Source organism: Gymnodraco acuticeps, unplaced genomic scaffold (assembly GCF_902827175.1).
Source record: "Gymnodraco acuticeps unplaced genomic scaffold, fGymAcu1.1, whole genome shotgun sequence".
NCBI classification, from domain to species: Eukaryota; Metazoa; Chordata; class Actinopteri; order Perciformes; family Bathydraconidae; genus Gymnodraco; species Gymnodraco acuticeps.
The window spans coordinates 185,000-257,088 of NW_022991982.1; the positions used below are offsets into that span (position 1 = coordinate 185,000).

At 42.8% G+C, this 72,089-nt stretch overlaps 1 long non-coding RNA gene across 1 annotated transcript; it reads left to right on the top strand.

Annotated features, from left to right (window-relative positions):
* Positions 1 to 8,132: 8,132 nt before the first annotated feature.
* Positions 8,133 to 21,178, top strand: LOC117536259. The gene is made up of 2 exons (XR_004567529.1): positions 8,133 to 8,721; positions 20,988 to 21,178. It is a non-coding gene; the product is annotated as an uncharacterized LOC117536259 (long non-coding RNA).
* The last annotated feature ends 50,911 nt before the right edge of the window (positions 21,179 to 72,089 follow it).

Here is a 72,089-nt window from a genome sequence, read left to right on the forward strand (position 1 = left end):
CTTTTCCCACAAAGGTTCATGAGAATTGAGTTCATGAGAACTCTTTGAACCTGGGGGTGGATTAGGCAAATGAAGCCGCTGACGTCACTTCTTCTTCTTCTTCTTTGGGTTTACTGGCAGGCCGCAAACCACTTCACGGCGTATACTGCCGCCCAAAGTCCCCGGCCGGAAGTCCCCGGAGTTGGGGACTGGCTTCAGTAGAAGCTGCTGGGAGTCCCAGCAGCCTTCCGAGTAAATCGCCAGAACGCCGACACCTCCTCATCTCCACCGCTCCCATGTTTTATTTTGTGTTGCCATAAGTTAGTCTCTCTGCGTTTCTGCGCTGGGCTAATAATGCTAATAATGCTAATGCGAGGATAATAAAATGGCGGCTTCACAAAACTTTTTGGGAGTTTTACGGGGCGTGATTTGCAATCCGCACAGCCAATCAGAAATATAGCTCTTTTCTCACAAGAGAGCCGTACGAAAGTCTCTGCTCTCAGCAGGGACTTTCGTGGGGGTAAAAAGGTTCTCATGAACTAATTTTAGTACCGGCTCTTTTTGGTGTGAAAGCGATAAAAGAGGCTAACGTCCACGCTAGCTTCCACGCTAGCTGCTATATGTTTTGCATTGAGGTGATACTTGAGGCTTGATGTGCTGCGGTGATATGCGAATTCCTTTTTGCATAATTTGCACACAACCGTGCTCTTATCGACGCTTCCATCCGTCCGTTTTTTAAAACAACATTTCCCACTGTTGTTCACTGTGGTTTGTTGTTGTCTGAAGTCATGAACGTTAGTTGGTGCTCCAGTATAATCGGTACGCCTGAAACTCATCCAGTGAGAAACGTTCCGCGGTGCAAAAATAAGTGCGATTAAAATGCGTTAATTTTTTTAACGCGTTAATTTTTGTGTAATTAATTAATCTTAATTAACGCGTTAAAGTCCCGGCCCTAATTATGTAGAATGTAATGATATGTTTAAGACACAGAGTGATTGAAAACATTTCATAATATCTTTACATACAATGTTTACCAGTAATATAAAGGAAGAGGAAGGTGAAAGCTCAAACTTCTTTGGCTGCAGTTGCATGCGAACACCATTGTTGCAGTTATCAGTCAGACAACTCACGTGTTCCTTTAACATGTTTATTAGAAGCAGCATATAGTTGAGTTTGGCGACTAGGCTCGGGCATCATCACTCCACAGATATACATAGCACGATGAGTGATGATTAAATAACTAACCCCCGAGCTGAGGTGGAAGCTGGGGTGGAAGCTGGGGTGGTGGTGGTGGGGCAGCGAGCAGCAGCGACGTGGAGGTTGCTGCAGCAATAGCAGCAGCAAGCAATGCATGGAGAGAGATCTGCAGGTTAAATAGAGCGGCATATTAAGAAGACTCTGATTGGTTGGTTGAAGAGTGGCAAGGGGGCGTTATGTATGAATGCAGCATAAGTGCTCGAGTTGACTGCCTGAACTAGCTCGCAGGCTTTGCCCCATTTATCAGTCTCTGCAGAAAATATGGCCTTACATTTCCAACATAATACAAATTCAACTCATCTCTACACTTTTTCAGTCCCTTATATCCAACTTAATGCCTACATGATGATTGTGTACAACGCCTAGAAGCTGTTTGACTTCCTCCTGGATCCATCTGTCCATTTGTTAACATTATTACTTCTGTCCTTTGGACTGTCTATGTTGTGATTTTGTTATGTTGTTTAATCTGTCCACATAACGTCTATTGCACGTCCGTTCATCCTGGTAGAGGGGTCCCTCCTCTGTTGCTCTTCCTGAGGTTCATAACATTTTGAAACCTGTTAATCAGTGGATGTCTGCTCACCACCTCAAGCTCAACCTTGACAAGACTGAACTGCTTTTCCTTCCGGGAAAAGATTGTCCCACTCTTGACCTAACAATCAACATTGGCACCTCAGTTGTTTCCCCGACTCAGACTGCAAGGAATCTGGGTGTGACCCTAGATAACAACCTGTCCTTCACTGCAAACATCGCTGCTACAACCCGCTGCTGCAGATACACGCTTTACAACATCAGGAGGATGCGTCCCCAGCTGACACAGAAAGCGACTCAGGTTCTGGTCCAGGCTCTCGTCATCTCACGCCTAGACTACTGCAACTCCCTCCTGGCTGGTCTACCTGCATGTGCCATCCGACCTCTGCAGCTCATCCAGAATGCAGCGGCTCGCCTGGTCTTCAACCTTCCTAAATTCTCCCACACCACTCCGCTCCTCCGCTCCCTCCACTGGCTTCCGATAACTGCTAGAATCCACTTCAAGACAATGGTACTTTCGTACCATGCTGCGAATGGATCTGGCCCTTCCTACATCCAGGACATGGTTAAACCGTACACCCCAGCATGTGCACTCCGCTCTGCATCAACCAAACGGCTCGCTGCACCATCGCTGCGAAGGGGACCCAAGTTCCCATCAGCAAAAACACGTGGGTTTGCTATCCTGGCTCCTAAATGGTGGAATGAGCTTCCCATTGACATCAGGACAGCAGATAGCTTACACACCTTCCGGCGCAGACTGAAAACTCATCTCTTTCGACTCCACTTCGAGCGATAGAACTATTAACAAAGCACTTATATACTAATAAAGGGCTGGCTTACCTAAAGCCAGTTGAGTAGCACTTGAAATGTTTTTGCTCTATGAAGCCTGATGTACTTATATGATTCTGTTTTCCTCAAGTTTGTATTTTGTTGGTCGAACGCACTTATTGTAAGTCGCTTTGGATAAAAGCGTCAGCTAAATGCAATGTAATGTAATGTAATGTAATATTTAGAAATATTTTCTTAATAGGACATTTTTGTCCACTAACGGCAGAGGAACCTTTTAAACTGATGCAAAAGGATAAAGGCCAGCTAAACTCATATAAGTAATGCCTAAAATCAGAACATTTGAATGATATGATATTTGGCTATCACCATTCAAATGTGTTGATTGATTGATGATGGTGTATGAGGTGGAGTTCTTGGAGAGATGTTGGAAAGACATTGTGATGCTAGCAGGAGAGACACATTTCAGGGGAGTTTGATTCAAGAACACGTGTCCTCCACTTGTCCCTGTCCTTTTAACATCTTCCCTTCCTCCTTCCCTTTCTTCTCTCTTCACTCCTCTCCTTTGCTGCATCTTAACCCTCCATAGACCCCCCATCTCCCCCATCCCTCCATCTCCGTCATATTTCTTCATTAGGCAGGATTTTTAAACACCTCTTGTATCTCCTATTAAAGAAAGTTCTGCATCAATTACCACGACCAGCTATCAGTCACTGTCACACACACACACACACACACACACACACACACACACACACACACACACACACACACACACACACACACACACACACACACACACACACACACACACACACACACACACACACACACACACACACACACACACACACACACACACACACACACACACACACACACACACACACACACACAGCCATGTGAGCATCCATGTGTCACTGTGGTAACGCCCGGTGTGTCAGAGGAGAGAAGGGGTGGGGGGATGAAAATGGAGAGGTGGATAAGGAACGAACCCCAGCAGGAATGGAGGGAAGCGTGAAGGGAAAAGACAGAAAGAGAGAGGGAGGAGTGAGTAAAGGAGAAGAAATAAGGATGTGTAGCGAGAGTTGGAGAAGCAGTAAGACGGGGAGGGTCAGGGGGTTAAGGATGGAGGGATTGAGGGAGAAGGAGAGAGTAGGTATCATTAGTCCTCTTTAGCTTCCATTATGAATATTAAAGTGAACACTGTTCAGTTTACCCCTTCCACCCCGTGTTGGACTTAAAGACACAAGATTCAGTTCCTTCAAGCACTACGGAAAGATGATAAAAACACCAAATCATAAAAATCGGAAAAATCCAAGAGAGATACAAGGCATGGTATCAAGCTCGAAAGCCTTATTGTCAATGCAGCTAATCACAAACGTATACACATTCCATCTAATGCAAAATGTTGCTGGGAAAGACTGAGTGGACTGGGTACGCACTACAGCACTGTGACCTACGAAGAGAGGTAGGAGAGTCGGGATGAGAGTTAAGCTAGCACAGCAGACTGAAGGCTTTACAAGAAGACAACTATGAAGCTGCCTTTACCTCATACGTGGTAAAACTGCCCTGCACTGATGTTGTCGTTGTGTTTCTATGGAGACAGTGAATAGGCGGAAACGCTAAACTTGGCGTCGCTTACCGCACAAATGTGTCGGCAAACGCTGTGCTCAAAGCTCAAAACATTTCCACTTTGACCTTGTTTAGCAATGAGCTTTCAATGTGCAACCAATCAGGTAACAGCTTTATCTAGTAGCCAGAGCTAGCAGGGGAGGTAACCATAGAAACAGAACATAACAGTAATAATACATGGTATTTATATAGCGCTTTTCCTGGTGCTTAAATATGCTTTACAAGTAAATAAATAAAGAAAAGAATGACAAAATAAATAAAAAGTCCTAGACTAAATGTAGGAAGGCAGTGGAATGGGCAGGGGGATATAGGATTAGCAGTTAAAAGCTAAAGAGATCAAGTGTGTTAACTGGCTGTTTGTATCGCAAGGCTTTGCGTCCAACCTTGCTCATGTGAATGCATTACACATGAAATGCAACTGAAGCTCATTGATGTTAGGAAGAACAAGACAACACAAAAACAGGAGTGCAATTTGCATCATCATTTCAGTTAAACACAGTCCGCCTTCTTTTGTCTAATCAGAGTCCTGCTCTCTGTCTTGCAGTCAGCCCATCAAGTGCAACTGCGCCTGGATATTAGCCAGGAGCAGGCAGAGCAGCTCCTAGCTTCTTCTCATTAGCTTCTCATTAGCATTTGCAAACCAGCTAACTGTCATCACTGATATCTTCAACATATCACTGCCAAAGGAGAGTGTTCTCTCTTGCTTTAAGAGACAGCTACTATTAACCTGTACCTAAACAGTGTGTAGTGTGTAATCTAAATGACTGCCACCCTTTTGCACACACCCCCATTCTGATGAAGCGCTTTGAGAAACTGAAGCTCAATCATAAAAAACATCCCATCCTGCCTGTACCCTTAGCAGTTTGCATGCAGCCTCAACAGATCAACAGATGATGCTGTCTCCACTCAGCCCTCAAAAATCTGAAAAATAAAAACACCTGCATCAGAACTCTTGTTGATTTCAGCTCAGCAGTCAACTCAATCTACCCATGAAACTGACACCTCTCTACTGCTGCACTCTGGAGCCCCCCAGGGCTGTGTGCTCAGCCCCCTCCTGCTCGTACTGTACACCTGCTACATCAGGAGACACGGTTGTTAAAGGTCCCATGTCATGGCCATTTCTACTGATCATAATTCCATTGTTGAGGTCTACTAAAATAGATTTATATAATGCAATTCTCATACAGCATCTCTGTATAGTTTGCGTATTCACTCTCTGTCCTAAACGGCTTGTTGGAGCTCCTGCCCCCCCCCCTCCCTGTGAGACCAGTTGCCGTCTGCGAGACAGCGAAACACAGCCCGAAACTATGGCGTTATATTTGTACCTCTATCCTGAGCACGCAATGAAACATGTTGAGCATAGAAAATGATATTGAGCGCGCACTTGAACATTTTTGAGCACAGAGAAATATATTTTCTCTCATAAAACTCCTGCTCCGTGCGCAAGCAGACCGCTGCACGTGCTACCACTACAAGCAACAGTTACAAGCTACAAAACAGCCACAAGCTACGCTACAAGCCACAAGCTACGCTAGCCGCAAGCTAGTCTGCACGAGCTACGCTACAAGCTACGCTGAAAGCTGTAAGTAAGCCACAGAACACCAAGAGAAAACACCATGCCTGGAGATCAGCTGTGGCTGAACCACATCTAACCAAGCCCTGTAACTGACTGCCTTGTGGACACGATAAGAAGATTTACAGGACATGACAGACTTCAATGAAGAGAATAGTACGCCACAGTGTCAGGTGAGTAATACATTTCTAGTTTTCTGATATCACGTTATTGTTTGCAATGCCTGAGTTTGCTAGCCGGCAACATAGATATAGGGGTAGTTTAAACAAACAGCTAACAAACCGTAGCATACATGTACATGAACCCTTCTGAGGTATTGATTACTTGCTGTAAGCATTAGAGGTGGCAGAATGACAAAACATGTTTTTCTCTCTATCACAATTTTGGCTTGACCAGAACCTGGACCAACTTCTGTTTCTTGTTCTACAATGGGCATAGAGTTTGCGTTAATTTTCAACCGGACAATTTAACAGATTAGGCTAGAATACCGGAAAAGTTAGCAACACACGTTATCCATGAACAGCCTATTAATCCAACGTTGTGGAATTAGAGAAAAGGGGCTTCTTAACGTGCTTTTATCCGGGGTGGAGGGAGTTACATATTAGTTAAATATAACATTGGGGCGTGTGATTGATATGGATTTAGAGTGGATATTTGAGACTTCTAAACAGTAAACAAAAATGTAATTTATGGGTGAGTGTTTTTATCAGAGCCATATTATGTCTTGATGATGGCAAAGGGAGAGGGACTTAAGTGAGAGTGAAAACACAAGGTAAGTTTAAAATAGGTCAGCAATTTCCCATCCTATAGGTTGCTAGATGTATCTAACCCTTTCTCCTGTCTTTGTCTCCCTCTTTCAGCACAAGAACCCCACGGGGATTCAATGGAGCCTGAATACCCACTGAGACCCTCACCCTGACCCTGAGTCTCAGCTCTCAGAGTTTTGCAAGCCTCTCCCTGTTCCTTATTTTTGATTAAACAGACGTTAAGCTTCCCAATGGTGTGATCTTTGTTTAGTGAAAAATATGATTACCTCACATGTTGTTGCTGTTGTTGTCTTTTGTGATAGTTAAATTGCTCCTGCTGACTTGAGCCAGACATTCTTTCCTCCTCTCTGTGTCAGTGGGGAAACTTTAGATGTGTACTCCTTTCTCTGAGCGCTTGGAGCATCCCCCGGCAGCACAGCAACCAATGGGGGAGACTATATGCCAGGACAACAGAGGAAAAGGCACAGACAAACGGCATGACATGCTATTCAATGTGTATTGAATTCCATTTATTTACAATGGATGTTCCTAAAACAACACATGTAACATCATCATCATCATGCTGCTGCTAGCCCTTTGACTCATTGTGCTGTCAGTTGACAATCATTGATAGGCACCTGTGGGTCTCCTGTCCTTTCTGAAAGTCATAAAGATTACATTAGTACTTTAGATTACTTATGTCCTCAATTACCAGGGGATTACTGAAACCACCATGAATTAAAGAAATGGTAGAAATTATTCTAATCTGAATTTTGAAACCTTCCTTCCCATCCCTCTAAATATATCAATAAACATTAGAAAGTGATGCTCCTGACTACCATTCAAGTTTAAGAAGATAATATTTGTTTTAAAGAATTCAAAGCAATAAACAACAGCAACAGGCTCTGTAACAAAGGCAACGTTAGCCTAACATGTATATGTTAACAGGTAAGATAGCTGTTCACACTATGTATATTTTCTACTTTTTGTAATGCTATGTTATTTCTATTTAAGATGTTTACATTTTCGATTGTTTAATTCTAGTCTTTTAACTGTCTAATGTACAATGCCTTGTCTTTTGCTGCTACAGCGTAAACATTTCCCCAATTGGTATCAATAAAGTAGCCTACTTCTTATTTTATCTTAATCCTCAAATATTAGCACATTTTACTTTAAAAAAAACAAAACACATTGATGTAACTACATACACATATCGATATGTTGTATACATATTGCAAATCAAAACCTTTATTGACCACTAATTAGCAAAAATTGCATTTCTATCCTATTATTAATGGATTCAAATCGTGATTCAAATGGCCCGCCACGAACTTCCGGGAACTTTCTGAGTCTCTCTGGACCACGTGACGATCAAGCATTTTGGACTTCCGCTGTCGCAACTCTTCTCTCGACATGGCGCTGGACCAGCCAATCAGAATTGACCTTCTCGAGTTCTCCGATTGGTTGGTTTTGTGGCACATTTGTAACGCTGTGACAACTTGAGCTAGCGCAGGCAAAGCTGAGCGCGCACAGGCTGGAGAGGTCGAGCGAGCAAGGGAGAGAGAGCGCGGTGCAGCGGTCTGCTTGCGCACGGAGCAGGAGTTTTATGAGAGAAAATATATTTCTCTGTGCTCAAAAATGTTCAAGTGCGCGCTCAATAGCATTTTCTATGCTCAACATGTTTCATTGCATGCTCAGGATAGAGGCACAAATATAACGCCATACAAAACCAGCCTGTGCACACACCAGAGATGGAGTACTCGAGTGCTGATTTTCGGGACTCGTGACTTGACTCGGACTCGCGCACTGATTGACGCGACTCGGACTCGGACTCATGAATTCTCACGCACGATGACTTGGACTTGGATTCGGACTCGAACACAGGTAATGATGACTCGTACTCGGACTCGGCTCGGACACTCCTTGGATGACTCGGACTTGGACTCGAGCAAGTTTTCTCTGTAGTCTGATGACCTCTGTGTCCTGGCGTGTGCACCTGCGAGGCGAGTTCACGTACTGGGCGCGCCCCCGCTGCTATACCAGTCTAAAGATGTCCAGAGACACACCCCGCATCGTGCTGTATGCTTTTAAAGATTTTGTTTCCATATTGGGAAAGAGCAGCGCAAAATGCACATTATGTGGACAGAAGATAGAAGAGAAGACTGGGACAACGTCGAATTTCAATCGACACCTTTCACGGCGGCACCCAGAAAAGTAAGTAGAAATGCTATTGTTAGCTTGCTAACCCACGTTAACGTTAGCCACTAAATTGACTCTACAAAGGTTTTAAGATGTCGGGTTAGATGGAGGTAGGGGTTGATATCACATCCTAGGGACCAAGTGCAGTTTTATTGTCTAGATAGATACTGTTAAAAAGCTATACATGTCCTTGGTGATACTGCAGATGATGAGTAGCCTAGCCCTAGCCTACAATGAACGTGAAAATTAGAGACTGAAAATGATCTCCGTCACGGAGGCTCCATAACACATTACTCTAAGGATGGAGTTCATATATATATATATATATATATATATATATATATATATATATATATAGGTAGGCTGTATTGAACACTATCATCAGAGTAATGTGATCAAATCAATAAGTAAAGATTCAGCCGATAACATGAAAGCACATGGCTACTTAACATGCAGAATGTCGTCATTGTGCATGCTAAGTAGCAATGTGCTTTCTGGGGCTTAATCTTTATTGATATCATTTAAACGTTCACTTATTGGTTGTTGGACATTGTGATATTATTAAAAGCAATGTAGAGGAGCTACAGCTACATTTCAACACATATATCCACTAAGATTAATACATGAAGACTTGTGACTCGGACTTGACTTGGACTCTTCTTGGGTGACTCGGACTTGGACTCGGACTCGAACACAGGTAATGGTGACTCGGACTCGACTCGGACTCGGACACTCCTTGGGTGACTTGGACTCGGACTCGGACTCGACTACGACTCTCCCTAGGTGACTCGGACTTGGACTCAGACTCGAAGAGTGGGGACTCGAGAGTGACTTGGACTCGTGAATTGGTGACTTGACTACAACACTGGCACACACACACCCGCAGCCTGGCTGGGAGTTTGTGTGTGTGCTAACACACCGACTCACAGCCTCACCGCGTCCCGCCGTCTCAGGGAGGAGAAATCGGCGGAGCTGCAGCTGAGAAAAGATTGAGTGTGTGTGTGTGAGGAAGTCCACGGATTGGTCCATTTGGACCAATCCACGGACTTAACGTAACGGCTCCGCGGGCGTAACGTAACGGCTCCACGGATTGATCCATTTGGACCAATGGGTCCATTTGGGTATGGGCATGTCACTATACCCAGGAAGAAAACAATGGAAAAAGAGAAATCTCCAATGAGGCGTTCTGGGGCAGCATAGACAGGTATTTTCTGTGTTAGAGTTTTACTCCCTACAGGGTTTACTTTGAGGGTTTGTGAATCTGCAGACCGTTTACATGCAGAAAAACCTTCATAAAACACAAGGGGACGGGTGATAACCATTTAACCTTTAAGTTGGAGGATGACAACACCATCATTACAGTGTTGCCTCCACGGGGAGACTTTGAGGCAGTTTAAAAATAGTTCTACCAGGCAAGCATTGTGACAATGGCACTGTTCAGTCATGCTAACTGATTCACTATCATCCAAGTAACCCACGGACATATTGATGAATGCATAATGAGAGTTGTTCTCCCAGCTCACACACTGACGTGACATGCAACACATTCTCCGAAGTCTTTTTTCTGAACCTGTACACAGATTACCGTTCTCAGTACTGTCAGCAGACTTTGTGAAACAAACTGTCAATATAAAAATATTATGTTTACCATCTGTTCATCTGGTGAGGTGCAAGCCATTGTTATGTTATCCGCATAACATGACGTGCGTCACAGGTATGCATAACATTAGCTGCCTCACAGGACCTGCATTGAATGACTTGGTAACATCATCTGAGTCATACAAACCGCAAAACAGGACCCACATCACATAACCAGTGTTACATGACCTGTGTAACAGGACCCGCATAACATTACCTGCATCACAGGATCTGCATCACATTACCTGCGTCGCAGGACCCCAATCACATAATCTGCGTTACAGGACCCCCATAATAAACCTGGTTCACAGGACCCGCATAGCATGACCTGCGTCACAGGGCCTACATGAAATTACCTGTGTCACAGGACCTCCGCCACATTACCTGCTTTACAGGACCCACATGAAATAACCTGCCTTACAGGACCACCATAATATGACCTGCATAACAGGACCTGCATTAAATAACCTGCATAACATACCTGTTTCACAGGACCCACATCAAATGAACTGCATCACAGGACCCGCGTCGTAGGATCTGTGGCACAGGACCTGCATCACAGTACGTGTGTCAAATTACCTGTATAACCATGGGCGTATGAAGCATCCTGAATGTGGGGGGGACATTCCGAGGCCGTGGCGCATTTCCATTACAGTTTAGGACCTGGGGTAGTAACGCAGTGTAGGCGGGGCGATCGGCTTCACATTTCGCATTGTTCCGTCGAGCTCCCGCTGGATTTTATCATCCCCAATGAGATGTAGGAACGTCGTCACCTCCTCGGTCGACCACGGTGTGCTTTTCTTTGACGTTGCCATTTTTGTAGCTCCTCCGTTTACAAAAATGCCGTGTATAAAAATGCTGCAAGCTTGCTTCTAGATATATATGCGATGCTAGGGATGATCTCGCGCGCGATCTTGTGACGATTCTCTCTGACCAATCAGCAGTCGAGAGTGTTGACGTCACTAGTTCAGCCCTGGCCCTGGTCTGATAGAACCACGATTTTATGGGGCCGGAAAAAGAGGGAAAAAGTACCCGCTAGCCGGTACTAGGCTATATGGTAACGCCACCAAAAACTGGCCTGGCCGCTTGAGGACGGTTAAGGACGCTTAAACGGGGCTACCCGCTGCAGTGGAAATGCGCCAAAAGTGCGGCGAGTGGATAGACCGATTCACGGACTTTCCACATGGTAAAAGTGGGGGGTCTAAACCAGTGGTCTCCAACACGTCGATCGCGAGCTACCGGTAGCTCGCGGGCAGCTTTTCAGTAGCTCGCCGCTCGATTTTCGATTATAGCGTAGTAAGGTTGCTTCTTGATTTTTAGGCCGCGGCCGGACAATAACGTTTTTTTATTTTAGAATTGTTTCTGTCACACAAATCTAAAATTGGTCGGTGACGCAGAGATCAAGGAACAGACGTGACAGCGGCACATCGACACCACACACGGAGCAGTCTGCTTTCTCCACCAACACCAGTCCAGAACCAACAGCAGAATGACCCGCTCTGAATCAGTCCGTGTCGCTGCGGCTCAGAGACAGGGAGGGATTTGTGTTTTTGAAAAACACTCGTTATCGTCATGTCAGGTTTTTGGTGGATTTAATCAAGTCTTGGATTGCAGAGTATGAATGTCCTCTTGCTATTTTCAGTTGATAAATACGTGTGTAAAGTTTGTGAAGGCAGGAAGAAAGCTTCCGCGATCACCGTCTCCTCCGTTCCTCCAAACTCCGCCCCCTCCTGAAAACAAATGAGTGACAGGCTGATAGTGACCCGATAGAAACTTTATTATTCACTTAATCACTGATTGAGATGATGAAGCTAACTTAATCTCATACATTCATGGGATTTATGTAACAGTAAGACAGAGAATGTAAGTGTGCACCCACATGCAGTATTTTAGTTTTTATAATGCTGTTGTAAATACTCCTGTTGACTGCTGTGTTCAGACTCAAGTCATGTGTGTGATGCCTCATTCAGGACATTCAGTGTCCTTTCTTTAACAGAAGGCCGTTGCTAGAAGCTGAAGCTAGACTGCAGAAGCATTAGTTTTTTGTTTTTGAGGATGGAACAATTTCACACAGATATAGGGAGGCTAGACCTATACAATTGATTTATTATGGTTTATAATTTAATGTCAAGACGAATAAAAAGGAGAAGATGGCTGAACTGTTCAGTGTCAATCCTGTGGAGATGGAGATGGAGGTTATACATCTCCAAAATCATGTTCAGCTTAAATCTCAGCAAAACTCACAACATTTCTGGAGCCTTGTAGACTCAGACAACTCTAAGAACATTCACCAAGCAGCACTGAACATGTCTGCTTTATTTGGCTCTACAGACCTTTGTGAAGCAGCTTTTTCTGACACGAATGAAATCTAAATACAGAACAAGACCGACTGATGAACATTTAAATGACTCTATTAGAGTGAACCTAAGTGGGTACACTCCAGCATACACTCTATGGTGGACTCCATGCAGCGCCATTCATCTCACTATAACTGTGAAAAAGAGTGAATGCACATATTTTATACATGTGCCATAAGATGTTTGTACGGTGGTGATTAAGGTGATGTATTTACTATGTGGGCCATAATAAGAAGTGAAAATATTTTCTTTTTTTCTTGGACATGTATGTGAATCTTCAGTGATTACTATGTGGGCCATAATAAATGTGAGACATTTTCGTTTTCTTGGACCTTGATGTGAAGTTAAGATTTTTGATAAGCTTTGGGTATTGATTTCACACGTGTACAAAAGTAGCTTAATTCAAATGATGAGTGCTATGTGAATAAATGTAAGCGATGCGATGCAAGTAGCTCTTGGCCACTTTCATTTTTTCAAAGTAGCTCTCAGATGGAGAAAGGTTGGAGACTTGTCCCATCCAGGGGGGGGCGCCAGTGGGGAGCTAGGGGTTGCTGAAGTATCCCCCAGGATTGCCAAAGCACCCCCTAAGCACCCCCAAGAAATATGTGTTTTTCTTTTTTTTTTCCGAAAATTATTATTATTATTTTTATTAAATTAAATTAGAAAAATTATTGATTACATCAATGCAAATGTGAAACAAACACATTTTTTTTTACCAAAAACATAAAGCCAACACAGGTGATATGATTAGGCCAATGGCCAGCACCCATTCGATTTTTGACCTACCCATAGGCTAAATTACTTTGTGACACTTGAGTGACTTCCTGTTAGCTAGAGCGCCAAATTATTTGCTAACAGCAAAGTGAAACATTTATCGTTTTTTAGTCCTTAAAAGTCCACGTGTGGACACTCAATCAAAACCACCTGAAAGCGAGAGGGATTCTGCACATAATAGCATAGCCTCGTGAGTACAAGTAGCTTAGTTCTGGGTCTCTGTGTTTCATTCAAGCTCTGCTCTGTGTGTGTGTGGCACGAGCCATTTTGTGTGCGTGCACGAGCGAGAGAGAGAGCTTGCGCACCGGTGGGTATCTACTGGAGATCGTTGTGGTTAGCATCTGGTGCTAGCTAGCCAAGCTAACGGATATAAGGAGCTTTTTCAACAACAAGGTGGAGGGAGAACTATCTCCTGTCAGACTGAGAGTCTCAGATAACCTCAGCTCAGGTGAAGTAAAGGACTCTCAGTGTTTAGATAGTTAACTTTAGTCTAGTTATCTCAGTGGGTCTCAAACGTTTTTTTTAAAAAGGGGAGTGATTTGTAAAATATCTATAAAGAAATAGAAAATCTGTTGACAGTTCTGTGTCATATGGATGTTGAGAGATGTATCCATAGATCTCTTAATGTTGCTCTCAAAGTGCACCAGATTGATGCTTTTAACTTCAATATTTAACAAAAAATCTTCCCGGGGGAGCATGGCCCCGGACCCCCCTAGAGGAGGTGAGGACCCTCCTAGAGGAGGTGAGGTCCACCCCCCACTTGTAAAAATAGCACTTTACCCCTGCTTACACCTATATGCCGTGAGCTGATTATCGAGCCTTCATTGTAACAGTCGCGGGTGCACTGTGTGTGTGTGTGTGGGGAGTGTTGCAGTAGAAAATTCAACTGTAGCGCTGGTGCATTAATGGGAAACCCTTAATGTTTGAGCACCCTCTATGAAACGTCATGCTACCCCACAGCACCCCCTAGAGAAAATCTCTGGCGCCGCCACTGGTCCCACCCTCTTATAATGGCTGCGACGCCCATGTGTATAACAGAACTGGATAGACGCATATTTTTGCTTTCTAAGAATTATACTGCATTTCATATGCAAGTATATAAACTTAACACTTGTGAATAATGTTTTGAACTTTTAATGTTTACCACCTGCAACTGTAAAGGTGGCTTCTTTAAGAGCAAGTGTGGCAAATGGCTAGAGAAATAAGAATTCAGTAAGAATAATAACAACCTTGCAAATAAGAGAAAACTGTATTCTTCCTTTAAAATGTTTTTCCTGGTTAAAATGCTGTCAGTCGAGAAATGTGCTGTATTTATCGTTAGATACAGCAGTCATTTTTATCAGCTGGCCTAGAAAAAAAGAGAAAATTGTAACATGTATAATATGATGCTTACATTAAAGGTCTCCTATTATACTATTTTTAGGCATATATTATAGGTCTCAGATATATAAAAAAACTTGTCAATTAAGTGTTTTGCTCAAAATATCAAACAGATCACCCATTGTAGCCATGCCTCATACCCATCTATTTCAGTCTGTTACTAAAGTGCTGATTCTGGGTCTGTAGGTTTTTTTAAAAAGGAGAGAGGAGAGCTAATGCAGGAGAATTCTACCCAAATTCTCAGCTAAATGCTGCCCTGATTAAGCGCCATTTTATGTTCCAAACCACATCACGGATTATTTCTGAAACAGTATGGAGCTAGACAGTGGCGTTTCTATATGTACAAAAGTGGTGGGGCACAAAAAACGTAGATGTCTATATATAAGCTTCTGCAGTGAGGTTCATGGCTGGTGAGGCACTGGCACTGACTCTTCAGGTTTACAAATATTATATTTTGACCTAAATCAAAATATAATATTATTTTCAAAAGCCTCTTTAGTCTGATGCTTCAATTAATTTTAAACAGACAGTTCAACAGAAGGATACCCAAAAAATGTAATTTTATCATTTAAATATTGAATTGTTCTCTCTTAGTAAGATCCCATTTTCAATAAAATTGTGGTCTTACCTTGACTTGAAGATGAAGTCCATTTGCCTATCCTTCTGGACAAAAATCTCTATTACTTTTTTGTAAAAGTCCTCCTTATCTTCTTGTAGTTTCAAAAGTCTATCATAAATCTGATCGATGGATTTATGATTCGAAATTATAAAAGTAGGGTAGACATGTGGATATTATCCGGCTGAACAAAACGTACATTTATCTAACAGCTACGTTTCCCACAGATCTTATTTTGAGCTATTTTCTAAAATCCTATGGAGAAATCTCATTGCTTTTTTGTGGAGGGAAGCCATGCGCAGCTTACTTCCTGGTTTTAGGACGCGTCTCTCTCCTCCTCTTCACACACCACACTTTTAGCGGCACACGTACTTACTGCCAATCAGCTCTGAATTATGTGAGATGACGTATGGTGGGAATGGCAGCTCTATGCCCCTATGGTCATTATTTTTTGCCACACACATTAAATAGGAAAATACTAGTTTTTACAGTCACCGTTCACTTAGACAGTGAGAGGGAGGGGCAGAATCGGGTTTTGTCCCATATGGCTCTAAACAAACAGCTCAATAGGCACACACTGTAGACACTAATTAGAAGAACACAGACTAAAACAGCAATGTACAGACGAATCAGATGATTAAACATGATCTTAAAATATATTTTATATATATTTTAATTTATTTTTTGCATTTTATTGTAATCATTATTTTAATACTTTCTGCTGACACTAGGTGGGGCTGTGCCCTAATGACCAGTCGTCACTGGAGCTAGAATACTTTTTCTCTCACAGGTTTACCACAAGGTGGGTACATTTTATATCCTGCTTTTTTACACATACTCTCTCCAGTACAGGTTAGCTCTGAGTGTTAGCGATGCTTGCTTATGTAAACAAAGACCATATTACGTCCAAAACACGTCGCACGTTGTTTCCGATACAGCAACGTTTCTGATAGGGCCGTGGGTGTAAAGCCAGCCCACATTTCAGTAATGTCGTCATGACCGCAGAAAATGGGAAAAGAGAGAGAGTTGTATTTTCGGACACTTTTTGAGTCTCCTGACACATCGGGGATACATATTTATGTACAAGACATACAAAAGTGAATTTTGCATGATAGGAGAACTTTAACAGTATCATTCTAACAATATTATGCACAGTTTAACACTGTCATTTTTGTGAAACTCCTCAGACAATAGCACAGCAGAAGATGTCTGTGGATCACTCTTCATGAAGAAGACCCTGCTATGTGGTTACCTTTCTTGTTTGTTTGTAGCCTTTATTTAACCAGGTGAAAGCCCCTTGAGATCAAAAGATCTCTTTTTCAAGGGTGACCTGCAGGACATTAGTTACACATGTAACATAAAAACAACAGAACAACAATAAGGATGACATACAACATAATGTACAGGGTACAGTTTACAAACTCTATTTACAGAGACAGGTACCATGAGTATCAAACAGCATGTCACCCAGCTGAGTTTTAAAATGATGCAGGGGAACCAAAGTGCTCAGTTTTAAACATGTTTGCAGACTGTTCCAATTTAGTGGAGCTGCACAACTAAAAGCTTTCTTCCATAAGACAGTCCTAGCACTTGGCACATTTAATAAAACAACATCATGAGATCTCAGGCAATATGTACTTTCAATTCGTCGAGAGATCAGAGAGCAGATATAAAAAGGTAGTTTACCCAACATGGCTTTGTAAATGAACCAATGACTGAGCCTCCGTACAGTTAGTGAAGGCAGACCTGCCTTGGCATACAGGGTACAGTGATGAGTAAGTGCTTTACAGTTAGTAACAAATCTCAGTGCGCTGTGATAGACGGCATCTAACTTTTCCAGGCAATGGGCAGGTGCATTCATATAGATCAAATCACCATAGTCCAGCACAGGTAAAAAGGTCACAGTGACTAGCCTTTTCCTGGCTTCAAAAGAGAAACAGGACTTGTTTCTGAAAAAGAAACCTAGTCTAACCCTCAGCTTTTTAAGCAGGTTATTGACATGAAGTTTAAAAGTAAGACAATCATCAAGCCAGATACCTAGGTATTTATAACTGGTAACCACTTCAAGTACTTGTCCTTGCATAGTAACAATATCCAAAACAGGCTCTGGTGTCTTTTTAGCTTTTGAAAATAGCATTAACTTGGTTTTTATCAACATTTAAAATAAGCTTAAATTCAGCAAGCTGAGTCTGAATAATGTTAAAAATTAGGGCCGGGACTCGATTAAAAAAATTAATCTAATTAATTAGAGGCTTTGTAATTAATTAATCGAAATTAATCGCATTTTTAATCACATATAAATATTTGACCTAAGAACAGTGAGAAGCAATTTTTTTTCACATGGATTTTAGTATACCATTAGGCGCATTCACACCGCAGTACTTTTCCCACAAAGGTTCATGAGAATTTAGTTCATGAGAACTCTTTGAACCTGGGGGTGGATTAGGCAGATGAAGCCGCTGACGTCACTTCTTCTTCTTCTGCTTTGGGTTTACTGGCAGGCCGCAAACCACTTCACGGCGTATACTGTCGCCCAAAGTCCCCGGCCGGAAGTCCCCGGAGTTGGGGACTGGCTTCAGTAGAAGCTGCTGGGAGTCCCAGCAGCTTCTACTGAAGCCTTCTGAGTAAATCGCCAGAACGCCGACACCTCCTCATCTCCACCGCTCCCATGTTTTATTTTGTGTTGCCATAAGTTAGTCTCTCTGCGTTTCTGCGCTGGGCTAATGCTAATAATGCTAATGCGAGGATAATAAAATGGCGGCTTCACCAAACTTTTTGGGAGTTTTACGGGGCGTGGTTTGCAATCCGCCCAGCCAATCAGAAATATAGCTCTTTTCTCACAAGAGAGCCGCACGAAAGTCCCTGCTCTCTAGCAGCTCTCTGCTCTCTAGCAGGGACTTTCGTGGGGGTAAAAAGGTTCTCATGAACTAATTTTAGTACCGGCTCTTTTTGGTGTGAACGCGATAAAAGAGGCTAACGTCCACGCTTCCACGCTAGCTGCTATATGTTTTGCATTGAGGGCATACTTGAGGCTTGATGTGCTGCGGTGATATGCGAATTCCTTTTTGCATAATTTGCACACAACCGTGCTCTTATCGACGCTTCCATCCGTCCGTTTTTTAAAACAACATTTCCCACTGTTGTTCACTGTGGTTTGTTGTTGTCTGAAGTCATGAACGTTAGTTGGTGCTCCAGTATAATCGGTACGCCTGAAACTCATCCAGTGAGAAACGTTCCGCGGTGCAAAAATAAGTGCGATTAAAATGCGTTAATTTTTTTAACGCGTTAATTTTTGTGTAATTAATTCATCTTAATTAACGCGTTAAAGTCCCGGCCCTATTAAAAACATAAGAAGACTTTCTCTGTTGCTCATTTTAATTGCGGGTTTCCTCAAGGATCTAATTCTACCTCCTGATCCTCAGTTGTTTTCTATGTGTGTGCTTCCTCACAGCTAGATCTTTCACAGCCACCATGCCCCTGACCATTGTTTTGTAGATGACAAACAGTTATATGTTACTCTCCAGCCCATTAACACTTAATCCTGTTGCCTAGCTCAACGACATCAAAGCTATTAAAAATAAACAATGATTAACTGACATCATAGCTCGTTGTCCAATAATCTCTACAGAATGAAGGTAAAAAGCTTGGTTCCTTCATTAAGCATATTCATTTGGAACCCCTGTGCGCCTGTGCTTTGTCTTAGATCTGAGGATGCTATACTCGTTGAAGATAGAAGAAGCATAACCCTGAAACACAGAAAATGACTTGCATTAATTATTATGGTAATGTAGATTGCTTCAGGCTATACCATGCATTGTTGCAGGCAACAGCACGATTTAGGTCATTGTGTGTGTGTGTGTGTGTGTGTGTGTGTGTGTGTGTGTTTGTGCATGTGCACGTTTGTTCCTAATAAATGCAATTTTTCTTTCTTTCACTTTGTGTATCGTCAAATTTAGTCAACTCCTGTTTTCCCAGGGTTTCATGCGCTAAACACATTTTTGTTCTTGTTTTTTAAACATTTATTTGTATTTCTTGATTATGTCATATGTTAATCACCTTGTTGCATGCTAATGTCATACATATTCTAGTAGTAGTAGTAGTAGTAGTAGTAGTAGTAGTAGTAGTATTATTACTATCAGTTTGATGTCACAATAACATACAAAATGTACTACGCAGATTGTTAGACATTTTAGGTCATAAGTCTGAGTGTTAAAATGAAGTTAATTTGTTAACCTATAGGTTCAGGAGCATGGCCACGCCTCAACCCCACCTCTAATCACAGCCAACTCTATATATATCCGGCCAAACATCCGGCAACCGTCTGTCTCTATTCTCTCAACCCACCCTCCCTCTCCCTTCTACTCATACGGTTCCCATTCTACCTCATACTCAGCCAAACTCTTTCATCCCTCCACCCATCGACCCCCTTCAACGATACACCCCTCAATCCTTACATCCCGTCATCCAGACAAACCTTCATCCCAACATCTCTACATCCCTTCATCCCTTAATCCCTCCCTTCCCTCATCCCTACATCCCGTCATCTCTACATCCCTTCATCCCTCCCTTCCCTCATCCCTACATCCCGTCATCTAGACATCCTTTCATCCTTTCATCTCTACATCCCTTCATCCCTCCCTTCCCTCATCCCTACATCCCGTCATCGAGACATCCCTTCATCTCAACATCTCTACATCCCTTCATCCCTCCCTTCCCTCATCCCTACATCCCGTCATCGAGACATCCCTTCATCTCAACATCTCTACATCCTTCATCCCTCCCTTCCCTCATCCCTACATCCCGTCATCGAGACATCTCTTCCCTCATCCCAACATCCCTTCTTCCCAACATCCCTCCCTTCCCTCATCCCTACATCCCTTCATCCCTTCTTCCCTTCATCCCTCCCTCCCTTCCCTACATCCCTTCATCCCAACATCCCAACATTAATTCTTCCCTTCATCCCTCCCTCCCTTCCCTCATCCCTCATCCCTACATCCCGTCATCGAGACATCCCTTCCCTCATCCCAACATCCCTTCATCCCTACTTCCCTTCATCCCTCCCTCCCTTCCCTCATCCCTCATCCCTACATCCCTTCTTCCCTTCATCCCTCCCTCCCTCCCTTCCCTCATCCCTTCATCCCTCATCCCTCATCCCTACATCCCTTCTTCCCTTCATCCTTCCCTCATCCCTTCATCCCTCATCCCTTCATCCCTCATCCCTACATCCCTTCTTCCCTTCATCCCTCCCTTCCCTCATCCCTTCATCCCTCATCCCGACATCCCTTCATCCCTCATCCCAACATCCCTTCATCCCAACATCCCTTCTTCCCTCCATCCCTTCATCCCTCATCCCTCATCCCTACATCCCCTTCATCCCTCATCCCTACATCCCTTCATCCCTCATCCCTTCATCCCTCATCCCTTCATCCCAACATCCCTCATCCCTTCATCCCTCATCCCTCTGCCTGTCACCATTCATATTTAACTTGTGTATATTTTCTAATCTCTAATCCTAGGAATCGTCTGGGGGCCCGTAATCAGCCCAAGCAGATCATGCCGGAGATGGTACCCCCACTCTGAGTCTCCCTCTGCACGAACCACAGCACGTCCCGCCAGACCAGAACATCTAATCATCCATATCATATGAATTGATATGGAGGGCCATATCAATTCATTGTTACTTCTTGCAATAAACCTACAAACATCACACTGTTGTGGCGTGGTCCCTGCTTGTGAAATGGCTTTTAAAATGAAATGTGTGTTTTATTATCTAAATACAAAAAATCTCTTGAATCTTATTTTTTGTCTGATTTGGCTAAAGCTTCTAAGTGAATATTTATTATGTGTTTCTTTGTAAATATGCATATCGGTATGTTATGTGTTTTTCTGTGATTAAAAAGTTACAGAGACATAGACAAGGCCTATGAAATCCATGCCACCCTATCTACCCCCTCAGACACAATTAGACCTGACACCAAAGATAAGATAAGATAAGATGAACCTTTAATAATCCCCGAGGGGAAATTCAGTTGTACAAAGCAGCAACAGGGTAAGCGTGAAAAAACAGGACAGCAAAGATTCACACAGATTAATAAAATCAAAAATAAATAAAATCAAGAAAAAATTAAAATGATAATAATAATAAAAGACTATAAAATAGGAGATGAGTAAAAATAAGAGTAAAATAACTGTAAAATAACTGTCAGCATATGTACATATTTGGTCATCTAAGTCAGTGGTTCCCAACCTTTTTTGTCTTGTGTACCCTCTGAGCCTTTTGTCATACCATGAGTACCCCCTCACTCATACGTGCTGATGATCCTTCACAAGTAGAACGTAACTGATTATTGAATGAAAATAACTTTATTTCCTCTCCTTAATTTGAACATCTAATTCTCAGGCATTTTCTTAATTTTAACTTAAATCACTCAATACAAATAAATAAAAATGGATATGTTGCCTAGAAAATAAATAATATAATCAAATAAATACATATGAAATCAAAATAATCAACTTATCTTTGCTATATATATATATCTTGTAACATTTAGGCTTAAACCTGGAGCCCCTTTGAATAAGTCCCCTTTAAACAGGCATTTAAACTTTAATTCAGGAACAAAACACTTAGCAAAATAATATCCAGAATCAGTATAGGCCTAGCAGTTTCTTTTCACTAGTCATGTGAGCTTTAATGAGACACTTGAGCTTGCTTGTCTTTCATAAGCTTTGATAGTTCTGGAGGCAGTGTGGAAACAGCTGTGACCAGGCTGGTCTCCACATCCTGTCTGTTCCTCTGCTTGGTTTTGATGTGTGTTAAAGCTGAGAAGGTCACCTCACACAAATAAGTAGAACCAAACGGCAAAAGTTCAATCAGTGCATGTTTTCCCAGTTCAGGATATTCCTTCTCCATCACACCACAACTCAGTCAATGACTTCTCAGCATATGCCATCCTCTGATAATTCCATCAGAGGCTCCTGCAGCATTGCTGGAAGGCTGTTGCTGCTCTCACTCACAATGAATGGGTTCCTCACCCAATCCAGTCTTTCTGACTTATTTTCAATGTCCTGAAAATAATGGCTGAAATCAGTGCAGAGTTTGGACAGGTGTGCTTGCACCAGTTTGACCACTGGACCCCTGGCAACAGCAGTGGTGGCAAGATGGGCATTGAGTAGTGGGAAACAGCTCACGTCTCCCTCATCACATTTCCTCTCCCATAGTTTAAGCTTTTTTGTGAATCCTTGAACTTTGTCATACAATTTCAGGATATGTGACTCCTTGCCCTGAAGTGATAGGTTGAGCTCGATGCGTTTGGTAAACACATCAGCAAGATATGCCAGGCGCGCCACCCACTTGTCATCCTCAAGCTGCACAGCAAGAGGATGCAGATGCTCCGTCAAGAACACAAAAACTTCATTGCGAAGTTCATAAAGTCTCAGTAGCGTTTTCCCACGAGACAGCCAGCGCACGTCTGTGTGAAGCAATAGCTGATCGTGCTCTGTGCCGTTCTCATGACAAAGAGTTTCAAACAGCCTGTGATTCAATGGCCGAGATTGGATGAAATGTATCATCTTCACAGCATCATCCATAACAGCACTTACATCAGGGCTCATCCTCTTGCTAGCTAATGCTTCACGATGAATAATACAATGCATCCATTTAATGTCGGGATTTACCTTTCTTACGTGCCCAAAAAGTCCCTTTACGCGCCCCGTCATCGCAGCTGCTCCATCAGTACAGATGTGGCTGCAGGTTTTCCACTGCGGATCATGTTCTCTGAAGAAGCTGTCGATAACCTGGAACAATTGTTCCCCAGTTGTCTTTCCTGGCAGCGTTTTGCAAAATAAAATATGCTCGTTTATGTCCGACGCATCTTTGTAACGCACGAAGGACAGGAGCTGCGCTTCTCCACTCACATCTGTCATTTCATCCAGCTGCAAAGCGAACTGACCGGCTAGTTTTATTTTGTTCACCACTTATCCAATTATATTAACAGACATATCATTGATCCGACGGGATACGGTGTTATTCGACAGGGGAACTTTCTTGAGTGCTTCGGCTGCTTTCTTGTCTATCATAATTTCGGCCAACGCAGTCGCTGCAGGGAGAATGAGCTCCTCAACAATAGAGTGAGGTTTTTTTTATTTAGCCACAAGCAGGGACACGGCGTAAGATGCCTCGAGTGCTTTCATTGACACATTCGTGGCTTTCATCATTACTGTCTGGCTCGACTTAAATTCCGACAGCTTTCGTCTGTAAAATTCTTCACTTTTATCGACACTTCCCGAGTGTTTGGTGCTCTGGTGTCTCTGTAAATGCGCTGGCTTCATCGCACTATTAGCCAGGACTTCACCGCAAAAGAAGCACTGAGGCTGCGGTGGGTCCGCAGAAGTAGAAATGAATCCAAATAATATATATGTTTCACTGTACTGCCTTGGTTTCAGTTTGGCCTCTTTCTTACGTTTCTCGGCGGGCTCCTCTGAACCCTGGCCTGAATCCACAGCAAGCGGACGTTTCAGCCATTTATCCATAGCGCAGACCTACCAGTATTTTTCTGGCTGCAGGTAAGCAGCTGTTTTCATTGTGGGATGTTGGCGCGGTTGTGCGTGCCACAGACTATTGTCTCCCTAGGGAAACAAATAGCGCACTATCATTTTTGACGGGATTATTTTTTTTTTTACTTGTCACCTTGGAATTCCACGTATTCTCGTTCCCTCGCGTACCACTAGGGGTACGCGTACCCCCGGTTGGGAAACACTGATCTAAGTTATAAAGTACGGAATAAGTTAAAGTGACAAGTGAAAAGTGAAAATGGACATCTGTACACATAGTGACATCTATCTACCTTTTTGGTCTACTACTAATAATATGTTAGCATTGGTTGTGGAAACAGTGTATATTTATGTCCAGTGATTTAATTTTATTTATTTTTCATCATTAACCCCTTATTGTGCAGCCTGATGGCTACAGGCACAAAGGACTCTCCGAGGCGCTTGGTGCGTTGTCGTGGAGGGATGAGTCTGTGGCTGAACGTACTCCTCATCTTCACTAGCTCTGCGTGGAGTGGGTGGGAGGGGTTCTCTAGGATGCTGTCGAGCTTCCTCCTCGTCCTCCCCTCTGCCACCTCCTCCAGATTGTCCTGTTGTACTCCAACTACAGAGCTAGCCTTCCTCACGAGCTTGTTCAGCCTGCCAGTGTCCCTAGTGTTTGTGTTTCCACCCCAGCACACCACGGCAAAGAAGAGCACACTGGCCACCACAGACTGGTAGCACATCTGCAGCAGCCTCGTGCACACGTTGAATGACCTGAGCCTCCTCAGGAAGAACAGCTTGCTCTGTCCCTTCCTGAAGAGAGCATCAGTGTTATCTGTCCAGTCCAGTTTATTGTTTAAGTGCACTCCCAGGAACTTGTAGCTGGTTTCCAAACCTTTTTGTCATTGCCCATCTTGAACTAAAGCAACAAATCATTGTGTTACAGCAGTGTTAACACCTGCAGTAAGGTAGAACATTTAACACGTTTAAAACCTCCCAGGATCATTACGTTTCTCAGCCCCATGTGAACTCATTGAGAGAGATAATAACTGTAATATTTACAAGGTGTCTTCTGACAGTGACTATCCCAAGGAGCAGCAAGTGGTTTGAAATACTGTTTCATATGTGGTGTTTAATTTAATCTACTTGTGATTTTAGTCTCACCATTTGACCCCAGTGCATGCTGGTCGCCCACAGGGACTGGCCAGTCAGGAAGCAGGAGGGCCACAGGCACTTCCTGTCAGCAATCAGCGCCATTCAGGTGTGATGGATGGATATGACACACACACACACACACACACACACACACCACACACACACACACACACACACACACACACACACACACACACACACACACACACACACACACACACACACACACACACACACACACACACACACACACACACACACACACACACACACACACACACACACACACACACTCAGAGTTATTGAAGTTAAACAGTGCTTGGTGCGACATTGCAATCCATTACACTAAACTAGGAGTGTGGGTGCCAAAGCCTGACATTGCACAGACCCAGTGTGTGTGTAAAAGTGTGTATTCAATATTTTGTCAGTTCACTTTACTTGCGCTCCACGGTTATCAGTCTGATCCTGGGTCTCCTTCTGTCACTCTGTCCTCTCCCCGTTCGTCTCTTTTCTCTCGGAAAGTGTACAACATATTATATTTTGATCAATTGAAGAGACAACTGATAACTAGTTTTTAAACTGACAAAAAATATTCATGTCTGTACGGTTACTGTGAAGCCACCAGCAGTAGCCAGTTAGCTTAGCCTAGCATGAAAACTAACGCGGTGCTCGCTTCAAAAGTTGAGCAATGTTCAACTTTTGAAGCTTCAACGGAGGCGTCAGCCAATCAAATCATATGCCAGTACAAGCTCTAGCCAATCAAACCGCGTGCTTGTGTGTCTGGGGCGGGAGATTCATGTGATTGGTTGTTGGTCGAGTTTCAGACACGCCCGTCGGCAAACTTCAACGCACACCGCCGTGTGGACGCTGCGTAAAGCTCATAAAATCCAGGATGAACACATTATAGTGAGTGTAATGTGTAAAAAAAACCCGCTTTAAAAAGCAATGTAAAACATAACCTTGTTTTTTTAAATTATATTTCAAATGTAGCTACGGTTTTAAAGGTGGAGATGAAAGTGGTGTGTGTGTGTGTGTGTGTGTGTGTGTGTGTGTGTGTGTGTGTGTGTGTGTGTGTGTGTGTGTGTGTGTGTGGTGGAGGCTGTTAACGCTGTGAGTCGCTGAATGAAATGGTGTGGGGAGTCGGTGAGAGCAGATAAAGCCCTGCTCATGTATCAGCCTGCTCACCTGTCTGCAGCCACACCGAGTAATGGATCGACACGAGCTGCAGCCATCACTCATCCTCACACTGGCTGCTTCTGTGAGTGTGTGTGTGTGTGCAAGAGTGTGCAATTTACTTTAGTTGCATGTGTGTGTGTGTATTTGATGGCGGTGGGAGTAATTATATGTCTGCATGGGTGCATGACAGAGAGAGACAGAGACAAAGTGTGTAGCTGTGTATGTGCGTGCGTGTGTCGTTGTATGTGTTATTCCTGTCTTTCTGTCATTTTGATTGATACTTCTAACAGTGACACCATTTTAGTAAAAGAGTCTCTCCCTCTCTTTCCATCTTTCGCTCCCTCTCTCAATGTCTCTGTCTCCCTTTGTGTGTGTGTGTGTGTGTGTGTGTGTGTGTGTGTGTGTGTGTGTGTGTGTGTGTGTGTGTGTGTGTGTGTGTGTGTGTGTGTGTGTGTGTGTGTGTGTGTGTGTGTGTGTGTGTGTGTGTGTGTGTGTGTGTGTGTGTGTGTGTGTGTGTGTGTGTGTGTGTGTGTAGGAGGAAGGGGTTATGGGAAAGGTCATGGGCTGGCAGGACACACAGGGTGCTGGAGCAGTAAGGGGTGAAGCAGTGCTGACAATCCAAATCCTAACAAAAAGTGAGCTAGGGCTTTTATTGAGGACTCAAATCTTCTTTGATCGTTGTGTTGCTGAGATTGAAATAGTTCGAGGCGTTCGGCCAGAGCAGGGGAGTCCAAACTCCATGTTTAATTGGCCTTCAGCTAATTGTAATAGTATAATGGAATATGGCCCACACCTGAAACTTGCGCTTCACTCACGTTCTTCTTTAATATATGTAAACATATCTTACACAGTATTAATATGTCAATAAGCCACATTTTTCAGTACATTCAGTCAATTAAAGTTGATACAAATGTTCTAAAAAAATCTTAGTTACTTATTTATACAATTACTTATTTGCATAACAAGCTTGCAATATACCCTTCATATTATTCCCCCCCCCCCCCCCCCCCCCCCCCCCCCCCCCCCACAGGGCTGCGAAGGGAGATTGAGAAGCATCTGAGGCTTCTGTTTTAAGGAATGAGCTGCCAAACCTTTTTGTAAAAAAATAAGATATTAAACCCTGTTAATGAAAAGCTGTGATGTAGGTATTTTTGTCCTTAAGTATATTCAATTATCAAGAATAATTTACCTACATGTGATTGATTTTGCTAACTTATAACCTTAACATATGAGACAATCAGCCTGTCCTCCTACAAAAAACGACCAAATAGGTCGATTGTTCAGCAGCTTATTACGACCCATAGTCACGTTTTAAAGTGTAGCACCTCTAGTGGTCGTGTAAGAAACAACATGCTCTTGTTGATTGCAAACGCTCCGGAGAATCTTTTATTCACAAATAACCCTCTCTGGAAAATCCTAAATTGTGCAATAGTTTGGCCATTAAAATGCTTTTTGATTAGATTTCTAGCGAGAAGTGTATATTGTACTTTTAGAATCTACGTCCAGTGGATGTGTAGGATCTATAGTTTGATAGATATTACGAAGATGATTTGAGGTCTCGCCAGGAGAACGTGTATATGCTACATCTTTCCGCAGCGTCCATGTAAAGTTGGCTCAACCCTCACGGGGTGAAAACAGTTTTTCCGGTCTCGAAGTTTTCATAATAAAACCGGATATATTCCCCTCACTGTCAAATGATTACACAGTGATATCTGCATTACTCATCCACTAAAAAACATCAGTTTATCCTTGGTAATTACACAATATTGATTGGTTTGAATGATGTACAATGCTTTTGTGTTTTTAACCTTCGATTCAGAGAAACAAATAGTTTTTTCGGAATTTAGACACTACAGAGTTTCCGAAGACACTACACTACCCAGAATCCTCAGATATCATTTGGGACTACAACATCCGCCTTGCTCTACAAACCCCGTGATTAGTCCTCAAGCTCTGTGATTGGATGTTGGAGTGGCAGTGCGACAAGGTTACGCCGTCAAACAGCTCTTTGAAATGGAATGCAGACTCTGCAGACTTTCCAAAACTGGACTTGAACGTGTCCAGCCCAGCTCCCCCCCCCCCCCCCCAGAACTACACATGTTGGCTATTGTGTTTCGCAACATGTTCTACGGCACGTCTCTAATGGGAATTGTAGTTTTAAAAGACGTTTTCGTATTTCCCACAATTAGAAGTTGCCAGTATTAAACTGTTTACACCCCTGGAGGTTTAGGGGATACGAAACACAGTGGTGTTATCAAATGTAAAACATATAATTAATACATTGCTTGTAGAAAATTGCTTGTGTCCATAATGGGCAGCATTAATATACCCACATGCCAGCTAAGGTCAGAAGAGCTTTATTTAACAGCTGGTCTTATATCTGTGACCCCTCCTGTTGTTCATTGATAAGCCTGAAACATGCACTTGTCAAGGTTCAGAGGCACATTTTTCAAATATGGCAGTAGCCATCGATCATCTTAAGATAAGATAAGTTATACTTTATTGATCCCAAGTTGGGAAATGTTTTTGTTACAGCAGCATACTACTTTGTTCTACTCCACTACAATTCAGAGGTTAACCTGGTATTTTTATTTCACTACATTTATCTTAGTTACTTTGCAGATTCTGATTAATGTGAAATATAAACAACCCTTAAATCAGTCTTTAGTTAGACCTGAGTAAAATTCAGAGAAGGTGATTGTCAAGTGCCAAAATAAACTATGCAAACTATGCAAAGCTAAAAAATAAAACTCGAGAGAGATGAGTTATTGTTATTACGACGTGACTTCACTATTATTTAACAACTCTTTTTATTGGGTTCTTTTATTTGGGGTTAAGTACATTGTCAGAATAAGTGAGAAATGAATGTAACTTCTGTTAGACAGCCATATGCCATACATTTTTGCACACATTCACAGTAAATATGTATTCAGTATGATAGCTGTCTAACAGAAGTTAAATCCATTTCTCAATTATTCTGACAATGTACTTAACCCCAAATAAAAGAACCCAATAAAAAGAGTTGTTAAATAATAGTGAAGTCACGTCGTAATAACAATAACTCATCTCTCTCTCGTTTTATTTTTGAGCTTTGCTAAAAGCCACTGTGTCAAGTGTCCATCTTGGGTTGCCGTCCGGAGTTGTCCAATATGGCGGACCATCTCGCACATGCGCACTGCAGATCGGGTAGTGACAGTGACAAACACAACTGGCGGGCTTACTCTGAAGTAAAGCAGTCCTTCGCATGCCGTAAAGCATGTCGCAACACTGTCATAACAGCCTTAACTCTGTATGCATTGTATGCATATGTGACAGAGATCACTACAGTATCTTCTTGATATGTTCTATTCTATATTTCTATCATTGACCTTCTACTTTCCCCCTATTTTGTATGTAGGCTACTCTTAAAGGTGGGGTAGGTAAGTTTCAGAAACCGGCTCGAGTGCACTAAAATTTGAAAGTACACAGCCGAAAAGAATCCGCCCCTTCCTTCAGACTTCCTTACAGAGCACCTCCTCCAACACACATGAACGCGCACATGACGTCAGCAGACTGGTGAAAGTAGCCGCCTGTTGCTGGCGAGTCATTGAAGTACTGCTGCAATGCACGCCCAATGACGGCACGCCCAATGACGGCACGCCCAATGAGGGCACGAGATACATTTGTGCGATGCACGAGATGGAAGGCTGACAGACAGGGCGGCAATCCAATCCGTTTAGCCGGGCCGGTATTACGGCTTCCATTTTTTAATGGATTTTTTGTCAAAGCACTTCAGATATTCATTGCTATCGGGATGTTAAGAGCATTCCATGAAATATAACAAAAAGTGTATCTCGAGCCGGTTTCTGAAACTTACCTACCCCACCTTTAATATTTAAATGTTTTCATCAAATATAACAATCAACAAAAAAATTCAATAACTTGCTTTAACCACTAGGCGGTGCAGGTTAAAAAACCAGTGGTCTAGTTCATAAAACATAATAATATCAAACATAATATTACTATTAACTTTATTGTGAAATTAAAACAGAACAGTACAAAAAATACAGTTTCAGTCTCTCAATTTGAAGCTTATGCATTGTACCATGAACCTGTATAGACCTGTAACAGTCAACTGCATGAGGAGTTGGAAAGGTAGTTTATGAAGATGTTACAAATAACACACAGCATACAATGCCATAATAACTTTGTATTAATAGTGTAGGACACTTATGTATGTATAACAACTGAAGATGTGTAGTTTTATTCATGTTTTCACATAATTGTACAGGATATTGCTATAATAGTTCTATAGAACTACAATATGTGAAATATTATAGCTGACAATGTATATATATATATCATATATATTATGTATGATATATAATGTAATATATCATATACACATTAATATCTGATTTGTAAAACATCACAGAGAGAAAGGTATATCCGTCATTTAATGGTAAGCTATTGAAATTCTGAATCCATACTGTAGATGTGTCTCCCATCACATAAAACCCCTGACTATTCTTTCAGAAAATCAGTAATATCTTTAAAAACTACAAGTCCCTTTCTATCAGCTGTGCACCGTTATGGTGTAAATACAGCCTATTTACCAATTAGATCAAATATAAAAGTCAGCCGAATTAATGTTGATACTGCAAGGAGACGTATTCTGTGAAGAGAAATGGAAGATGTTGTGTAATTGCTGATATATTTATGATCCACGTCACGTACTCAGTTTCCGTGGAAGTTCTTCCAGTTTGTCCAGAAGTCTTCTCATCAGGGCTCTATAAATAAAGAACTACAGCAGATATGTAATATTTAATGCAGCTGAACCGTGTATTACAATGCCGTTATGTGATGACTTCCAAAGAGAAAAGCAAGCACACTCGGAATGAAGTATTATTGTATTTAAAAAAAAAAAAAGGTTTTCGGATTTCATATCGCATAAACACCATATCCCAACGTGTATTGCGGCTAAAACATCCAGTCACCGAGCTTCAAGTTCGATGTTTTAGCCTATCAAAACCTCTGAAAAAAGAAATGTGTCTCTCAGAATCGAAAGGGAAAAACCTATGGGAAAAACACAAAAGCATTGTACACAATTTAAACCAATTAATGTTGTGTAATTAACAAGGATAAACTGATGTTTTGAGTGGATGAGTACTGCAGATATAGCTTTTAAATCATGTGACAGTGAGGGGAATATATCCGGTTTTGCTATTGTTTAACCTCTAAGTAATTACATTCAATATATTTTAGAATTGACAGGATTATACAGATTATAATTAATTGCAATACATGAATTTAAAAAATATGAGTATTTAAATATAATCAAATAGATTTAAATGCTTAAAAATAAACTCTACCATGATTCATTTCTGTGAGTGTATTATGAAAACTTCGAGACCGGAAATACTGTTTTCACCCCGTGAGGGTTGACGCTAACTTTCCATGGAAGCTGCCGCATATACACGTTCTCCTGGCGAAAACTCAAATCATCTTCGTAATATCTATCAAACTATAGATCCTACACATCCACTGGACGTGGATTCTGAAAGTACAATATACACTTCTCGCTAGAAATCTATTCAAAAAGCGTTTTAATGGCCAAACTATCCTACAATTTAGGATTTTACAGAGAGGGTTATTTGTGAATATACGACCCTCCGTAGCGTTTGCATTCAACGGGAGCACTAGAGGTCGAACACTTTCAACAATCTACAACTTTTGAACAATCTACCTATTTGGTCGTATGAGTTGTAGGACTTGTTGGAGACAATATACCTCTAGTGATGGGCCCATCCTTTTGCATATTTATCTGTATGTGACCCTCAGTGAAGAAAATTTGAACAGGGGATCATATCAGGCACCAGCATGACAGCACTGTAGATGATCTGCTGGAGAAGGAGAGGTAGTAACGGTATATGTTCGCAGGGTTTATGGGGGATGGAGAAGGTAAGTAGTCAGGTGATCTGGTGTCAGTCCAGTTTTCACATTGTACTTTGCAATTATCTGATGCTTTATACTTCAACTCCACTACATCTCAGAGGGAAATAATGTACCTTCTATTCTGATACATGTATTTTATATTACATCACATGATATAATGCCATTGTATGTTTACTCTACTAAACTACTTGCACCAATTACATTACATTACATTGCATTTAGCTGACGCTTTTATCCAAAGCGACTTACAATAAGTGCGTTCGACCAACAAAATACAAACTTGAGGAAAACAGAATCATATAAGTACATCAGGCTTCATAGAGCAAAAACATTTAAAGTGCTACTCAACTGGCTTTAGATAAGCCAGCCCTTTATTAGTATATAAGTGCTTTGTTAATAGTTCTATTGCTCGAAGTGGAGTCGAAAGAGATGAGTTTTCAGTCTGCGCCGGAAGGTGTGTAAGCTATCTGCTGTCCTGATGTCAATGGGGAGCTCATTCCACCATTTAGGAGCCAGGATAGCAAACCCACGTGTTTTTGCTGACCAATAGCACACAAAGTATTTTCAAAAGGTTTCCACATTGAAAAATATTACAATTTGTGTTACCTTCCCCTCATGGTGTTAACTAGCCATCAAAAAGATGTACAGAAAAAGAGTCCATTTTGGAATTGAGTTAGAACTTGGTTTCAGTGGTCAAGGCTAAAACAGGCAAAAGCACTATGGATGAACATATTGTAGCTCAACATAATGTTTCTTTCTGCCAGCTGAGCAGCCAGGGGATGTGTTCAATAGCTGAGCCTGAGCGACAAGACAAGTGCAAGACTTGGACTCAGGTCCACTTCTCTCACTGAACCCTTCTTATGACATGACGTGTTACTTGTTAGACGCTTTTATCCAAAGCGACTTGTGGACATACTGTGGACAATCCCCACAGGAGCGATTTGGGGTGAAGTGTCTCAGGGACACAACAACATGCTGACTGCAGTGGGGTTTGAACCTGTGACCACCTGATCTGAACACCAAGGCTCTATCCACTGCGCCACACGCCTCCACCTTATCTAAAGAAATGATCTTCAGTAATGACCAAAAGCACACAGATATAATATAAATATAATATTTATTCTGATGAGCCTGCATGTGACATACTGTTGAAAGGGGCTTGTTGAACCCCATGTTTTTACAATTGGTCTGGGTTCTATATTTCAGAGTTGTTGGGGTTGGTAGACTCTCCAGATACAGCTGTATGTACACAAACACTGTACAAGTGAGTTTTTCAAGAAATATCTTCCTCGAGGCATTTAGACACCATAACTAGAGAAAAGTGATAATTTGTCTGCAATGATGTCTGTAGAGTATAAACACATGTACACAAAAAGCAATGCACAGAGCTTCCTTGTTTCTGTCCAGATGCCCACATTTCTCCTTTCCAAACAACAGGGAATGTTTGCCATGCTGACCCCTGGGACCTGACCTCCTGAGGGGTTAAAGGTCAGCCTCCAAGCATGCTGCTGTTGCCCAGTGATGAACTGCATCCTACAAAGTGTGTATGTGTGTGTGTGTGTGTGTGTGTGTGTGTGTGTGTGTGTCTGTGTGTCTGTGTGTCTGTCACAGATAAAGGACAGAGATTATTTATCCATCTGCAAGAACCTCTGTGCAGTTGTGTGTTAATATATTTGAGAAGGAGATGATGAGCAATGATTAGAGATAGATAATCACGTGTGTGTGTGTGTGTGTGTGTATCTATATGTGTATGTGTGTGTGTCTGTGAATAGGAGATACACTACTTAGTTCTCCATCAGTCATAATCTGGAATAGAATTCTGATAATTGCATTAGGAATATTACAATCTGATTATGGGACAGCAGCAGATCCTGGGGGTAAATTGGCCACACACAGAGCAAGGACTTGTAGCCACACTGAATACACACACATGCACAACTCCTGCACAACAGCATGTACATATGTGAGGCCCACAGCCACAGCACCAGAGGGGCTGTGTCCATGTCTCCTGGGGGTCAATTTGCTCCAGGCCAAAGGGATGACATCACTAGGGGAGGTCAGAGGTCATGACCCGGGGGCAAAGTGATGTCTGTGTTGAGTACAAGAGAGGGATTTAGTTCAGTAGGAAATAAATCATCTGTTTTTCAGTAAAAAAGAAAACGGCCCTCCTTTACATTATTGTCGAATTGTGAGATGAGTGTTTCATTATATACAAAAAGATGAATTGAAATATAACGTAAAAGATGTAAAATCAAAGCTGCTGATGGGAAAATGTGTAAGACATGTCCTGTAAAAGGTTAGGTTATAATGTATTGCGCACCTTGGAGGCATATTGTCATTCAAGAGATGCGTAGTTCTTTTGGAAAAAACGTTTTTCTTTAGGCTGATCAGGGAACCCAACGCGAAGCGGAGGGATCTTGATGAGCCCCGCACAATTTTTCTCTGGTGTCGGAATGTCTCACGATGTTAGTGAATTCTTAGAAAACAAAATATAATTTAATTTCGGGTTAAAATGTGTTGTAACTGCGTTACTGAGAATTGTAACGGCTGGTATATAACCCAAATTTCATTAGTAATGTGTTACATTACTTCGTTACAGCAAAAAGTAATACATAGGCAAAACAAGGCCAAAAAACAAAACTCTTTCTCTCTCACCATAAACATTCAACATCAAGGATCTGACAACAACTGAAAGACAAACATAACTTAAACACCAGCAAGACTAATCACAAAGACAAGACACAGGTGGGAAACACAGAGGCAGGAAGCAACAACAGACAAAAGACAGGGGGTGAACACCTTTCAAAATAAAACAGGAAAACAGACAGATCGGACACTCAAAAATAAAACAAAGAAAAACAAAGACAGATCGGGGCATCATCAAAACAGGCGGAAAAACATACAGAGGCTGGAAGTAAAAAACAGGCATGACACAAGCAGAGAGAACATTTCTAAATAAAACGGGACACAAATGAAAATCACACCACTTCCACCTTTGCTTCTGAGATGAATTTTCAAGTTTCAATTACAATCTCTACATGTTGCACCTTATTATTCACACAAATGTTTAGAGGTGGTTGTTGCAAAAATGTGTGTCTCCAAGTAATATTAACAAGATACAGATGGAGTGATATTGTGAAACAAACACACAGACATTCATCCTGCTCAGTAAAACCTCCTCGTGACAACTGGAATCTCACCATCACTCACTTATAGCCACCGCCATTTTGTATGCCAGGCTGCCTAAATGCATTGTGGGAGCAGAATGAATTTTTATGGTAATATGTGTATTCTACCATGTGTGTGTGTGTGTGTGTGTGTGTGTGTGTGTGTGTGTGTGTGTGTGTGTGTGTGCGTGTGTGTGTGTGTGTGTGTGTGTGTGTGTGTGTGTGTGTGTGTGTGTGTGTGTGTGTGTGTGTGTGTGTGTGTGTGTGTGTGTGTGTGTGTGTGCAGTCAGCAGGGGAAGTGGGAAACAGCAGTTGTCTCTGCAGAGATACACAGTGGGCTTGTTCACTAAGAAAATAGATATCATTAGCTGGCTGCTGCACGCACGCACGCACACTCACTCACACACGCACAGACACACACACACACACACACACACACACACACACACACACACACACACACACACACACACACACACACACACACACACACACACACACACACAATAGCTATCATTAGCTGGCTGTTTAGTATTCAACCCCATCCTCTGTACCTCTGCTGCACACTCACATGGAGGCAGAAATTAACCAGCAGCACCTGACACTCCATCATGATGTCACAGCGGGATTTGGGTGTGTAGGTGTCCATCTGTGTGTGTGAGCACCACATTAGAGGCTGGGGGAAATAAAAAGCCTATACAGCCATTAGCTACCTAACACACCCTCTGCTTCCTGGAGGGAGAGGCAGGGGGAGAGAAAGAAGAGAGGATGAATGGTCATTGAAGAGAATAGTTAGACACACAGTGGAGAGGAGGAATCACAGGATAATTGGAGATCCTAATGTTCACAATGTCCAAGACGAATGCTTAGGGTGTATATTCCAAACGTTGTATATTCAATATGACGTACAATTTGTCGATTTTAGGGCAAATACTGAACATCCCTAACAAAGAAACCCCCCTATAGTGCTGTGTACATGTACACATGCTGTTGTTCAGCAGGTATAATGTTTACCATGATTATCAATTTCCCATGATGTTTGACAAAGATGGCGCCGTGGATGCCATGTTGTTGAGGTATGAACCACATATACCAAAGCAATTATCCTATATGTGTAAACCAACTTGGTAATAAACCTGATTCATATTCAGATTTATCAAAGTTGTATTTGCTAGATGAACCATGCAAGGTTCACCTCAAGCTAATTGCAATCCTTTCAGCCTCAGTTTGTGAATTATTCACTATAAGGCGCATGAGTCCTCCTTTTTCCTACCATAGTCCTATGTTCTGTCAGATTGGTGTAAAAAAGTCACCTTGTTTAAATATTACTGTCCAGAAATTCTTGCGTTGGTGTGTTTTCTGAGGTAGAGATGGATGTAGATATGCATGGGCTAGCTTGTTGGAATCCCAGCTGGTGTCCAACTTCTTCCCATATCCTCAGTTTCTTCAAAAATTACAACTGACATTTTTTAAATGTATTTAGCCTCAAATGACCTCAGAGTTCACCATAAACTACAGTTTGTGTATTTTAGATCACACCAATTTAAGTAACTAACCGAAGAAGTGAACTAAAGGCTGCTTACTTGTCTTTATCACTTTACTTACTTTCTATTTGAAATGTCCATATTTGTTCTAGCTATTGGTTAGTAATGACCTGGTTATGACACTGTATATAGCAAGTATTTCATAGATAAAGGTTTCCCTTTCCACAGTTTTAATTATCATTAATGGTATGTTGTTGGTATGCATATTTTCAAACATTGAGCTTTACAAAAGACTCCAATCTGGCTTGAGTCTAAACAGAGTTCAGATTATATTGTGAGGAAATGTGGTTGTGGAGAAGAGCATCTCATATGGAAGAACTACCAGAGCGTCTCACAGCAGTAGGATTGTGTGTGATCCATATGGTATGGTAAGACTGAAGGAATTGGTAAGATTATAAAACGCCCACTGACTGATGTGGAGCTTCAGGTTGGAATAACAGCCTCCTGGTCGGGCCTCTGCCTGGGCAACCCAAAGCTGTCCATAAGTGCATTATTGATCTGTATTGACATCGGTTCCCAATCAATGATCTTCTTTTCAGAGTCCTCTAAGCTTAGAAGATATATTGACATGTAGGTGGGGAACTAATGCCATAAATGTATTAGTAGCGATATTGTAAATCAGAGAAAGGCACTGAGAAATGGGTCAGAAATCGACAGGTCGGAATCCATGTTCGTCTTAATGTATTCATAACAAAATTAGCCAACATATTGCACAAAGAGAGGGTAAAAAAAAGCCATAACATGAACGCATCAGTGACTTTGAAAGAGGACTGGGAAAAATCTATTTTGCTACAAATGTGTAAGGTCAGTATGTCAACATAGTTTGGTGCAGCAGTTAGATTTCCCTTAATTGCAACAAAACAATTAAAACATGCCTGAAACCATGCATATGTACTACAGCGTCTCCAGCGGGTCAAGCGGTCTCGTGTGAAGGGACAGGTTTATTGAGCCGTATCCGTGTGAACGGAAGACTTTTTTTATATCGAATTTGGTTCGTTTGCAGTTCGTTTGCATTTGCGTTCCCGTGTAAATGGGGCATCAGAGAGAAAAGGAGATCAACGGCTACAGTGGATCAACTCTCTTTACACATGGCCTCAATGTATTACAAGTGATAGATACAGTGTGATTAAAGGATTAAGACTCCGTTTACACGGAAACGAAACGGAGAACGAACCAAATTCGATATCAAAAAAGTCTTCCGTTCACACGGTATCGGCTCAAGAAACTTGTCCGTTCACACGAGACCGCTCGGGAGTGCTGGAGACGCTGTAGTACATACAGTATGCCAGGCCTGTAAGTGGCGCTGTACTTCTGCCCCAAAATATACCAAAAGCAGCAAAGAAGACCCCCGAGCATGGTTGCCCTTCTGTTTATCAGAAGGGCACTTCGAGCGATAGAACTATTAACAAAGCACTTATATACTAATAAAGGGCTGGCTTATCTAAAGCCAGTTGAGTAGCACTTGAAATGTTTTTGCTCTATGAAGCCTGATGTACTTATATGATTCTGTTTTCTTCAAGTTTGTATTTTGTTGGTCGAACGCACTTATTGTAAGTCGCTTTGGATAAAAGTGTCAGCTAAATGCAATGTAATGTAATGTACTGTAATGTTTATGCCCCGCGGAGGATTTAGCATCATGTAGTTCATGTAGTTCTCCATGTCTACTTGTTGCTGATGGTTGTGGTAGAGGAGCTGTAGATTTTGCACTAACAACTGTAGCATGGTCAGACAGTAGCTACTGACCATGCTACAGCAGTGAGCAGCAGAGGTGGGAAGAGGCGGGGCTATGGCGTCATCTGGCCCTATACCATAATTTCCTGATAATTCAGGAAATGATGGTATAGGGCGTACACCAGGGGCGTCGCCTGGACCTGTAAACATTCGGGGCTCAGCCCACAGTGGCGGCGGCCGCGGCACTACAGTGGAATTTTCTACTGCAACACTCCCCACACGCAAACACACAGTACACCCGCGACTGTTACAATAAAGGCTCGATAATCAGCTCACGGCATATAGGCAGGAGTAAAGTGCTATTTCTTATGAGTGGGGGGCGGACCTCACCTCCTCTAGGGGGGTCCGGGGGGAAGCTCCCCCGGGAAGATATTTTTTAAATATTGAAGTTAAAAGCATCAATCTGGTGCACTTTGAGAGCAACATGAAGAGATCTATGGATACATCTCTCAACACCCGTATGAAACAGAACTGTAAACAGATTTTCTTTTTCTTTATGGATATTTTACAAATCACTCCCTTTTTAAACTCTATTCTTGTTTTACTGCCATATAAACTATAATGATCATATGAAGGTGTGCCGCGGAAATAATCTTTTGAATAATTTGTGACCAAACCGTTTGAGACCCACTGAGATAACGGTGCGTTCACACCAGCCTTTTATAGTCCGGTTGAATCTAACCCTGGTGCGTTTATCCGCTTGGTGCGGTTCATTTGGGTCGGTGTGAACGCAGTCCGAGACCTCTGAAGTGAACTAAACAACCGGACTCTGGTCCGCTAAAATAGGTGGTCTCGGAACGCTTGCTTGCAAACTCTGGAGTGGTTCATTGCTGGTGTGAACGCAGTCCGCACCAAAACATAGGAAGCGTAGTATTTACGTGTCACAAGAACGCGGATGTCTTCAAAAATCTTTAGCGAAAGAGTCTTTCAAGACATCCGCGGTTGCTTAGTTAAAGAGTGAAGCAGAATGAAGTGTTGAACAGTGTCGTGTAAAGTAAAAATGCTCCGTCAGCTACATAAAAGTAAGAACACAAAGTTTTTCCATTAATTAGCACTTATTTATTAAATATTATGAATATGTCTTTATTATCAGGCTATGTTCCACAATCATTCAAAGTAGCAGTGATAAAACCGCTTCTTAAAAAGCACAACCTCGATCCAGAGGTTTTAGCCAACTATAGACCTATTTCTAATCTTCCGTTCCTCTCAAAAATTCTTGAGAAAGCGGTCGCAAAACAGTTGTGTGATTACTTAAAAAACAATGATTTATTTGAAGCTTTTCAGTCTGGCTTTAGAACACATCATAGCACAGAGACAGCTCTGGTTAAAGTCACAAATGACATTCTAATAGCCTCTGACAAGGGACGTGTCTCTATTCTTGTTTTGCTCGATCTCAGTGCTGCATTTGATACTATCGACCATGATATCTTATTGCAAAGACTAGAGCACTTAGTTGGCATACAGGGAACTGCTTTAGACTGGTTTAGGTCCTATCTATCTGAACGCTCTCAGTTTGTACGTGTCAATGATGAATCTTCCACGCAAACCAAAGTTAGCCATGGAGTGCCACAGGGCTCAGTGCTCGGACCTATTTTGTTCACATTATATATGCTTCCGTTAGGCAATATTATAAGGAATCATTCTGTAAACTTTCATTGTTATGCGGATGATACTCAACTATATTTATCAATCAAGCCTGATGAAATTAATCATCTAAATAAAATTCAAGACTGCCTTAAGGACTTAAAAACGTGGATGACCTTAAACTTTTTGATGTTAAACACGACCAAAACTGAAGTTATTGTACTTGGCCCGAAGAATCTACGAAACAAATTATCTAAGGATATACTAACTATGGATGGCATTAATTTGGCCTCCAGTGAGACTGTAAGGAATCTTGGTGTTATATTTGATCAGGATTTATCCTTTAACGCCCACATAAAATCAATTTCAAGGACCGCCTACTTCCATCTACGTAACATTGCAAAAATCAGGCATATCTTGCCTCAAAACGATGCAGAGAAACTGGTCCATGCATTTGTTACTTCAAGGCTGGATTATTGTAACTCTTTATTATCAGGGTGTACCAAGAAGTCAGTCAAGTCGCTTCAGCTGATTCAAAATGCTGCGGCTCGTGTACTAACCAGAGTTAGGAAAAGGGACCACATTACTCCTGTTCTGGCTGCCTTACACTGGCTCCCTATAGAACACAGGATAGAATTTAAAATTCTTCTTCTCGCCTACAAAGCCCTTAATGGGCAGGCGCCATCTTACCTTAAATAACTCATTATACCCTACTGTCCTACTAGGGCATTGCGTTCCAAGAATGCAGGGTTGTTGGTTGTTCCTAGAGTCTCTAAAAGTACAATGGGAGCCAGAGCCTTTTCTTATCAAGCTCCACATTTGTGGAATCAGCTTCCAGTTTGTGTTCGGGCGGCAGACACCCTATCCGTTTTTAAGAGTGCGCTTAAGACCTTCCTTTTTGATAAAGCTTATAGTTAGGGCTGATTAGATCCAGCCCCTAGTTTTGCTGATATAGGCTTAGTTTGTCGGGGGACATCTTACTTCTTCCTTCTCTCTGTCTATACCTGTGTACTCTCATGTTCCGATTAACCCAGCTTCCCCAAATGTCTTTCTTTTTGGTGTCTATATACGCCGGGATCCGGAGTCATGGATGATCCTGCGCTCCTCTGTCCTGGATCGCGAGCCCTGGATCTTGAGTCGTGGCTGTGGTCCTGGATCATAGGTCCTGGATGGATATCCTCGTGGATTCATCTTCCTATTATACACACATGCATTTCCAAACATTTGGACTACCTATGTTGCAAATGTATTATCTTTTCAATTTACACACGGCATCTATTGCACGTCTGTCCATCCTGGGAGAGGGATCCCTCCTCTGTTGCTCTCCCTGAGGTTTCTCCCATTTTTCCCTTTAAACTGTGGGTTTTCTCCGGAAGTTTTTCCTTGTACGATGTGAGGGTCTAAGGACAGAGGGTGTCGTATTGTCATACTGATATTTTGTACAAACTGTAAAGTCCACTGAGACAAATGTAACATTTGTGATATTGGGCTATATAAATAAACATTGATTGATTGATTGATTGATTGAACACCTGTCGTCGGTGAAACGCCCCTCCTTACTGCAGAACGTCTCATTATATTATAATGTTTTTTAACGGACGTTGTCTGATTATTAGTGCTGTCAAAATTATCGCGTTAACGGCGGTAATACATTTTTTTAATTAATTGCGTTAAAATATTTAACGCATTTAACGCATGTGCAGAATGGCCCGCCCCATACGTGCCACCAGTGGCGCCAGGGTATGGCTGGGGTAGGCTACACCAGAAATGGCTTAGCCCCACCATGAAAAATGATGTTAAAGTAAGCAAAATAAAGTCTGCCAACTCGCGCGGAGTAAATTGCACAGACAGCAGTTAGTAAGATTGATTTCAGTAGCCACGGTTTTGAAAACTTTTGTCACGTAGTGATCGTCTTCTCAATAGAACATCTTTGATAACGGCGTGGTGTTGTTGCAGGAAGTCCCGACGGAGAATACTTTTGCTGTAGTACAGGGGTGCAAATAACTGGTACGCAGGTTATGTGCGTAATCTCTCTGAAATGCGTACCGTCACTTGTGTCACAAAGCGCATTTGCGTAGCGACGTACTTGTGAAGCTTTTCCAGAAGGCGGTTAGATCACCGGACGACAGAGTCGGTCTCCGTGTGCACAGACAGGGCTGCTGTTAACGTCGGTCTGTACAACGGAATTGTGCCAAAACTACGCCAACCGGCTGCGGAGGGAGACTTCTCCCCCTTCACTGGAGAACTGCGCTAAAACAGCTGATCACAACGTTCACACTCTGTGGTCACGAAGTACTCCACTAGCCGCCGCCCCCCCCTCTGTCGACTTTCCTGAAGTACTTCCCCGTTGATAGAAATCAACACTGTAATGAATTAAGACCCCACGGTTTGATGATTGATAGGTGTGTGGGTTGTCTTTCATTTTGACACGCAGAATTTTTTTATAATAAACATAGATACTGTATGTTAAATGGATATATCCGCCTTCTTTCATTTATCTTTCCATTCCCACAACAATATACATAATTAAATGGCATATTTTGGACATAGTTCGAATGGTGATTAATCATGATTAATTAATTTTTAAGCTGTGATTAATTTGATTACAATTTTTAATCGTTTGACAGCCCTACTGATTATATAATCATATGCGCGGGCCGCTAGTGTCTGTTGATCTCCAGATTAACAGTAGCATGAGAATAACCTGCCGAAAGTGCCGATGCTCCATGGCGGAGGCTCCGGTAGAAATTGCCGGGATTTGCGTTTTTACCCGTTTAATGTCTCACCAATGGTTGAACAGCATTTCCGTGCACATGACTTGTGTTTAAAGTTTATAGTCCGTTTGAGTTTTGCCCGTGTGAACACAAACCGAACCTTCTGAAAAATGAAACAATGTAACAAACTGTCATCTGGTGCACACCAGAGAAGCAGACTATTAGTAGTGATGGCAGTTTGACACTGAAGCTTCGAATGGAGCTTCAACCCTGGACTTCCTATTCCATAGAAGCAGTGCTTCGAAGCTTGCTTCAAATCACGTGACATATGACGTCAGAAGCAGCAACTGCTTCATTTCCTGAATGAATCACTTGACTGGTTCGCGGTCCATTCACGCGATTCAATGCACTGCCTCGTCTCGATTCTGACAGGTGACAGGTTGAAACAGTTTCAAATTTGAGCGCTTCAACACTTTATGACCGCTCTAACAATGCACAATGTGTGGGTTGTCGTAGTTTGCGTTGTTGCTGTTGAGTTGTTGTTGGCATTGCAGTTGAATTGTAGTATCATTATAGAGCAAGCCAGGGAGAAAGATAGGTCGTTCTGGCTCGGGAAACACTTCGAAATGTGGAGAAGTTGTGAACAAAAACACAATTATCAGTAATATAAAAACAGTTAAATATGTTAAGGAATAGATAGCCCAGTGGATATAGCCGGGGGCCCGAATGCGGCGATGTCCTCCGCGCAAATGGTTCAAAGCCCTGAATGGATGTACTTTTAATCATTGCTTTTTTACTTTAATACTTTAATAACTGATAAAACGCCCTCTCCTCCCAAAAAAAAAGTCCAGCACTCTCTAGTCTATTCTCAATGACCCAATACACACAATTATCAATCTTTAATTGCAAATAGAACATGATATTCAGTCTTAGTGTGTGTGCATCCAATATTTTTCAAGGCAAAGATACGTTAAACCCACTGCAGCCTTGCACTTCGCCAGGAGAGTTCGCTGTAACTGAAGCTTCGAGAAACGAACCTATTTCCGACACAATTGTCCAAGTGGTTCGATGCTTCATTTAAAGCTTCATTTTGCCATCACTAACTATTAGGTGTGAATGCAAGACTAAAGTGAACTATCTAAACACTCAGACAGTCCTTTAGCTCACCTGAGTCTCTCAGTCTGAGAGGAGAGGACTCTCCTCCAGCTTGTTGTGGAACAAACAGCTCCTTATGTCCGTTAGTGCAGCTAGCTAACCAGATGTTAACAACACGGTCCCCGCTAGCACCGGTCCCTCTCTCTCCCTCTCTCTCCCTCTCTCTCTCGATTACACTAAATGCGCTATTGCCACACACACACAGAGCCGAGCTTGAATGACACAAGCACACGTTTATTTCCATGCAACTCTCTGATTGGTCTGGTGTCATGCCTCTGTTGCATTCACTGAACACGGGAAATTACAGTCCTACCGTCCTCTCTTGTGTCATGATGAAGTTCACGTAAAGCACGGTCAATGTATTATATTATTGAGGGAGAATTGTCCGGGGCTACAGAAAAAACTTTCGGGGCTTGCCCAGGCCAGGCGACGCCACTGGTAGATGCAGTCACAGTAGTACAAGTATTCACAGTGGTAGAAGTAGTTGCAGACTTACACACAAAAGTAGATGCTGTCAGAGAAGTAAAAGCAGTTGCACTAGTAAACGCTGTTGCAGTAGAAGTAGTCGCAGTAGAAGAAGCAGTTGCAGTAGTAGAAGTTGGTTCCTGTATGTTCAGTAAACCCACAGGACCAGTCAGTCAGGACTACCACTTTAGCACTGCAAGTATTGTAGCTACTCGCACTTACAGTTTTTGAATGGCTAACACACTAGAATGACACATAAAGCACAGAAATTGAAACTCACACCCACGAAGCAAAATCTCAGCTAAGATGTGCACAACTATAAACGTTGTAAGCCTCTTTCTTATGCATCACACTAAACATAAACTGCACTCCTCACTGAAATCAAATCACTTCTTTGTCATTTCAAGCAACTTATAAAGCAGAGCCTAAAACGTGCTCTGAAAACTGTTTGGAGGTAACTTCTGTTATTACTTGGTGCTATGTGGATAGAAAAGGATTGGACTTGCCCTTCAAAATACGTTCCTACTAACCAGGTGATCAAACGTCAAACTTTTCTGAATTTCAGGGCTAAATCCAGCCTTTGGATATGCATGCTGATTTTACAATCTGAAGAGAAGTACATCAATTCATCACTGTGTGCTAACGTGTATTTTGAGTTGTATTTGGTCAATATATTAATGTTCTTTACATAGCTCTGTGAAGAAATCAGACTTTGATTTTATCGTTAGAAACGTGTTTCAGATTTAGCACAGCAGTGTGTAACTGTCAAAGAGAATGGTAGTATATAAAGTTTCTAAATCGTTTTTGCAAGGGATGAAAGATGAGAGGCTAACATTCACACACACCGTTTGAAGGAATTTAGGGTTCAGCAGTGGTCCAAGGACACTTTGAAAAGTTGATTGCAGGGGATGGGGATCAAACTAGCAACTCTCCAATTAGTGGACAACTGCTCTACCTCTACCCAACCACAGACACCAAGATCTGAAGTGGTTTGCTTCAATGTGTGGTTATGTTTAGTGGTTCCCTGAATGAGCACAACAATTGTAAAAAATGATGTTTCTAAATCCATCTTTAGCCAGATTTGTTTGTGCTTGTGACAACAGTAAAGTACCTCCATATATTCCACAGAGAGACACCGTCATGTTGTAAATCTGCTGTTTTGGGTTGGGAAAATATCGATGAGCTTACAGTTTTTTTCAGTTGCCAACACACAAAAATCTCACATAAAGCATACTTATTTAAACTCACACTCAAAGAGCAAAACTTCAGCTCAAATCTCCAAAACTCTTAACACACTTTCAGCCCTGCACCCAATTTGCAATTCAACTTGGCACTTTTTGCAAAACACTGCACACGGTTCTCTAAGTAAGACACATATTCACTTGTTTGCCATTTTCACTGCCATTAAAAATGCTACACACATGAACCAATCAACAAATACACATGCCAAATGACCATAAACACCAAACTGCTTTATTGTTGACTCATCAATCAGGATGTAAGCACTTGAACAAGGCTCCACATAATACCTTTTTACAACAACAATGGATATATGGATAGCAGCAAGAGGAAGAGTGAGGGGGAGGATAAGAGTGAGAGGGAGGATGAACTGAAGTCAATTGAAGAGTTTATTTGCAGCATAACGGTCAAAGCTGTCTTTTCCATTTACTGTATCCGATAGAGAGCATACATTGGTTCACACAACTGCAACTGTTTTTGCTGTGCTACATTTGGTTGTGGAGAGAAATACAAATGTTTTGTTTCAACAGAATATTGGTGTTTCTGCACATTTTTGTGATGACATTGATGTGAGTGCTATACGACACTCAAGACGCTTCTTCCCTCGATGTTTAGCCAGGGAAGATATTGCTTGTGATGGGGATGAGGTGCTGTGGCCAGACCCAGCTAGGCGGCGAGATGCACCCTAAGCACTTTCTCTCCTCTATTTGTTTGTTTTCCTCAAAGTTTTCCTCTACATTTACTGTGTTTGAGGCATCATTTTTGTTTACACGACTGTTACTATTTGTTCTGCATGAATGTTGCACCAATTTCTGGAGAAAAATAAAAGTATAACAACAATACATTTTTGTCTCTGCACATATTTTTGTAGACTTGAACAATATGCAGAATTCTACATAGAGGAAAAAGATGAGTGTGCTTTAGATAAAGCGCCACAGAGTGTAGTTGGTTGGACAAAGTGTATTGTTCTATAAGTGAACCATTTGGTGCTAAAGTTAGGTTTTGGTAAGTGTTTATGTAGTTCTGAAGAAAAATGAGGTGTTTTGCACTTTGGGTGTGTGGTTTTGAGAATTGTGTTAAGTGTTTTTGAGAAAATGAGCCCTGTTGTCAAAAATGTGTTTTAGCAATTGAAAAAAACTGTAAACTGAAAGTAGAATAGATCATGGTTAAATCCAAAACTAAAATGTAATGCTGATCATTATTCATTTTCTAAAGAAAGTGTGAGGCAGCAGTAGCAGCACTATGAGTGAAAAGTGATCAGGTTATCTTTAGGCACACACACACACACACACACACACACACACACACACACACACACACACACACACACACACACACACACACACACACACACACACACACACACACACACACACACACACACACACACACACACACACACACACACACACACACACATACACACACACACACACACACACACACACACACACACACACACACACACACACACACACACACACATCCCACCCCTGCTGCCTGTGTTGCAGGAGCCCCCTCTGATGCTGTTAAGTGAGTCCTGAGTGAGACTGATGGGGGGGTCAGGACCTTCATACACACACATGAATGTACATTATCAGTGTGTTCAGCATTTCAGTGACACTAATACACACACATATACATGCACACGCAAACATGTATGTGTATCAGATACACACAGAGACTCAGCAGGCACCCAGGAGGGGACAGTGTGTGTGGGTGGGGGGTCTGATTCTGGACTGCCCCAGGGTGTGTGGCAGGGGAAACAAAAAGCCTGATGTCCTGCAGCGCTCTCCTCCCTCCTGCTCTCCTCCATCACGTTCATTTGATCTTCTTCAGCCTCAGACAAGCAGCATGTTGGATGGGTGAAAAGATTCTGAGGGAGAGCAAGAAAAATAGATGTTTTTGCTTTTATTTCCCACATTTCTACTTGAAATGTGTAATTAAAACGGGCGAATGAAAGGGTTATTATGGATGGATAGATCCATGTAGTCCTTTCATTGTATCTGACAGTGGATAATGTAATAACAGATTACTGTAAAGTCACGCACAGAAACGTTACACTTTGGATGTAAAGAGAACGTACCAATACTGTTTTGCCCAGTGGTGGAAAGTAACTAAGTAAATGTACTCAAGTACTGCATTTAAGTACATTTTTAAGGTACATGTACTTTACCTGAGTATTTCCTTTTTATGCATCTTTTTTTTTTAAGCAAATGTTCTACTTTATACTCACTACATTTAATTTACAACATTAGTTACTCTTGCAGGTTCATATTTTTGATACATACATTTAATTTGACTATTGCATTATGATATATTATAATACCTGGCACATGTAAAACACGTTAATGGATTACTAATTATAATCCAGTGATATGATATATTATTCTGAAAACCGCCTCTTGGATAATCAGTATTTTATTATTAGTAAGATTTCGTTCTTAATTCTTATTTTGCTGCCAACACTTTTGTACTTTTACTTGAGTAATATTTTAAATGCGGGACTTTTACTTTTCTTACTTTTACTTAAGTATAACATTTGAGTACTTCTTTCACCTATGCCATTTGTATGACAAAACATCAATAATCTGCAAAACTGTCAATTTCTCTCGCTCTCTTTTTCCATTTGCTTTTTAACTTTTTTACCTCGAATCCTTTTAGACCCCGTTTACATGGAGACGGTTCGTGTTGTATCCGCTACTTTTCTCTTTCGTATAGCCCGTTCATTCACACGAGGACATTACGGAACCGCAGAAACGGACCCCTCAAACGATAACGGGTCCCAAGGTGGGTAGATCTGCGGACGGAACGCTCTGGGGGGGGCAAACGGCTCCGTGTGTACGCCAGTGGCGTCGCCTGGCGAATGTGTTTTCTGTAGCCCCGGACAATTCTCCCTCAATAATATAATACATTGACCGTGCTTTACGTGAACTTCATCATGACACAAGAGAGGACGGTAGGACTGTCATTTCTCGTGTTCAGTGAATGCAACAGAGGCAATACACCAGACCAATCAGAGAGTTGCATGGAAATAAACGTGTGCTTGTGTCATTCAAGCTCGGCTCTGTGTGTGTGTGGCAATAGCGCATTTAGTGTAATCGAGAGAGAGAGGGAGAGAGAGGGAGAGAGAGGGAGAGAGAGAGGGAGGGAGAGGGACCGGTGCTAGCGGGGACCGTGTTGTTAGCATCTGGTTAGCTAGTTGCACTAACGGACATAAGGAGCTGTTTGTTCCACAACAAGCTGGAGGAGAGTCCTCTCCTCTCAGACTGAGAGACTCAGGTGAGCTAAAGGACTGTCTGAGTGTTTAGATAGTTCACTTTAGTCTTGCATTCACACCTAATAGTTAGTGATGGCAAAATGAAGCTTTGAATGAAGCATCGAACCACTTGGACAATTGTGTCGGAAATAGGTTAATTTCTCGAAGCTTCAGTTACAGCGACCTCTCCTGGCGAAGTGCAAGGCTGCAGTGGGTTTAACGTATCTTTGCCTTGAAAAATATTCGATGAATTAATGCCCACGTCGGGTTATATTTTTGGACGTTCTGCCTCTGCCTCCTTGCTTGGTCTGGGCCGCTCAAGTCTCACACAAACACACACACACACACACACACACAACACACACACAACACACACACACACACACACAACACACACACACACACACACACACACACACCACACACACACACACACACACACACACACACACACACACACACACACACACACACACACACATACACACACACACACACACACACACACAAAGACTGAATATCATGTTCTATTTGCAATTAAAGATTGATAATTGTGTATATTGGGTTAGTGAGGAGAGACTGGAGAGTGCTGGAAAATTGTTTGGGAGGAGAGGGCGTTTTATCAGTTATTAAAGTATTAAAGTTAAAAAGCAATGATTAAAAGTACATCCATTCAGGGCTTTGAACCATTTGCGCGGAGGACATCGCCGCATTCGGGCTGCTGGCTCTATCCACTGGGCTATCTATTCCTTAAAATATTTAACTGTTTTTATATTACTGATAATTGTGTTTTTGTTCACAACTTCTCTACATTTCGAAGTGTTTCCCGAGCCAGAACGACCTATCTTTCTTCCTGGCTTGCTCTATAATTCAATTCAAATGCAATACCAACAACAACTCAACAGCAACAACGCAAACTACGACAACCCACACATTGTGCATTGTTTAGAGCGGTCATAAAGTGTTGAAGGGCTCAAATTTGAAACTGTTTCAACCTGTCACCTGTCAGAATCGAGAATGCGCCGTTATCTCAGTGGGTCTCACCTTCATATGATCATTATAGTCTATATGGCAGTAAAACAAGAATAGAGTTTAAAAGGGGAGTGATTTGTAAAATATCCATAAAGAAAAAGTAAATCTGTTTACAGTTCTGTTTCATATGGGTGTTGAGAGATGTATCCATAGATCTCTTAATGTTGCTCTCAAAGTGCACCAGATTGATGCTTTTATGTTCAATATTTTAAAAAAATCTTCCCGGGGGAGTATCCCCCCGGACCCCCCTAGAGGAGGTGAGGTCCGTCCCCCACTCATAAGAAATAGCACGTTACCCCTGCCTATATGCCGTAAGCTGATTATCGAGCCTTCATTGTAACAGTCGCGGGTGTACTGTGTGTGTGCGTGTGGGGAGTGTTGCAGTAGAAAATTCCACTGTAGCGCCGCGGCCACTGTGGGCTGAGCCCCGAATGTTTTCAGGTCCAGGCGACGCCCCTGGCATCTACTACTGTAAAACGGCTTTTATTACTGCAGCAGCTTTTTGTATTACTTCTGCTTCTCCTACTCGGACAGCATCTACATTTGTGAATGCTTGTACTACTGCAAAGGCTTTTATTTGTTTTCATGACTGCTTGTACTACTGCAACTGTGACATAATCTACTTTTCTGAATGCTTCTACCACTGCAACCACTTGTACTCCCACAGCTGCTTCTATTGCGGCAACTGCGTTTTACTACAGCGTCTCCTTTTACTATTGTGAATGCCTGTACTGTGGAGACTGCTTCTTCTACTGCTACTTCTTCTTCTACTTGTGCGACTGCTCCTGTCACTATATAGCTTCTTCTGCTAACTCTTATGGAATGTAAAGTTGTGCAGCTCTGGCTTCACAGATGTTATACAGCCTGGATTCCATTGAGCCTTCACTGCTCACAGCATGTGTGGTAATGTGATATATCTCATTAAACCAGGCAAATAAGTCAAACAGACAGTACTGAAACTCACTGTAGACTCTCTCTGTATGTGTGTGTGAGAAATAATTGTGTTTGCACTGTGCTGGAGGAGTGGGTGTGTTCCAACAAGACAGGATATTCATTCATTTTGGAATAATTGTTCATCGGCTTGTAACTTTTATTACTTGGCTTGAGAAAGTGTGTGTGAGCTACTTTTTTAATTAACGATAACTATGAACCCATGATCATTTTGGCACACAGAAATATATCTTGTATTTCCTTTCATGCTTCAGTGACCTCTGACCTCCTTTGATTGTTTTCCTGTAATATTGGCCATTGATCTGTTTCTCGTTCTGACCTCAGTGGAAGTCTTTGTGGAAGAGTGCAAAGCTAAAGTGAGAATTTCCATCCAAACGCCCTGCGGTGCCTACAGGAAAAGAAAACACAGCAAGGCAATAAGGAATGTGAGAAAGAAACACTTCAGCGCTTAGTCTGACACCCTGAAAGAGTGAAATAACAGTCTGAAAATATTTTCATGCTTCATTTAGAGGATGGATGTTGTTTTCAAACGGCTTCACCGATTTACAGCCAGGAGTTTCCCAGCAAAAGTTGGCCCTTCCACACACTACCTGCTTGTACTTCTGAACACTAGACACACTGAGACGTCGTACTGCATCTTATCTTTAAACAGAGGCACTTTAGAGTGGTACAGGCACAAGTCCTAAAACCAGGAAAACACTTCAACCACCTCCGGTTCCCTCGTCTCAAAGTCAATGGTTTTTTTAACGTGTTTGTGGTTAACACAAGCTTATGAGATTTTCACGTTTGTTTTACGACATAAAATACATCAGTAAATACCCCACATGTGAGTTTCCAAAGCTTTGATGTGTCATAAAAACAGCAGTTGCTAACAAGTGATTCAAAGACGACTAAACATCATAATGCCTTCACAAGCCTTTAGCTTAGCGGTGGTGATGTGACTGTGATGCAGTTCATAGCATTAGATTTTTATTTCTTCCAGTTGCATTTACGCTTCAAAAATCACAAAGTGGTGTTATGATTGATAGATTATCCTGAAAGAGACATGTAAGTATCATAATTGTGAGATGTCTATGTTTATTTCTTGAATATGCCAAAATCCAATGAGGGAAATCCCATAGCTTTTTGTTGAGGGCGCCTTTGTGATGCTAACTTCAAAGTTGGCCTAAACAAATACGCCATCACTGAACCACTCTATTTACAGTTAATCACACACAGAGTTATTCAAAACACTTGAAATCCCAAGCTTAATCCACCATTTGGCACCAGCCAAATGTATACACATCTTCAGTGGCCAGATCACAATTCTGCCTGTAATGCAGAACCATTCTTCTTAACTATGTACCTAATTCGAGTACCATACTTTTAGTTTTTCCAATTAATGCCATTTCATACTTCTACTTCACAAATATTTAATCAATTATAACTTATGACATGCTCTGTAGGATTAAGATAACTGACATCAGAAAAAGTCATTAAAGTTAAGCAAAATGATAATGACAAACACATTAGTGCATCAATAATTTAATACAGTGATACAATATATATCATTCCGAAAATGAATTGATTACGTTTATTTTGTTGCTAATACTTTAGTTATTTTAATTAAGTCACATTTTGAATGCAAGACTTTTACTTGTAGCAGAGTATTTAAACACTATAAGACCTAAACTTTTTTACATTAAAAAAAAAGTGTAGTTACGTCAGTTAATAGCTCAAAAGTATCCATAACTCGTGAATGAATCAGGTCTGTGGACTAGGACAATTTATTGTTCGTTACAAGCTCTCACTCGCACAGACCCTTCCCTGGACAAACAGATACATGCTTTAACATCTGTAGATCATCTGTAGATCGAATGTGCTGAAACCACTGGATCTGCTTCACTCCCTAAAGCAACAGAGTCAACAGTGAAGTATCCCCACAGTGCTTACTGACAGATAGCAGGATACAATATTACACATTCAACCTGGACAGACAGATGCCTTTACACCATGTCAGCACATGGCTGGAATGTGTCGAAACCTTCCCTGCTGAGTTTGGAGCGATCACTTCAATCTGTTTCTTTTTGCATGGCAGGTGAAGTCCATCAAGTAACAAGTCAAACAGTGCTGAGCTTTATGCAACAGGTCCTAAACAAGTCACTTCTTCTCCTTCCTCGTATCCATCCATATCACTTCTTTCCAGTGGCTGGTGCAGGCGAGCGCAGCAGCATTTGGTTGGTCCAGGTTGTCTCCGGTGCATTGTGGGGCATGGCTGTATCTCATGATGTGCTCCATTGTTTGTGACTCTCCACATACACATGCATTGGAAGTTGTTCAATTTCTTCATGGACGCCACGCAACGTCCTTCCCCGACTCGCAGTTGCTTTATTGTTTTCCAGACAGCCCCAGGTTGGTGGTAGCCAGTAGGGAGACACTGGCCTGGGGTGATGCCTCTCTCCATCCAATGGGATGGCTGGCTGCCAAGGCTGTTCCACTGGCCATTCAGTAGTCCTGGCATCAGTCGGGGGCCTGCTTTGTCACAACAAGTCACCATGTACCCCTTTTAACAATAAATGCCAGATGTGTTGAAGTTATTTTAGTAAGTTTAAAAATGTTTAATAATTAGTTAAAGACATTGCATTTCTGAGCAAACTGGTCAGATTTGTATTTTATTCCTTGTCACAAATAGAATTGCATTGAATCTTCACTGTGAGAAGTACATTTACCTGCTTGTGATACATGATTGACTGCTGTCCCATTGTTTCAAAGTATATGAGTTTAAGGACTGATGCATTTGTTTTTAATAACACAACACCAAGTCATTAGGTCAAAATGAAATTGTGAGTCATTTGAGATGAGCACGTTTATGATTTTGTTGAGTCATGTACAAAGTGGATCATGACTCGAGTCAGGGACATGTAGGTGTCTCGGGAAAACTGGGGGCAAAGGTCATGTTTAGCTATCATTATGTATTTATGGTGTAGCCCAGGTCCAGCAACCTGAAGCGGTCCTTAGAACTTCACTTATTTTCACTTGCTAATCTCCGCAGTTAGAGGTTTTAGTGGGAACATTAAATATACTGTTACCCCGAATGTCAACAATCCAGTAATCATAGCCTCTTCATTTATTTTAACAACTACTTCTGCCACTCTGAGTAAAAATCAGTTCATCGTGACGTGGGTGATCAATGCCTTGTAAAAACTATTTTATTTTCAGCACCCCGCCACCTTTAAGGGTCTACTTCTTCATGTTTAACTGTGGTGTTGCTGGACACTTTGGTCACAGTGGAACATATAACAGACGGGAGCTACTAAAACAAAGTGAATCAGTTTTGTCTATACTAAAAACAAAAATAAATGTACCCTAAAAAAAAACATTTTATTTAGCTTTTATTAAGTTATTGAGGCATCAGCATTATTGTCCCTGTATTAGTTCCGTTATTATGCATTAGACTGTACTATGCTTCTGGAACTTTCTTTGTCTTTGTCAATGTTTGAGTGATACAGATGTTCGTTTGCATACAGTTTGCTTGATTAAAGTATTGGAAGCAGCTGCTGATGTTAGTTTGCTTGTTGGACCAGGAACCCCCCCCTCGTCACCCACGGTTAACCCTGCTCTCCACACAGACCTGGTGCTCCAAATCACATTTACACAAAAACTCCAACTCAATTTGTCCCCCAGCTTGTCCAGTGTGAAGCGGAATGTGTGTGTGTGTGTGTGTGTGTGTGTTACTTGCATGTTGTATGTGTGTGTGTGTGTGTGTGTGTGTGTGTGTGGGTGTGTGTGTGTGTGTGTATGTGTGTGTGTATTACTTGCATGTTGTATGTGTGTGTGTGTGTTACTTGCATGTTGTATGTGTGTGTGTTTGTGTGTGTGTGTTTGTTGAACAGAGCAGCGGGGCGGACGGGGTTAGGCAGTATGGCGCCACTACAAATCCCCCCCCTCCGATCAACGAGGCCCCTCTGCATGTGTTCCTGCTCCCTAACTCAATAAGGACAGCAAATTGGGAATAATGTGTGTGTGTGTGTGTTACTTGCATGTTGTATGTGTGTGTGTGTGTGTGTGTGTGTGTGTGTGTGTGTGTGTGTGTGTGTGTGTGTTGTGTGGTGTGTGTGTGTGTGTGTGTGTGTGTGTGTGTGTGTGTGTGTGTGTGTGTGTGTGTGTGTGTGTGTGTGTGAGGGGAGAGTGGATCTGATCCAAAACATCCAATGGAATTAAGACATTTCAATACACAAATAATTTAAACACGTTGATCTGTGAACTGTGTCTGTGAGGGTTACCATTATATCACCATCAGTGTCAACCAGACTAATAACAAAGTAAAATAAATTACTAGTATTTCATTTGTAATTTTGAGTTCTCATTTGATTGGATTTAAGATCATTTTAACTATAACATTTACCATATTGTTCCTAAACTGGTTCCTCCAGATCATTGCAAATAAAAATAAATAAAATAAAGCGATGTTTACTCTTGTGGCTAGTAATTATTATTAACACAATATGTATAGGTTTGACAAAGAAAACACTTAACTGAATGCCCATTTCCATTTTTAAGTATAGAATTAACTTTAGTATATTAAAAATAAATGATTTTGCCAAAATAATAAACATATGTTAGTTTTGGATGGTCTATATATATATATATATATATATATATATATATATATGCATATGCATATACAGTTTCTAATAATGATTATTTCTGTATTTATTTGTTTATATTTCTGTTTTACTTTTTAAGTTATTCTCTTGTTCTAAGAATTAAATTAAATGTGTCATGTAATTTATTTGAGTGTGAGCAGAACAGTGTGTGTGTGTGTGTGAGGAGTTGAAACACATAAAACACACACACTCACACACACACACACACAATCAAAAAGAGAGAGATATACTGATGTTGGATCGACCCTCCCTCCATCTCTTTGTGCTTCAGGGCGATCAAACTCCACCCGCTCGACCATTTCTCTATCTCTCTTCCTCATTGGTTAGTGGACCCTCTTCCTGCCTCCTGATTGGTTAGCTTAATCTTTTCCTTTCTCTTTCTCTCCCCACCCCCCTCTCTCTCTGTCCGCCCCTTTCCCTTTCAGACTCTCTCTCTCTTCTTCTATCCAATCATTGTCTGGACCATCAATCAGCTGTGACAGGATGGGGGGGGGCCACATGAAAAGAGGAGAGAGAGAGAGCATCAGCAGCTGTTAACCTCGCTCTCTCTCTGCTTTGTTTTTTCTTCTGTTCAGCGAGAAGGTGGAGTCATGGCGGGGTGGGCATTAATCAAACTAACCCCCTGGAACGCCCCCCCCCCAACCACACACACTCACACACACACACACACACACACACACACACACACACACACCACACACACACACACACACACACACACACACACAAGCACATGGGAGTTCACAAGTACGCTCCTATTGGTGGGCCACATGCACACACACGCACCACACACACACCAGACAGTGAGCTCAGCTGGTGGTGGAAGTGTATTCAATTCTCTGTGAAAGAGGATGGCAGATGGCAGACCTCTGATACTGTGTGTGTGTGTGTGTGTGTGTGTGTGTGTGTGTGTGTGTGTGTGTGTGTGTGTGTGTGTGTGTGTGTGTGTGTGTGTGTGTGTGTGTGTGTCAGGGGACATGGACATGGTTGGGGTCTGGTCTGACTAGGTACCACCTGACACACAAACACACTCACAGATAAATGTGACACTAAAATGACGCGTGGAGCCGTGAAAGTGATGCACCGCAGGTGTGATGCCACCTCGCGATGCTCGGCATTGTGGGAAGTTGTCTCCAGGGGGGAGGTGTTGGGGAGAGAAGAACGGAGGCACAGAAAAATGAAGAAGAAAGTGAAGAAAAGTGAAAGAAAACAATTTGACTATGGACATAACGCAGATTTTTAAGATGTTGTCCTGGAAACACGTTCATTGTTGGCTTCAAATGTAAATCATTAGTGTGTTTTGATTTGCACATTTGAGTATTTTATATGTTTGGCTGTGTTAACGCTGATTTTATATTTTCACCTTGCTTAATTAACACACACTTGACAAATGAAGGGTTTCATTTGTCATGTTCTGACAACCGCAGATAACACACACATTCCCTCTGTTTTTGTTCATCACTGTGACTGATCTTAAATCTCAGCAGCAACTTCACTGTTCAAGGTTTAGTTTGGATGTTTGCACACGGAAGTCTCAGCATTAGATCTGTTTGCAGTCACGTCAATACTCAAATTGACGTTATGCATTTCAATATCAAAGAAAATGGTACAATGAGCTGACCATTTTAAAGAGGCCCTATTCTGCTTTGTAGGGTGTTCCCTGTCCTGTAGTGTTTGTATAGGTTGTAGTGCATGTACATGGCCTGCAAAGGCTAAAATGCCTCTCTTCCCTCCAGAGGGACTTCCTCTCCCACACACTCCCTTGTTTACTTCCATGACATAGGGACATCACTATGTAGCTCTTGCGCTCCTATTGGCTAGTGCTCCAACACATTGTACATGATAGGCTAAGGGGCGGGACATCTCTAAGCAGTTTACCAATCCCAACAGAGCCGGCCAGCTAACCAATCAGAACAGACTGGGCTCTGGTTTCAGACAGAGGGTGAAAAGAGGTGCTGCAGTACGAGACAAATAAAGACCTTTTTGAACATGAAAGCATGGAGACATGTCCCAGAGAGGCTATTTAGATAGGCCTTATGATTATTTCTTTGATCACAATAATTTGTTATCAACACCTTCGTAACCACATGGTCACTGGAGGAATACAGTCTCCAAAGAAGAGAGGAAACCAAAAGAAACCCACAGGAACCACATCAGGGCGCAGGATGTGAGGAGATATATACTGCTAATCTGGAGGTCACACCACACACACACACACACACACACACACACACACACACACACACACACACACACACACACACACACCCACACACACACACACACACACATTATCAGCCCGCATAGTGACATGTTAATGGATTGTCTTCATGTAGCACTGACAATGATAGGTTAGCCTGGGTGTGTGTTACACAGAATGATTTTGTGTGTGTATGTATGTATGCGTGTGTGTGTGTGTGTGTGTGTGTGTGTGTGTGTGTGTGTTGTGTGATAAGCAAATTCAAAGGACATATTGATTATGTTATATAACTGCCCCTTCTTCTTTCTTTGAGAGCATTTTGTTTGTGTGTGTTATTGGAGAGGCAACAACTTCAGTTTGTTTTGCTTCATTCTATCCGAAGCTTGAATATGGTATTTTCTCAAAGAAACTACATCACTTACTTTCCCAGGTTTCCTGTTTGCCATATTGCTAGGCCTTCACTATCTTGTTCACATACATACTATGCTTTGGTACCATGTAAATGGCTGTACACACAGGACGCTGTATGTTGTGGTCTGTAAAACCCTGTGTTTGTCATTTAATGCACATTCAACACATTTCAGGATGTGCTTTGCAACAGATACAACATCTGTCAGTTCAAAAGACCAAAAAAGAGCTGGACATCTGTCACTTCAGCAAGATCGATTTCTATCTTCTCAGTTTACATCAGCGACGTGCAGTCAGGGGAGGCAGAGCCTCACCTGTCATACTCCAATGTAACGGAAAAACAACTAAAGAAAAACTAAATAGTAATAATAACATGTCTCCACTGATCTGTGTTGTAAATGTGATTTATGTTTGATTCCAATCGCTTTTTATAGTTAAAATCAGCAAATTTGCCGAGCTCCGCTACAACTACGGGTAGCGATGAGAAGTGAGGCAGGGACGAGCTCTGCCTCTCGTAAGCCCACAGTAACTGGCTGGAGCGCGGTCACTAATTTAGCGCGGGCACTTATTTTGTGAGCGCGCTCCAGCCAGTTACTGTGGGGTGAGGTGAGGCACAGATGAGCTCTGCCTCACCTCAGAATGCGTCACCCCACAGAAACTGGCTGGAAAGCGGGCCCTAAGCGCATGCCTGCACCATCTCACTGTATGTCACCAATGTAATGTTTGTAGATCCCTTTATTACATTTATCCTCGCCATCCATAGTCTCTAAATAACTTATTTCACGTGTATATGATATTCAGGCTCGCTGGTCTCATCATACAACGGCAATGAAAAAAGCACCAGGGGAGGCAGCCATAACCTCTGCCGCACTGCAGTGGGCGCAAGTGAGCCCACAGGTTCTTGTTGCTACTGTTATTCTACGCAGAGACGGAACGCAAACAACAAACTAGACTTTTGAAACTACAGGAAGATAAGGAGAACTTTTACAAAAAAGTAATAGAGATTGTTGTCCAGAAGGAGAGCATGGACTTCATCTTCAAGTCAAGGTAAGACCACCATTGTAATGAAAATGGGTTCTTACTAAGAAAGAACAATCCAATATTTAGATGTTGGGTATCCTTTTGTTGAACGGTCTGTTTAAAATGAATCGAAGCATCAGACTAAAAAAGCTTTTGAAAATAACCGAATATTTCGATTAAGGTCAAAATATAATATTTGTAAATCTGACTCTGAAAGAGTCGGTGCCTCACCAGCCACGAACCTCACCGCACGTCACTGGTTTACATTACACATTACTTCAACAACTGGAAGTTCTGGTCATATGTTTATATTTTGTCATAAGAGTTTGAAGAAAAGAAACAAGATCATGCATCCTGCTGTGTCTGATCCAGCAGTATGAATACATTACACCGTTCACTTCTGTACACTTCTGGTTAACATCAAAGTTAGATCTAAGCGAGATTCAGTTTTGGCTCAAGCACATATCATGGATGTGAATTGCTAAAACAGCTTTCCACATACAAATACAGTATAATTAATGTTACAGTTTGATCTTGAACATTAGAAGCACTTAAAACACACATTGAGTTTTATCAGTGAATAATCGGATACTGGCTTGGAAAGTTTTTAATTTTGAAATAACCAAAAAAATGGTTTTCGCGCAGCTGAGGTATTGAGTTTGATTGGATATTTTTATTGAAAACATAACATTTGAATGAAGAAAACTAAATGTGTTGCATATTTGTGATTACATTCCGCTGTGAGATTGTCTTACATTACAGGGCCCAACGGAGCGCCTGAGGGGATAGGGACAACAACATTTAAATAAATAACTCAGTGCATAAGTTAGTTTCTCCTGCTCACTAGATAGTAACCAGTACACACAGGAGGAGGTGGCGTGCACAGCAGACCACCAGTTCATTTCATTTCATGCTTCTGTGTGGAAATGACAGTACAGGAATTAATGGAGTTATATTTCGAACTCTGACATCATATAAGTACATATTGGCCTTGTTTGCACGTCGTCAGCTTTATATAATCTCTGAATGGCATTTAAAGCACATTTTGCATGTTTCTCACACGCACAAGAAAGTTGTTTTTTATTGTTTTATTGTCCATATATCCCCTTAGGTGCTCCGGAGGAATCTTATCTGCTAATAGGTTTTCAATCAAGACCTGGTACAGATGCTCCGGTGTTAAAAGCAGAGCAGTGATTAAATAATGGTGTCTTTTCCTTCCTCCTTGCTCATCGCTCTCCTTCTCTTCCCCTCTTTTCTTGTCCTCATCTTCCTCTTCCCTTTGTCCTACACTACCAGAAGGCTAATTTTGATGTATTCTTTTTCTGTAATGAATGAGTTTAGCTCCATGCCTTCAGAGGGCCTTTTTTCACTCGTGACCCCTTTAGATACAGCTATTGAAAACGAAGAAGTGATGCTCGTAAACTCTGTCCAAAGTAGAAAGATTAAAGTGATGTTTGAAATACGTAAATCAAATGTTATCTTGTAATCCGGAAGATATTTCTTTTGAGCTTTTGGGAGGTCCCAACCCAAGGGACGAGGCTTTGGTTTATGTTGTACATGAAAAACGCGGTTTGAGAAGTGGGGGGGACACAAAACAGGGAGTCCTCAGCAATGAAACATTTTCTCAATTGTATTCCATTTCCTGCCTTTCTACAAATATATTAGGGACTATAGTGTTAACAAATCCAAGAAAAATGTGTAGTGTATATAATGAGTGTGCACACTTATCTAGTATCCTATCCATGTGAACCTGTATTATTTGTGACAACCTCACATCCTCTAGGGGGGTCCGGCGGCATGCACCCCCGGGAAGATTTTTTTCTTTAAACTGAAATTGAATGCATCAATCTGGTGCACTTTGAGGGCAACATTAAGAGATTTATGGATACAGTTCTCAACACTCATATGAAATAGAACTGTATATATTTCAATAATCAAAAAATCATTAGAATATGCTCACAGCCAATAACACATCATTGATAAACTCCTCTCTCCTATCTTTATCTTACCTAGTCTGCATTCTTTCTTTTTATTTATGCATATTTGACTAATCACTCCCCTTTCAACTGTATTTGTTATGTTTTGTACTGACCTTTAGTACACATTGGAAAGGATTTCTCTAACTTATTTTATATACAACAAATTAATTACATTATAATTTGGTTACATAGATGACCAAAGCAGTTGAAGACCTAGTGAAGATAACTTAGACTTAAAGTTTACAATCTAATCACTCGAAGTCCTTTAACCTCCCGGAGCTGACGTTATCCCTCTCAGTCCGACAGGAGAGAGGAATCTCCCTCTCCTTAGTGTTGAAACAGCTTCTAATCTCCGTTAGCTCCGAGGCTAGCACCAAATGCTAACAACACCCGTATATCTCTCTCTCTACTCTCTCGTATCTCTCTCTCACTCTCTCTCTCTCTCTCCTTCCTCGCTGCTCTCTCTCTCCTCTCTCTCTCTCTCTCTCTCTCTCTCTCTCTCTCTCTCATCTCATCCCTCGTCCTCGCTCTCTCTCCTCTCTCTCTCTTCTCTCCTATCTCTCTCTCTCTTCTCTCCTCTCTCGCCTCCTATCTCTCTCCTCATCTATCTCCGTCCTCGGCTCATCTACTCTCTCGTGGCTCGCTAGCTCTCTCTCTCTCTCTCAAAGTCGGACAGGAAAGAGCTCTCCCTCTCCTTATTGTTGAAACAGCTACTAATCTCCGTTAGCTCCGAGCTAGCACCAAATGCTAACAATAACCCCTGTAACTCTCTATGTCTCTCTCTCTCTCTGTCTCTCTCTCTCTCTCACAAGACAAGCTTGTGCCACACACACACAGACGCTCCTCCGTGACGATGACCGCTTGCGTAAAAAAAAAATAATAAACACATTTAAAAAGTGGGGGGGACACAAATTGGATTTTGAAAAGTGGGGGGGACATGTCCCCCCCTGTCCCCAGTGGAAATTACGCCCTTGTGTAGGCACACCCATATACAGAACAATTGTATACACTCACACCCAGTACACACAGACAGAAGGCCGCCAGTATAATTAGCCCCTAATTCCCTTGATGCAGAAAAAGAGTCTCTGCTCGTGCTCGCTCAGCAGCGAGTTTGCTCTGCTTCTGTCTGATTTAATTAGAATGAGGCTGATGATGAATCGCCCAATACGGACATAAATCCAAGGATACTCTGCTGCAAACATGAAATGAAATGGATTTTCTTCTACTAACTATGAGCATTACGCAACATGTTAGTTTTGGATGGTCTATATATATATATATATATATATATATATATATATATATATATATATGCATATACAGTTTCTAATAATGATTATTTCTGTATTTGCCTGCCTGCCTGCCTGCCTGCCTGCCTGCCTGCCTGCCTGCCTGCCTGCCTGCCTGCCTGCCTGCTTACTGGTTGTAACCTGTGTTGCAGAAGTTACAAAAGTCCCCTGGAATCAGAGCTCGGATGGTTTTAAGTGAAGAAAAATAATCCCCAATCGTCCTCTTATGGTGTTATGGAAATGGCCACCGTAATCAGAGCCCCAAAGTCTGTTTAGGTCTTAGCTAACTGCTATCGGAAGCTTGCTCCTTCACTTTCAGCAGATTTTAACCAACCTCCTGAGGGCAGTGGGGACGGGGCGAGGGTGCAAGTCACTTCATCGTTTCTGCATTGTTGGATTCAATTAGAAAAAAAGTATCGAAACGGGAAAGGATCATGAATGAACAACTAGACAAGCCCTTCAGCCTGACCCAGAACCACAGGCACACAAACACTGACTTTTTTATAACAGAAGTGTTAACAGAAGCCATGGTGACAGTGATTGATAGGGGTGGGAGCTACGGAGGCCAATACAATGACCTCTCCACCAATGAGAAGCTCAGAAGATGACTGTGTGACCTTTTGGCCAATCACAGCAGCTCTAGGTCAAATGTGACCTCAGGGCGAGCTCCATGATAATGTGTCCATCTGGGAATGAATGACTGGAGGAGAAAGTAGGGAGTGGGAGAGAGGCATGGTGGAGACATCCACAACAGCAGACAGTGGTGGTTTGTGTGTGGGTTACAGCTCTACAACAGCATCAGACAGTGAGAGACTAGCTGATGAACAAAGTAGCTGTTAGGGTACGTTCACACTGGACGGGATGCCATTTTTGTGTGTGTCGCGACTACATTTTTTCACTTGATATCAAGTCAATGCAAAGACGCGGATAGACGCGAGTCGCGTCATTCACGAGAGTTCCATTTTTTTTTAACCCCGAGCGCTTAATTTGCATGACGCTGTCTTGTGAAAGCCAATCAGTGGTGAGAAACTCTGTCTGCCGTCATTGAATCAGAAAACCAAAACAGCAGCCCTTGGCTCTGGGCTACAGCACACAGAGCTCACAGCTCCTCATATCTGTTCAGAAACTGGAGAAAAGTTATAAATGTACAAACCACAGTCTATGGCTGGCGTGTCAAACTCAAGGCCCGGGGGCCAAATCCGGCCCGCAACCTAATTTTATGTGGCCCGCAAGAGCTTGCAAAGAATATAATATACAATACAATTGGTGTAATTGTTGAATATTTACTTTCAATTATTTGCCCTAGACTTCTGCTTTCAGTCGTAGTTATTTAGGAAGTTATTACCAGAACATAATCCAATGCAGGGCCAGCAATGTAATATACATTATTTAATATATATCATATTTTTATTTACATATGTATATTTATATATAATTAAAATTACAACCGGCCCTTTGAGTGCAACCATAATGCTGATGTGGCCCGGGATGAAATTGAGTTTGACACCCCTGGTCTATGGCATGGTGAATGAATACAGTCACTGCTTTTTTTCTGTCTGTATGACGTTGTTGATCAGCCCTCCACACTTTAGTCCACACACTCTGCACGGGGTCAGTGTTTGAGTGTGGGGCATGGGCTCTGGCGCTCTCCCTTGTCTGTGTTGCTGCCGGCCCGTCTCTCCCCCATTCTCATTGAGTATTTTACAAAGAGTGAAACAGCGCCCCTCTAGATGTTATGGTGAAACAGTAGATTGCACTCTCTGTTGCGAGAGGAGGCCAGCCGAAATTGTCTTCCCTTGGTGAAAGAAAATTGAGGGATTGACCAATCAGACATGATATCATGTCATGCCCCTGCCAACCTGTGATTGGTCAGGGCCATGCCAAGGGAAGCCAGAGGCGGCTGGCTTCCCTTGCCTCACAATCCAATCAAATCGCATCAACTTAGTGTTGCAGTGACGCATCCTAAAACCCGGAAGAAAGCTGCGCTCGGTTTCCCGCGACATAAAAGCAATGAGATTTCTCCATAGGATTTTGGAAAATAGCTCGAAATAAGGTCAGTGGAAAACGAACCTGTTAGATAAATGCACGTTGTCTTCAGTCGGATAATATCCACATGTCTACCTACTTTTATAATTTTCGAATCATAAATCTAATCGATAGAAGATAGATAGCGTCACTGCACCACTCTCACCGCCGTTAGAAAGCAGCAAGCAACTGAAGCAAGTGCAATTATGGAGGGTGGAGATTTTGAGTATTTAATAAAAAATAATTGTACTAAACTTCCACTACAGCAGCAACAACAAATACAATCTGATGACAGGCCGATGCCCAAACTGGAGCTGTGTACAGCGAGGAAAAAAGGAGCGAGTCGGACGTAAAACGTTAAAGGTCTCCTGATTTAGTTTGTGAATGAATGCTTATTAGAGTTTGGGCTGGAGAGTGCGTGCGGACCTGTCGGTTAGATAACAGGCGTGTGTAAGTCCTGCATCTGTATGATACAAATGTGTGTAAAATGATACCGGGTAACTCATCTGGTTACGTTATTACATTGACCACCACACCCCCGACCCAAAAGAAAGGAGGTATTATTGGCTTCCCCTAATTTGTTTCCCACGCCACGCTACTGCCGAGCACTAGGGGCAGGTCCCACTGCGGGGTGGAGGCGTGCACTACTGGGCGCAGCCACCTGACCCCCTGTAAAAACCGCAACATCAGTGGTTGACTAAAGGCTGACCTGCCGCCAAATCCCTCATGGCAGGACGAAATGGCTGCTGCATACACTTTCACTGTTGAATGCGCAAGCCCTCTGTCCACCAGTAACTGTAAGAAGGAAAAAATAGAGCCTAACTCACAAGATAGGGGCTCTATTCTCCTCTCCTCACACCATCGCTGGAATCCTAGCCACCTTGGCCTGTGGTGGATCCAGCTCTAGCTGCCTGGATAGACTGAATAACGCTGTCAGACAATCCACCCTGTCTCAGCCTGTCCCTCTCAGGAGCCAAGCCTGGAGAGGTTGGCCGAGAGTGGGTAACGCCCCGATTGCACCTGCCTCTTGAGACATCGCCCCCCAGAACTGGGGAACCGCCCAGGGCTGGCCCACCTTCATCTGTGTCATCTCTGAGTACCACGGCGCCCCGACCCAGTCCGGAGCCACTAGGATGACTGACAGACGTTCTCGCCTCAGTCTCCCCAGGAGAGGGAGAATGAGACGCAGCGGTGGAAAGGCGTATAGCAGCTTCCTTGGCCATGGCACGTGTGCAAACGCGTCCACCCCCAAGGGCAGGTCGTCGCCCAGGGCCATGGAGAACCACAGGGCACAGTGGTTGTTGCGCCGGCTGGCGAACAGATCCACTTCCGCTCTCCCGAACTGGGCCCAGATCTGCTTCACCACCTCCGGGTGAAGCGTCCATTCGCCTGGCAGGGGGCCGCCCCTCGACATGAGGTCGGCCCCCCTGTTCTCCAGTCCCGGGATATGGAGGGCTCTCAGGGCTAACAGCACCTCTGAAGCCCATAACCACAGCCTCTCCGCTGTGGCCAACAAGGCGGCGGAGCGGACTCCGCCCTGCCTGTTGATATAAGCCACTGTGGTGCTGTTGTCGCTCCTGACCATTACATGTCTCCCTTGAATTAGGGGCATGAAATGCTGGAGGACTAACACTACCGCCCGTAGCTCTAGGAGGTTGCTGTGTCGAAACTCTGTTAGAGCCCAGCGCCCACCTATAGCCCTCTTCAGGCAGGTCCCTCCCCATCCTGTTCTGGATGCGTCCGTGAACACTGTGATGTAGGAGGTCATCCGTCCCAGTGGAGACCCCCTCCGCAGGTGATCCGGGGACCCCCAAAACCGGAGGTTGCCCTCCACTGAGGGGTGATGGTCACCAGCTGCCGTTTGTGCCTCTTGGGATCCAAACGCAGGCTGGAGAACCACCTCTGCAGGCGGCGCATATGCAGTAACCCCAGCGGGACCACAATGTGAGCAGCCGCCATGAGACTCAAAGTCTGCATGACAGTTAAAGCTGTCACTGTCGCCCCCTGTCGCAGCCTGTGAACCGCCCGGAGAAGGGACGCACTTCTGCTCACTGACAGGGTGGCGCGTAGCGCGCCTGCATCGAGCACCACTCTCAACTACAACGCCTGTTGGTGAGGTATGGGGATGCTCTTTTTTCAATTGATCGCAAAGCCTAATTTGGTTAGGTGTGTGATCAATTGTGCTGTGCAAAACATTGCCTGTTCCCGGGACCCAGCCATGACTATGAGGTCGTCTAGTAAAAGGAAACTCTCATGCCGTGGGCGCACAGCGGTTGAAGCGCTGTGGCCACACATTTACTGAATGTGCGTGGGGATAGGGAATAGCCCAACGGTAGTCTGTTGTACTCGCAGGCTATCCCCTGGAAGGCAAAACGCATACACTTTCTGTGCTCTGGAGCAATTTCTACATGAAAGTACGCGTCTTTCAGGTCGATGGTGGTGAACCAATCGCCTGGCTGCACAAGCCCCAGTAACTGTTTCATAGTTAACATGCGGAATTTCCTGCAGGAAATGTGGCGATTCAGGCCGCTGAGATATAGAATAGGTCTGAATTCCCCTGTCCTCCTGAGAACCAGGAAGTACATGGAATAAAGATAATTTTCTCTGTGCTGAGGGTGCACAACAGACACAGCCTGTTTCTGCACCAGAGCCTGAATCTCTGCTGAGAGGAAACACATCTCCTCCATGGGAGGACAGATTTACCTCTTGCATGCCCATAAAATAGGTGGGTGTGGGACACCCACAAGACAGTGGTCCATGTGATACAGTGGTACAGTGTATAGACATGTGGTACAGTGTCCCTCCACCTTGTAAGCACACAGCTGAGTTTCCATTCCCCAGAACATTGTGTTAATGGAAAGCCCTCAGCTGTGGGGCCGCAGCTATGAAGCTGTGATACTCTCTAGTGACCCGTTCCGCCGCAAAACTCCCCGCGAAGGGAAGATTTGCCCATGGAGGGTTGACACAGAAAGGGCCGATTATTTACTGAGGACCCTGAACGCACCGCCGCGCGCTCTTGTGTGAGCGCGCGCTCCACCCTAATGCTGTTCTCATCACTACGGTAAACAACATTCATCGGAGTCTTTATAGGCGTAGTGTGTTTTACTAAGGTCCCTGAACGCACCGCCACGCGCTCTTGTGTGAGTGCGGGCTCCGCCATAATGCAGCCTTTACCACTACGGTAAACTGCATTGGAGTCTTTGCTCTAGGCGTAGTGTGTTCCCTGACAGTAATACGCCGGCCATAATGTCCCTGTACCCGCATAGTGCTCTCCTTTAGATAGCACTCCCTGCGGTTCATCCTAGTGATGGCAAAATGAAGCTTTGAATGAAGCGTCGAACCACTTGGACAATTGTGTCGGAAATAGGTTCATTTCTCGAAGCTTCAGTTACAGCGACCTCTCCTGGCGAAGTGCAAGGCTGCAGTGGGTTTAACGTATCTTTGCCTTGAAAAATATTCGATGCACACACACACACTAAGACTGAATATCATGTTCTATTTGCAATTAAAGATTGATAATTGTGTGTATTGGGTTATTGAGAAGAGACTAGAGAGTGCTAGACATGTTTTTGGGCGGAGAGGGCCTTTTATCAGTTATTAAAGTTGAAAAGCAATGATTAAAATACGTCCATTCTGGGATTTGAACCAGCTTCGCGGAGGACATCGCCGCATTCGGGCCGCCGGCTGTACCCACTGGGCTATCTATTGCTTGAAATATTTAACTGTTTTTATATTACTGATAATTGTCTTTTTGTTCACAACTTCTCCACATTTCGAAGTGTTTCTTCCTGGCTTGCTCTATAATGATATCAAATGCAAATACCAACAATACAATACAGAGTACAGAGTACAGCTACTTGCAATGGGCCTGGTCTACAAGATCCACTACACCTCTATGGTACCCATGTACATGTCAAAATTCTTCCCAAAGGTCAAGGAATACCATGATCATAACACCAGAGGGAGCTCCACAAATCATGTGAAACCCAGATTTGGCACAAAAAAGGGGGAATACACGTTTCGCAATTATGCCACATCAAGGTGGAACGCTCTTCCCACAACTGTAAAGGAAAGTAAAACTATACTTACCTTCAAAACCTCTCTTAAAGAGCACCTTCGGGGGAGAGCATTGCAAAACTGGCCCCGGTAATGGTACAAATCTCAACCTGTCGTTCAATGGACAGCTTCCCCCCCCCCCCATCTATGTATATACTCGCATTTTAGACTCTGTTACTAACTGTATATCTGTAGACTTGGTATGTCTTAAATGTCCGGTTAGGATGTATTAGAACGAAATCTAAAATGAAAATTGTAAATAAGCAATCTGTATGTAAAAAACCACCTGTATGTAAATTGTAAATAAGCCATCTGTATGTCAAATATGTCTTATATGTCTTAAATGATATGATGAATTGGAAATGGGGGACCCTGATGTAAACAAGACGAAAGTCTTTCTCTGGTCTGCATCCCCTTAACAATTGTATGTTTTGAGCTGTACTGTACTGTACCCAATATACAAGCTGTTAATACACTTTTCAATCAATCAATCAATCACAACAACTCAACAGCAACAACGCAAACTACGACAACAACCCACACATTGTGCATTGTTTAGAGCGGTCATAAAGTGTTGAAGCACTCAAGTTTGAAACTGTTTCAACCTGTCAGAATCGAGATGAGGCAGTGCATTGAATCGCGTGAATGGACCGTGAACCAGTCAAGTGATTCATTCAGGAAATGAAGCAGTTGCTGCTTCGCACATCACATGTCACGTGATTTGAAGCAGTTGCTGCTTCGGACGTCATATGTCACGTGATTTGAAGCAAGCTTCGAAGCACTGCTTCTATGGAATAGGAAGTCCAGGGTTGAAGCTCCGTTCGAAGCTTCAGTGTCAAACTGCCATCACTAGTTCATCCCTCTCATCTGCGCATCTAGCCACCTCCTTTACAGGAGCTACAGCTGGGGCAGCGAATGGGGAATTTGTACGGTTAACATTGTGTGTAAGTGTAGCCTTTGTGGAAACAAAAGACACTTAGATTTGGATACAGATCAACCTCATTCTTATTAGAAAACGTAGTGATCTGTGCATTATACAGGGAGGAGGCGGGATTCGCCCCCTCGTCCCGGGCGGAGAGATTTTCTCCCCCCGCCAGCCAGATCCGTAAAGCCCGCCCCCGAGTGCCGGCACGCCGGTTCCACGGGGTGGGCCGAAGAGGTGGAGGGCGCCGTAGGCACGGGATCTCCGTGCCGGCACCTCTCCCTTCGTCTCACCTCTCTACTGAGGTCTTTGAACGCACCGTGGCCCGCCCTCGGGGGAGGGGGGCCGCGCGCGCCGTCACAATGCCGTCTCTTTGAAACGGACATTATGGGGAAAAGTGGAATTGTGGAGAGAAATGACTCTTACTCTGGGATAAATGCAATAGTCTTTACTGAATGCATTTTTCCCACACACACACCTCACTCCAGAACAAGAGTTTGCAAACGTAAACCACCGTTCTCCTGCGGAGATCCCTGAACGCACCGCGGCCACTCTCACGAGGGCCGCGCGCCCACGTATTAACGCTGTATTTCCCATTGCAACGGTGAAATGCATTAATCAGAGCTATTATACCAGGCAAGGTGTGTTTTCTGACAACAGCACGCCGGCAATAGCGTCTCTTGAACCCACACAGTGCTTTGACAGCACTCGGTTTATTCCACTCACGTGCACACGCCCACCTGCTGGCTCCCTATACTGGGGTTTACAGCAGGGGCGGGGAGTGTAGGACAGTGTTTCTTCCTCTGGGAATGGGCAAGAAGCAGCCACGCTGCGACTACTCCTCATCCCGTGAGCAAGGAGATCGATCCAAAGAGTCCTTCCGTAAACACGGGGGCTCCCAGGAGATCAACACGATCCTCTTTGGAAAGTGCCACGCGGCGTGATATCCCAGGGACAGCGGTGGCGGCCTGTGATGAAGTAGGGTCGACCCTATATCACGTGAAGCCACCGAGCACCGGTCCCCGGGGGAACCGGGCCTGGGGCAAGGCCCGTGGACCAAGCTACTTATTCGGCGGCCCAATAATCGCTCTGACCTGGTGAGGCGGGGGCATCTCTAGCAATGAGTGAGTAGCCCACACACCCGCCGCCATGATCATCATCCAGGGAGAGTACAGCCCTGGGCGGTGGTCGGTGGACTTCCATGGACGCCAGACCCGGAAGGAATGGCGAACGTGAAGGGCACCGCCTCGGCCATATCCTGGTCCCCCAAACTAGTGATGTTACGTATTGCGCCGAGGCTTCGGAGCGTGTGTCGAGTAATCCCCGAAGCTTTTTGTGAAGCATGTATCGAGGCTTGTATCGTTTTGGGCCAGTGACGTCATCGATGACAAACGAAGCCTCGCTGCCTGTCGATACCACGTGACTGCTTCACGAAGCGATTCAGATCGGTTGAACCGTTGAACCACAACGCTCATAATACCCATGGATGTATAATAAGAACCATATTACCCCTCCTGTACCCGGGCCCGCTGGTGACACGATGGAATTAAAAGAGCTAAAAAACCTCACCTATATAGAGGTCGGAACATGTCATAAGTATAAATAGATACAAGCATAAATAAATGTAGGAAAAAAAACATGAATGAATAAATATGTTACAGTATTTTCAGGGAGATTCAGCGTGTGTGCTGTGGCTCAGCTGGAAAGCAGTTGACTCACGATCGCAGGGTTCCTGGTTCAACGACTCGTCAATATGTCTTTTTTGTTGATAATAAAAGCTACAGCTAAATGAGAAAATGTAGTTAATAAATGTATTCTTTGATATGGTTTAGCCTTTCTCAGGCTACAACATGGTTACATTTATGAATATTATTAAGGAATACAAATCCCTATTTGTAATGTTTACCAGCCTCCTTAGGCTTTTCAATCACAATCATTCAACTGGAATAAATACAATATTGTTAACATGAAAATATGATTTAATGTTCGTTGTTTAGAGTTATTCTATGGCTTTACTCATTGGGAACTCGGTATGAGATAGAGCACACTGTTGAGATGTCCAATCTGCCTGTTTTACACACTTTGACCAACAGGGGGTTTGTGTTCAAATGAAGCCATGATGAAGCCTCATGAGATGAACCCTTTTGTGAACCAATTGGCTGGAAAGCTTCAAAGCTTCATAAGGCTTCATCTCGCCATCACTACCCCAAACACTCGAAGCAAAGGTGGTGGGGATCGGCGCCCGCTATTTCAGCCAGGGCACGAAGGTAGTGATGTTACGTATTGCGCCGAGGCTTCGGAGCGTGTGTCGAGTAATCCCCGAAGCTTTTTGTGAAGCTTGTATCGAGGCTTGTATCGTGTTGGGCCAGTGACGTCATCGATGACAAACGAAGCCTCGCTGCCTGTCGATACCACGTGACTGCTTCAGGAAGCGATTC